This window comes from Phascolarctos cinereus, unplaced genomic scaffold (assembly GCF_003287225.1).
Source record: "Phascolarctos cinereus isolate Bilbo 61053 unplaced genomic scaffold, phaCin_HiC Scaffold_2;HRSCAF=192, whole genome shotgun sequence".
In the NCBI taxonomy this organism is placed as follows: Eukaryota; Metazoa; Chordata; class Mammalia; order Diprotodontia; family Phascolarctidae; genus Phascolarctos; species Phascolarctos cinereus.
The window spans coordinates 117324098-117396186 of NW_027555625.1; positions in this window are offsets into that span (position 1 = coordinate 117324098).

The following is a 72089-nucleotide window of genomic DNA, read 5'->3' on the forward strand; positions in this document are numbered from 1 at the left end:
TTCTATTACTTGACATAGTTCTAGAAATATTGTAATAGTGATAACACACATTAAATAAAGACATAAAATAGGCAAAGAGGAAACAAAACTATCCTATTTACTGATGCCAAAATTGTTGAAGAAAAAAGCTTAGAGATAAAGAGAATAGATTAATTTAAGAAAGAAGTAGTTTCAATAAAATTCTGGCTACAAAAAAAAATGCAAAAATCCCCAAAAGCCATTTCCCAAACAATCAATATTCAATGGATATAAACAATTACCAAAAGAATTACAAATCAACAATCATATAAAAAAAGTTCCAAATCATTAATAATAAGAAAAATGCAAATCAAACAACATTGCTGCTTTACCTCACCCACAGCAAATTGACAATTATAACAAAGGATGAGCATGCTCAGTATAGAAAGGTATAGAAAGGGTGGAGAAGGACAGACACGTTAATGCATTATTGGTGCAGCTATGAATTAACCCAACCATTATGTAAAGCAATTTGGTTTATGCAAAGAAAGCAACTAAAATTCCCATACCCTTTAACACAGAAATTTCACTGCTAGACATATACCCCAAAAAGATTAATGGTAGAAATGCCTCATATAACAACAAAATATTTCTATCAGTCATTTTATGGTAGCAAACAACTCTAAGCAGAATAGATGACCATCACTTTGGGAATGACTATAGAAATCTTGGTACATGAATATAATAGAAATAATGAATATGACTAATACAAAGAAACATAAAAGGCATATATGAACTGATGCAACATGAAGTCATCTGAACCCAGAAAACAATATATGTGATGATCACAATAAGCAACATATATGTGAACAACAGTAAAAAATTAAAAGTGAACACTGTATATAATGGCCAAAGAAAACATATGGGAAGATATCTCCCCAAATTTCTTTACAGGAGTGGAAAATCATAGTGTGGAACACTGAGTATAACATTAGATATGTTCAATTTGATGGTTAGTTTTGCTATACTTTTTTAGAAAATTTAATTATTTTAAGTGATGACTCTCTGGGAGGGGAGAAGAGAAGGGGTACTGTAGAAAGTATAGATGATGAAAAACAAAATATAGTAATAAATTTATTTTAGAACCTAAAACAATTTAATTGTGATGTCATTGGTTAGGCACTGCAATTGATAGTTTGAAAGATTGTAAATAATTGGCATAAAAGAAGAGCAAATGGCCTGAATTTCAAAAGAAGAAAGAGAATGGAGACTGCAAACTATAGGCCAATTGACTTTCTTTCATTTAAAAAAATCTAAAATGTATTATTAACAATATGTTTAAAGAACATCTAGAAAAGAAAAGAAAGTAATGATCACCAAGAGCCAGCATGATTTTGTCAAGAACTGGTCGTACCAGAATACCTACCGATCTTTCCTTTTTGTTTTTTTTTCTTTTTGATGAGGTGATCCAGGGTTAAGTGACTTGTCCAGGGTCACACAGCTAGTAAGTATTAAGTATCTGAGGCTGGATTTGAACGCAGATCCTCCTGACTCCAAGGCCAGATCTCTATTCACTGTGCCACCTACCTGCCCCACCATATTTCCTTTTTCAACAGAGTTCCTAAATCAAGAGGAAACTGTAGGTAGTTAATATAGATTTCATTAAAATATATGACAAAGTCCTCCATTAGAAGCTTGTGAAAAATATAGAGATATCAAGTGATACCACCATTAACTGATGAGAGGACAATTAGCTGACTTCACTGTTAGGTAACAGTATAATTAACTGAATTCAGAACTACTTGACTACAGAGATTAGTCATGAGTGTTTCAATATCAACTTGTAACCTGTCCTCCAGGAAAATGTCTCCTGTTCTTGGTCCTGAACTGTTTAATGCTATTATCAATAACTGAGATAAAGGCAGAAATGACCTAAGGATCAAATTTAGAAGTAAATCAAACCTGGCAGGGCTAGCTAACACAAGCACTAACCCAATGAAGACCACCAAATATCTTAACAGATATTTATCTAACAAGAGGAAACTCATAAAGGATACATGTAGCATCTTAGACTGGGATTTAAAAATAATGAACTTCACAAGCACAAGATAGAGGAGGTAGCACTTCATCAGACAAAGACTTGGGTATTTCAGTAGGTGATAAGCTCAGCATGAGTCAATGAGCACAGTAAAAGCCAAGAAAATCTTAAGCTTAATTAACAGAGATGTAGTAAGGATAAGGTGATAATTCTGCAATAGGGTCAGACTACATCTGGAATAATGTGTTCAGTTCTGGGCATGACATTCTTGAACTCAAGAGAATCAAGAGGAGGGCAAAAAATGACAATTAAGAACCTTTAGTCTGTATCATAAGAGAATCTGTTAAAAGAACTTGGGATATTTAGTCTGGAAAAAAGATGACCTGAAAATAAAATATGGCAGGCTTAAGGTATTTGAAGGATTGTCTTATGGAAAAGGTATTAAATTTATTCTGCTTAGCTAAAGAGAATAGGATAAGTAGCAATAGGTAGAAGCTAGCAAAGCAGAAAAATTAACTTCTACATTAGAAGCAATTTCTGGCCCAAGCACTTGCCTTTTACAGGAAGCTAGGTGATGCAATACACAGAATACTGGGCTTGGAATCAGTAAGATCTGATTTTTAATCCTTTCTCAGATACTTATCAGATGCGTGATTCTGGTCAAATCACTGAACCTTTCTGGACCTCAATAATAGCAGCTTTTAGAGTTGTTGTGAAGATTAAATGAGATAATATTTGTAAAAGTCTTAGCAGAGTGGCTGGTATATATTAGCTACTTTATAATTGCTTGTTACCTTCCTTGATTTTAATCTGAGATTCTATGAACTTCCTAACACTTAAAACTGTCCAAAAGTGGACTGAGATCCCTTAAACAGTAGTATATTCCTCTGTCCCCCATGAGGTCTTCAAAAAAAGGTTAAACAACTTGTCTGGTATTTTGTAGGGAAGATTCTTAGTCATGTTCTACTAGGTAACATCTGAGATCCAGTGTTATTCTGTAATTCTTAGATTTAGTTAGTTAATTTTCTCTCTCTCTCTTCTTTATTGATGTAAACAACTAGGGCTATGAATTTGCCCATAAGTACTGTTTTTGCTGTGCTCCATAGATTTTGATATGTAGTATCTAATGTCATTATCTCTGATATAACTTGTTCTAGTTTTTATTATTTCCTCTTTCACCTAGTCATTATTTAATAGGTCATTTTAACATTTCCATAAGCATCTATACCTTTTTATTCATTACGTAATAATTTATTACTAGTTTTATTGAATTATAGTCTATAAATATAGTGAACAGTCTCTTTTTCAATATTTACTTATGACTTCTTCATGGCACAGCAGATGATTAATTTTTTTAATAAGTTTTGTGAACAATGGGGAGAAAAAGTATATTCTTTTCTTGTCAAATTGAGTTCTTCCCATACATCTATTAAGTCTAGTTTGTTTAACATTCTGTTTAGTACTGACTTCTTTCTTATTTATCTTGTAATTGAATTTATCACATATTGAAATTTTATTTTTAACATTTCCCATTGTTTCTTAGAACTAAAAACTATTAATAAACACACTGAAGGTTGCTCTGAATTTCTATTAATGAGAAAAATGCTAATTGGAGCAACTCAGAGGTTTCACTTCATGCCAAGCAAATTGACAAAGATGAAAAAAATGAAATTTGGCAGTATTGGAATGATTTTTGAAAAAATATATAATAATACGCTGCTGGTGGAAAATTGAATCAGCCAAACCATTATGCAATGTATTTTGGAATTAATCTAAAAATGTGACTAAATTATCTTTATACTTTGGCCCAGAGATTGGATTGCTAGGTATATATTCCCAAGATCAGTTAGAAAGGAAATTTCCTTATACACCAAAATGTTATAGTATCACCTTTTGTTGTTTTGTTTTGTTTTCTGGTAATACATAAAAAATAGGGAAACAAAGTTAATGATTAATGATTTTAAAATGGCTTAAAAAATGTGGTATGGGAATATAGTGGGATATTACAGTACCACAAGAAATAATAATTCAGAGAATTATGAGAAGACTTTTCTTAACAGATATAGAGTAAAATAAGCAGAAACAAGCAAATAACACTCAATGCCTTCAACAATATATGAAAAAAAAACAAAAATAAATGCTGTTTAATTTTAATTACTAAGTTTAGCCCCTGAAAAAAAAAAGCTGAAAATGTGCATTTTCCTTAACTCTCTTTACAGAGGTATGGGAGTATGGGTATGAAATATTGCCTGTATTATCAAATATACTTGACGTATTGGTTGACCTTGTTGAACAGTTTTGTTCCCTTTCTTCTGAAATACACTTATTAAAAGTGATGGCTTATGGCTGGAAGGGTAAATAAGGAGGTATATGTTTAGAAATATATTACTACAAATATATCAATGAAATAAGATTTTGTAAAATAAATCATCCTACTTATTATGTTTCTTTTTTTCAAGGCAATGAAGTATGCATTTTTAAATTTTGCTGCATAATATATATTTATTGAATATTGATATTATTTAATTTTGGATAGATCATTTTAATATAACATTGATCTTATCTCGTAATACATTCAGATTTGATTTGAACTTTGTCTGATATTATTAGTGACACTAGTTTAATTTGTGATGAAGCAATAGAATAGTAAATTTTAAAATATTATTTCATTTTGAATTTATTGAGATCATTCTGAATTAAATATGTGTTATCTAAGTAGTATATTGTTGGTCTTTGCTTGGTAAACTCTTCTATAACGTTTATGCATTAGGGAAAAGATTTTTGCCCATTTCACTTTATCATTATATCCGTAACATCTGTCTTCAATCACTGTATGACATCAAAATATACCCTTTATTTTTGCTATACTTTACTTCAGACACTTATCAGCTATATCAGCCTGGGTAAACTATTTAATCTCTATTTGCTTTAGTTTCTTCATCTGTAAAATGGAAGTTTCTTTATTTTTAAGGCAGTTGGGGTTAAGTGACTTGCCCAGGGTCACACAGCTAGTAAGTGTCAAGTGTTTGGTCTGAGGCCAGATTTGAACTCAGGTCCTCCTGACTTTAGGGCCGGTGCTCTATCCACTGTGTAAAATGGAAGTTTCAATAACACCTACATCCCAGGGTTGTTGTGAAGATAAAATGAGATAATATTTGTAAAGCACTTTGCAAATCTCTGAACACCTTATAAATGCTAACAACTATTATTTTTAATCTAATTTAACAGAACCACCCTAAACATGGTAATTTTTGTGTATATATGTGTGTGGGGGTATACACACATGTATACACATACATATGTACGTATGTATATATGTATGTATTTTTGTATATATACTTGTGTGTATACATATATATATATATACATACTATATATGTTGATTTAATCTAGTGAGTTTGCTTGTTCCCTCTTTTACTCTTACTTTAAAAATACTCATTTGAAGCTTTTTTAGCATGCTTGAAATGTTCTGAGGGTTCTTTCCCTTTGCTAGCAACTGTCTTTGTTATTTTAAATATTTTTCTTTTTCACTGGGAAAACTTGTTTGTTTCATTGAAGTGTGGATGTGTGTGTATACATGTACACACACATATATATTTAAACTTTTCAAAGTTGTTTTATTTCTCAAATAGCTATCTCCTATCTTTATAAAGCATACTAAATTTGGCTAGGTGGATAAGTATAGAGATATGATCCATGGTTCTTAATTTTGTAAATATGTCAAAATTTTTGCATCTTCCCTTATTCTCAAAAATTCTATTGTAGTACTAATTGTTTTTCCTTGGTAGGTGATTTTTTTTTCCATTTCTTCTGGCAACTTTCCTTAATATTTTAGCTTTGGAGTTTAACTATGATATTTCTAAAACTGTTAAATCAGGTTTTTCTTTGGATGTCAAGATCCTGCAGGTTCTTTCTAGTTGTATTTTTTTTATTTGTTTGCCAAATCCAGGAAATTTTATTTAATGACTTCTTGAACTACAGTGTCTAGATTTTTTTTCTAAGATCTTTTGGATTTCACAATTCCAAAAATACTATATTGCTAGGTATCTTCCATTAAGTGGTTCTCTATATTCACCAATGGCTTAAATAATCCATTGATTTTTAAAAATCCTACATATCCAGTACCTTGGAACTATATGTCATTCAGTTTTGTCTTTAAATGAATTATGTCTGCTCTTTGCTGTTTTTATCATTTATTTCAAATTAGCTATTTTGACTCTTCTTATGGTCATAAGTCATTTCCTGAACCATTCCCCCCAGCCCCCCATTCCTCTGCCTTCTAAATTACCTTGTATTTATTTTACATTTGCTTTGCAGATTTTTTTAAAATAGTGCTTTAAGGTTTGCAAAGTGCTTTACAACCATTATCTCATGAGAGTTCTGCCTCAGGGAGCCAAAATGGCAGAGTAAGAAGTAAATCACTCTTACCCTCCCTTACTGACCTCTGAAAGCCCAGAAAATATCTACCCAGGAAAAACCCTTAGCCAGCAAAAAGACCAGGCATTACAGTTTTGGAGCCTAGGAAGCTTGGGGGATTAACAAAAAAGGCCCCTCTTGCTCTGGGAGAGGAAAAGCAGTATGAGACTGGAAGCATCCCAGCAAGCCAGTGGCAAGTCCCACCTCAGCATACCAGAGGGACATCCTGAGATCCAGGTTGGTGGAGCAAGCAAGTGCCAACACCAGGACCCCCCTGAGAACCTCAATACAGGCAGGGGAACCAGTAGACACAAGCTTGGAAAACCACCACAAGCAATGGCATTCTCCAGCAGCCAGATAACCGGGTGCCTCAACACAACTCTGGGAAGCACAACTCCAGGATGCAAAATTCCAGGCTAACAGACATCCACCAGCAGTGCAAGGCCCAGGTGAGCAGGAAAAGAAGCTTGAGTAAGTGTCCCCTTCGCTCCAATAGGAGATCTCAATTTTTTTTAAGACAGGAATAGGCAAACACCATACACAAAAAGCAGAAACAGACAATGACCATAGATTCTTATTATGGGGAAAGGGAAGAGCAAGGCACAAATTCGAAAGAGGACAACATTATCAATATACCCACATTCAAAATCTCAAAGAGGAATATAAACTGGTCTCAAACCCAAAAAGCCTTCTTGGAAGAGCTCAAGAAAGGTTTTGAAAGTCAAATGAGAGAGGTAGAAGAAAAATTGGGAAAAGAAATGAGAGGTGTGCAAGAGAAAGTCAATAGCTTGGAAAAGGAAGGACAAAAATTAACTGTAGAAAACATGTCCTTAAAAAGTAGAATTTTGGCTCTGATTCTTCTAATCTAGCCACTGCTCAGATTTTTACCATCTAGCCAATAGCTCACAGATGCTCAGATTCCTTAAGAGTCTGGCTAATCTGGCGGATCTTTAATAAACCTTGTTTTTGGCTAAAAAAAAAAAGAGTAGAATTGGCCAAATGGAAAAGGAGGCACAAAAACTCACTGAAGAGAAAAACTCCTTAAAAAGTAAAGTGGTCCAAATGGAAAAAGAGGTACAAAATCTAATAAAAGAAAACAGCTCATTAAAAATTAGAATGGGGTAAGTGGAAGCTAATGATTCTATGACAGAGGAAGAACCAGTCAAACAGAAACAAAAGAATGAAAAAGTACAAGAAAACATAAAATACCTCATTGTGATAAAACATCTGACTTGGAAAATAGATGTAGGAAAGACAATTTAAATAAAAATCATTGGTCTACTTGAAAACCAAGATAAAAAAAAAAACCTGGACAACATCCTTCAGGAAATCATCAGAGAAAACTGCCCTGAGGTCCTAGAACCAGGGGGTAAATTAGTCATCGAAAGAATCCACCTATCACCTCCTGAAAGAGATTCCAAATTGAAAATACCAAGGAATATATAGCCAAATTCCAAAATTACCAGATCAAAGAGAAAATACTGAAAGCAGCCAGAAAGAAACAATTCAAATATCATGGAACCCACAGTCAGGATTATGCAGGACCTTGCAGTTTCTACATTAAAAGATCAGAAGGTGTGGAATACAATATTCTATAAGGCAAAGAAGCTTGGATTACAACCAAGGATCAACTACCCAGCAAAACCAAACATAATCTTTCAGAGGAGGAATGGATATTCAATGAAATAGGGGACTATGAAACCTTCTTGATGAAAAGACCAGAGCTCAACAGAAATTTGACCTTCAAATACAAGACTCAAGAGAGGCATAAAAAGGTAAACAGGAAAGAAAACAACAACAACAACATGTTATTAATAAGAGTACAAGGGAAGATGACACTGGTAACCCTTACAAACTAATAGTATTATGTCATTTAAAAGGGGTATACTTAGATAGAGGGCATGGGCATAAGTTCACTTTGATATGATGGTAAAAAATCTAATTAAGTGATGAAAAGGGATTGTACTGGGAGAAGAGGAAAGGAGGAGGAAGACAAGAGTAAATTACATCGCATGAAAAGGCACAAAAACCTAATATAGTAGAGGGAAAAAAGGGAAGGAGGTGAGCATTGTCTGAATCTTACTCTCATCATATTTAGTTCAAAGAGGGACTGACATTATCAATTAGACATAGAAATCTAACCTACCTTATAGGAAGTAGTAGGGCAAAGGGAGGGGGTGAATAGCAGAGAGGAAAAGGGAGGGAGCTAATAGAAGAGAGGGCAGACGGAGGGAGATGGTGGTCAAAAGCAAATCTCTACTGAGGAGGGAAAGGGAAAAAGGAGGGAAAAAACATGAATGGGGGAGAGGGGAATAGGATCAAGAGGAAGACACAGATAGGAATCATAACTGTGAATGTGAATGGGATGAACTCTCACATAAAATGGAAATGGATAGCAGAGTGGATTAAGAACCATAATCCTACAATATGTTGTGTACAGGAAACACATTTGATGCAGAGCAATACACATAGAGTAAAGGTAAAAGGCTGGAGCAGAATATACTACATTACAGCTGAAGTAAAAAAGCAGGGGCAGCAATCCTAATCTCAGATAATGCAAAAGCAAAAATAGATCTAATTAAAAGAGATAAGGAAGGAAATTATATCCTGCTAAAAGGTACCGTAGACAATAAAGTAATATCATTACTAAACATATATGCTTCAAGTGTAGCATCCAAATTCTTAAAGAAGTTAAGGGAGAAACAGGAAGCAATAGACAGCAAAACTATAGTAGTGGGGGACCTCAACCTCCCCCTCTCAGAACTAGATATATCTAACCACAAAATAAACAAGAAAGAAATTAAGGAGATGAATAGAATTTTAGAAAAGTTAAATGTGACTGACCTCTGGAGAAAACTGAATGGGGATAGAAAGGAATATACCATTTTCTCAGTGATACATGGCACATACACAAAAATTGACCATGTACTAGGGCATAAAAACCTCATAATCCAATGCTGAAAAGCACAAATATTAAATGTATCCTTTTCAGATCGTGATGCAATAAAAATTATATGTAATAAAGGGCCATGGAAAGACAGACTGAAAATTAATTGGAAACTAAATAATCTTATCCTAAAGAATAAGTGGGTCAAATAACAAGTTATAGAAACAATCAATTACTTCATCTGAGAGAATAACAATAATGAGACAACATAACAAAACTTATGGGATGCAGTGAACTTAGGGGAAATACATATTACCTCAAGTTATCTTCGCAGCAACCCTGTGAGCTGACTGTTATTACTATCTTAATTTCACAGATGAAGAAACTGAGGCAGACAGAGATTAAAGTGATTAGCCTAAGGTTAAATAGCTAGTAAGTGTCTGATTCCAGATGTCTGTTGGATTCCACATTTGAACTCACCTCTGTCCTCTCTCTAGTTATAGCACTTTAGCCATTGTGTATCACCTGGTTTAAAAAACTGTTATCCGAAAAAAAAAAAGTTATGGACAAAATATTCTTAAGCTTAAACTGCATTACTAACATTTTCTCTATCACTTTCAGTCCAGACAATAAAAAACAACAAATAAATAAATAAATAAAGCCTTTATTCGAAGTGTTTCCTGATTTCCTACTTACAAATGCTCACACCAAAAATAATTTAACACTCAGTTCTTCTGAGCCTGTTAGAGCTGACTCCAGCATATTTCTGACTATAGCCCTTCTTGAGGTAGTAGTAGAATGTTTGAGTCAAAGAATATGGACAATTTAGTCATTTTATTTACATAATTCCAAATTGTTTTCCAAAATGGTTTTGCAGACTGATAGTTACACCAATAATGCACTAGTTCCTCTCCTTCCACAACCCCTCCAATGTTGACAGTTCCTACCTTTTTTCACCTTATCGAATGTACAGGATGTAGGGTTAAAACCTCAGGGTGGTCTTGATTTGCATTTTTCTTATTTTAATGATTTGGAGTATTCTTTTATACAGTTATTAATAGTTTGCAATTCTTTTGAAAACTGTTCATATTCTTGATCGCCTAATTACTAGAGAATGGCTTTTGTTTTGAGAGGCAGATTTGAACTTAAGGTCACGAAAATGTAAGTTCAAATCTTGGCTCAAATACTAATTAGCTGTATGACCCTGGGCAAGTCATTTAACCTCTTTGTCTCATGTTCCTCAAATATGAAATGGGGGTAACAATGACACTTACATCTCAGAGTTGTTGTGAAAATTAAATGAGATAATATTTGCACTATGTCTGGCAAATAGTAGGTGCTATAAAAATGCTTATTTGCCTCCCCTTCAATACATAGGTAATAGATATGCATACATATATATATATATATATATATATACATATGTAGTGTACATATATAGTGCATGTTTGCATGTATGTGCACAAAAGTATATTTATTTATGAATAGTGTATATTATATACATGCATATGATGAAATATATATTTATTTGTATGTAATTTATAAAAAGCCAAAGGATGCCAGGAGCATAAGTAGAGGTGTAGCTATTTAGTGGGCATAGATTCAGACAAATTTATGCAGAGCTATTTGCATACTTCTGTGCCCTGCTGTGGAGGTATCTTCACAGGCAACTGTCTGAACCTTGAGTGGACAGGATTTATCAGATGGAAATGAAGTAATTCCTTTAGACAAACCATCCATGTGAAAATGGTTCAGTTTGAAGGATTCAAATAATTTGCTGAATTTCTTCTTCATTTTTGCTGTGTCTAGGCATCAAATCATAGTTCTTTTGCATTACTTTGTTTCTCTTCAACATCTGTGTTTGAACTGAACATTTGGTATTCTTTCTTTTGTGACCTCTTGAACTCCTCAGATTGCAATCCCTCTTCACTTATTGCATTATGCTCTATATATCTGTGTCTTAGTTGTCTTCCCCTTGCCCAACATACTGCAAGCTACTACTTAAGTTTCTTGAGGGGAAAATTATGTTTTTATTTCATTGTGGCTTCTAGGGGCTGCGGTGAGAGAAGGCAATGTCTCAGGTCCTTTCCCCCCCTCCCCTCAAGCTGGCTTACTTCTAAATTAAATTATTTGTCAAATTATAATTGAGAAATTCAGATCATGACTTGTCCAGAAGGCACCAGGCTGATCAGTGACTTAATTTTGTTTTAAGGCTTTCAGTGTGCCTAAAAGGTCACCAAGATTTATCTTTATTTGAATCATAGACTTAAATTTTTAAAAAAGTATGTCACCTTGTCCAACCCCTTCATTCTATAGATAAAGAAACTAAGTCTTGGGGAAGTTAAGTGACTTGACAAAAGTTACACCAATACAATTATCCCTTCCACATCATAGGGGTTAGGGGCTCAGTGCCCCTGTGATCTGGAAAATCCATATAAAATCTTTAACCCTCCCCTCATCCAAGAGAAGAGGTCTGAATCATTACATTATTAAAAGATAAATTATATTGATATTGTACAATACTGTAACAGAGCCAAGCTTTAAACCAACATTCTGAACCAATCCAAACGCGGCATTCATTCCACCGTACCAGGAGCCAAACCTAATTGAGAGAATTGGGAAGCTGAGGTTCTGGGTGACATTTGTCCGAGAATTCAAAGAGTGTGTTCTTTGCAAGGCACCAAGTGAGTGGAGGGGGTTGGGAATGTCTCGTCTCGGTACACTGAGCCATTCCCACGGACGTGGAGCTCTAAGGGAAAAGATAACTATGCTTTTTACAATCAAATTCTTTTTGTAAATAATAAGCTACTTTCTTTTAAAAAAATATAGTCAGTTAGTTTTCAATATTCACTTTTACAAGATTTTGAATTCCAAATTTTTTTTTCACTCCTTCACTTCCCCCCTCCCCAAGACAGCAAGCTGATACAGGCTATACATGTACAATCATATTAAACATATTTCCACATTAGTCGCATAATCAAATTCTTAATGAAAGCAAATCCTGGTTAAAATTAATATAAAGGATGACCATGAATGGAAAAAGGAGATGAAGATTATGTCACAAAAAGATAAGATAAAGCCTTGGGGAGGTGTGGAAGGGAATAGAAGAGAGCTGATGTTGTTTTTCTCTGATCCTCTAACATCAGTTCCCAAAAACATCAGCACGATAAAGTCATGGTTATATTGAGCTGCAGATATTACTGCCAGAGTTCATAGCTCCCTCCTTTTCTCCTCTTATAACCTCTCATGATTTCATGGCTTAAGTTAACTTGGCCTAGGGTCATGTAAAACAGGCCAATGGGAGCATTTAATGAGAATTCGATCTTGAGAATTACAGCTGAAGATAGGCAGAGCCATTTCCAAGATCCAATAAATCTGAGCCAATGCCCTGCCTCAATGCCATGGAGACTACCCTTCATTTATTGATACAGCAAAGACAGAGATCTGGAAAAGAAGAATGCAATAGTCTGAGAGAATGAAATAAGTCTATGAATTTGCCATTCAATTCAACTCAATAGCTAGGTCAATGGACAAAGCACTGGCCCTGGAGTAAGGAAAAGTTCAATTCTAATTCCATCTCAAGTATTCACCTAGATATGTGATCCTAGGCAAGTTAACTAACATCCCTTAGCCTCAATTTTCTCATCTGTAAAATGGAGATAATAATAAAACTTCCTTCGCAGAGTAGTTGTAAAGCTCAAATGAGAGGACATATGTAAAGCAACAACAATAATAGTAGCTAACCTTTACATAGTGCCTTACTATGTGCCAAGCACTATGCTAAGTACTTCACAGTTAACATCTCATTTTATCTTCACAACTCTGGACAGTAGGTGCCATTATCATTCCCATTTCACAGATGAGGCAAACAGAGGTTAAATGACTTGCCCAGGGTCACATACACAGTAAGTATCTGAAAGCGGCTTCAAACTCAGGTCTTCCTGACTTCAGACCCAGCACTTAATCCACTGTGCTACCCATTTGCCCAAAGTGCTAACTAGTTACCTTTCAAGTCTTTAAGTTCTACACAAAATTATAATTATTATAATTGTTGTTATTGTCTATTGAATGACTTTTATGTATAAAGCTTTGTTCAAGAATCTGGCCTTAATTAGTCATATGTGATTGTGCATGGAAACACTGAGGAAGTATATCCCTTCTTCCCATAAGACGTCTGAATCTGACGTGGTCCCAGAGGCAGCCACGATACCGTCTTGACTGTAAACAGTTATAGAGGGTGAGTTCTGTTTAAAAGCAGCTCTCACGGAATTACAGAGGGACACCCAAGCATCTGGTACCTTTGTTGTATTTCACTAAATTTCCAAGACTTTAGTGTCAAGAGAGATAAGTGCAGTGAGATTAATAGACTAATGTGGGGAGGAAGAACACTCAGAAACATCCAATCAGCATAAGAAGCTGAAATATGTTTAGCCAGAGGTAACTGAACCTAGAGAATTTATGGTCTTCCTTCAGTTCCCAAGACTGGCATTCCTTTTCAATCTTTCATGGTTCTCTCTCCATTTCTGTTATTTTGCTTGTCATTCAAACAATTAAATACCCTAATTCCAGAATGTTTGGGGTCCTGAGTTTTGTTCACAAAAAGCTTCATCTAGAATCACTAGAAATTAGTGTGTAGCAGGCTGATTTTTTTTAAGGAAGAACTTAATACATTTGCAGAGAGATACAATGTTCTGCAATTAGGTCACAAGTGATCTTTCACTTTAAATGCTGTAGAATATTTACTTTGGACATGTTTACACTGGCCTGATATGCTGCAAGATTTATGAAACTTGAGCGAGGCTGCCTTAACATCTCCCGAAGATTTGTGGTCTTGCAGCATATCCGCTATTAAAAACAATAGTACATACTTCACAGTGCAAAGCAAGTATTATGCTTTTGAAAATTTAGTATAAGCTCACCGTTGTGTCATGAGGTCAGTCTTAGCCTGGTCCGTTTCAGTTGGATCGAGATATTATCCACAGTCACTTTTGCACATAATGATAGTATGGGATGAAACACTAGCAATGACCAGAAGAAACAAAAACAAATGGTTTGAAAAGTGGAAAATTCAGCTAACCAAGTTATTTGGCACCATATAAACAAAATTTGTGCTTATTTACAGACTTACATGGGATTTCTTATACATACACATATGTATATGTATATATGCATATATAGATGTAGGTATTTTAAATTTATGAATAAAGTTATTTACTAAGCAATGTGTTTTTAGATGCATTTTGAACTTTCCATCCCCATTTTCCTAAAGGTTTTGGTGCAAATTTTTCTTAATAAATTCACTAGTTTTGGGTTCATAAAAATAGTCTATTTGTGATTGTTTACTCTCTGAAAGCAAAGACCTTGTCTTTTTTATATTATGTATTCTTTCCCAAAGATTTGGGCCAAATATCTTTCCAAAGTTCAATGAATGTCTGTTAAATAAGGATATTTTAAAAATAGTATCATGGCATCTCATTCTAACTGCGGCTTTAGAAATACTTTTGAAAAAGTCATTCACCCCTGCTTATTACCATAGCTCACTAAGTTCTCTGAGTACAGTTACTATGCATGAATCATATTTTAAATGCAAAAAGTGGATTCTAAAATACCTTTCACCATAATATCTTGTTTTCATTCCTGTTCATCTAAACTTCTGGAAAAAGTTTTAAGTTAAGTCTTTCCATGCCTCATCTCATGCCTAAAGGTATTTTTTTTTTTGCCATCCATAATGTTTAAAAAATACAACACTAATTTAGAAGTGTAAAATAGAACTCGGACATTTGAATTTCTCCAGATTTCAGCAAAAATACAACTACTTTGCTTTCCCATGCAAATAGTTTCAGAAAGCTTATTTCCTCTAGGAAAATTGATTATTAAATAAAGATTGATTGAATACCTACTATGTGTTATGTGCCAAGCTAGGCATTGAAGGAGATTGAAAGAAAATAATTAGGTCCCTACCCCCAAGGAGCTAGTGATATAGAATAGGAAATATGACCAAAGGAGAAATAATTATTTGCCCTCAAGCATTCAACAGGGAATTCCCTTGCATATTCAAATTTGTATCCTCTTACCAATAAATCTAAAATTCTCAAATTAGATATCTGTAAAGCCCTTAGTTATAGTGTTTGGCACAAAACAGGTGCTTAATAAATGTTTACTTCCTTTCTTCCTCCCAATACAACATTTATTAAACTGCTACTTTGCAAAATGTACCATGCTAGATACTGGGTATACAAACAAACAAACAAAAATGAAATACTTGTCTTCAAGGAACCCACATTCTACTGGAGTAAGGAAATATATATGCAGATAAAAAAGTGGATTTAGGAAAGAGATAATACTAACACCTGGGACAGAGTTGGCCTCTAAGCTAAGCCTTGAAGAAAGCTAGGGATCCTAAGAGATAGAGATGAAGAGATTGTGAATTCCATAGAGTCCATGAAAGGGACTAATATGAAGTATGTCTGGAAAGACCAAATGGGATCAAAACTCCAGAAGGTTTAAAATGACAGGCAGATAAATTTATATTTTAGCCTGGAGGCCATAGGGAGACTCTGAAGAGTTTTTTTCTCAGGGAAGAGACTTAGACAGAACTCTGTTGTAAATATTTTGAGACTTCATTCATAAATGTAAAAGGAGTACATGCTTCGCATCCATCCATATCTAGATTTAATGTTTTTTCTTATCTCTGAATGTTCTGTGTGATTATAATGATGATGATGATGATAATTAACAATAATAAATTACTATTTATATAGGACTTTAAGTACTTTACAAATTACTATCTCATTTTATCCTTATAACAACCCTTAAGTGCTAGTATCATCCACATTTTTTACAGAGAAAGAACTGAGGGAGACAGAAAATAAATGACTTGTCTAAGACCTAACCAGTAAGACTTGAACTCAGGTGTTCTTGACTCCCATCTCAGTTCTCTATCCAATACGACACCTATCTAACTCTATATGTCCATTGATTATATCGTCTTACACTACAAATTCCCGGAACACAATGATGCTGATAGCTTAAAAGTTCTTCTACAACGCCCCAAATAATAAACAAATTAAATGTTTCCTTATAATGAAGATGGTAGATTTATAACTTTAAAAATTATTCAGAGTAGTTCTACATAGACAAGAAATGATTGAACCAGAAACTTCTTGGACAGTTTTATTAATAACATTGACGATACCATAAAGTTCCATTTTCCTTAACAAAGGCAGATATGCTTGTAGATCTCATCTAAAGAACTAACCAGCCTCTGGATAACAATGATATAGTGCAGCACACTGGCATGACTTCCTTGAAAGCTAGGAAGAAAAAAAAATCCCAACTGAAGGGAAAAAACAGGCTATGATAACAGTAGGAAAATCATATCCTCGAACATCTTGGTAATCGGGTAAATCAATAGGCCTTTTCAGGTCCATCTGAAATCAAATAGTGTACATTTAGTGATAGTTGCTAAATTGAGACATGAGACCAGGAAAGTCTGTTGGGAGTAATACTAAGTGAATTTATAGAGGATTCAGCTATATGGTGAGGAGATCTGGTTCAATCTTGGCTTCTAAAATTTCTCTTCTATCAAAAGTCAGCATTTCCATTTTGGCGGTTGGATGCTATTACTTATTTGTTTGTTGTTATGATGGACACGATGAGTTAATGTCATAGAGCTCTGGAAATAAAAATGTACCACATTAGTATATACCGTACTTTGCATATGTCATTATTTAAAACTTCCAAGGGTTGAATAGCTTCTGAAGATATTAGAAGATTGGCTTATAAATAGAAAATAGCTAGATTTGCAATTCATTGGTTTTCTGAAAAACTAGAATCACTACAGGGTTATTTTTATAGCAGAAATGTTAATTGAAACATTCACTAAATAACAGAAAAAAGCAAGCCTATAAATAACAATGCTAGTAAATGCTGATGACTATTTTTGGAGTCCTTGAGCATTTAGTTTTTGTCTTTATCCCATAGGAAGAAAAAAGAGACAAAACCTTTGCTTAGGATAAACTTCATTTGCATAAGAAAAACATAGTCATATTTTCTCCAATTTGGTTACTGGCCAATGGCATCTCTGAATTGGTGTGGCAGTGATCCCCAAAATGACCACCATTTTGTATTTGGCCCTAATCAAGAAGGGGCCTGTACTCTACATATAGCTGCTTTTATCAGCTATAAAGGATAATTTTGCTGTATTAAGTCCATAAATTTGATAGAACCAGCAAGGTTTCTGCAGCATAATAGCTTAATTTTTCATTCTAATAATAACTGGCTGCCAGTGGAAATGAATAGGAGCAAAAACAAACATTTCTGTTCAATGACATGATCCATGACAGATGTACAGCTTAGGAGGCCCTTGGGCAGGGGAGTCTAAGCTTCCCCTCCTCTTCACCCAATGGCAGTAAAAGCATTAATACCAGGAAAAGAGTCTGAACTGTAAAGGAACTCATAGGAAAATGACCCAGCTATCCCATACTTAAATCCACAATTGGCTGTATGCCTGATTTAAGACTATAGTTTGCTTTCAGGATTTTCCAAAGTGCTCACAGACTGTGTATATAGGAAGGAGCCCCCTCACATATGGGTTGCAAAGGAGGAAGCTGTTTCTCAAATGCAATCTTTTTTTTTTTGGCTTTGAACTTTTCCAGGAAATGTCTAATATGTATATTTTAAAAACCAAAGCTTTGAATATAAAGCAAGTCCCTTTATTGTGTGCTTGTTTGTATTGATTCTTTGTTAAGCCACAATTTTAAAATGTCCACTTTAAAACATCAGTTTGAATCTTGATAAATTTTAATGAAAATAAGGTCATTCCTGTTAGTGCCAACAAGTTACTCAGACTTTATGCAGGTATTGATTTATCTACTCAATAAAAAGAATATCTACCATATCAGCAACATTGTTTTTTTCTGTATTTGGAATGGTTATCACTCTCTGAAAGAAACCTTAGCAAATTAAATAGCAAAATTACTATTTGGGGAGTGCTATAGAAATGGCTCTTCTCCCATAAATCACCATTTTCACCTTTTCTTGTTCTTCCTAAACAGACTTCTTTTCTTTACATGTTTAGAATTTTTATCCAAGGAGTTCCAAATACATTAAGTGCTCTCCTCCTTCACCAGTTCCTTAATTCAGTACAGAGTATGGAACTTCAGAGATAAGTTCTCACTTGAAGTAAGAAAGTGTTCAGGTAGGGACATGAATGTCTTGTCCAAGGTTGAGTTTTGGTGATTTTATGCAAAAGATAGTCCACAATCTTCTGATGATGTTGGATAACTTGCTCATTATATTCTTAGACTTTTCTTCAACCACTTGTCTAGATTAATGTGGAGAAAATTCCTTCCCTGATTAGGAAGAGAGGCTAGATCTCCAAAGGCTCTTCCATTCCAAAATGTGTATCAATCTATAACTACATCAGGGCACCTTTTAGTACTTTCCCACCATCTCCTTCAATTTCCAATCACTTTGCAGTGATCTGGAAGGTACTCTTCTATCTTTTAGGAAACATCTGTTGATGCTACAGATCCCCTTTCTCTCTTTTGTTTGAACAATCCTGCCATCAGTGATCTCCTTGGGTACCTAAGTGCCCCCACCCTAAGGGACTCCATATACATCTTTGCACAATCATACCTAATCAATGTTTCTTTCTGGAACTGGATATACGTTCTGTGACCCAATTTGCAATTAAAGGATTAACCATGGGACTGGACAGTGTCTGCATATTTCCTCTATGAACATGACCTGGGATGTTTTTATTTGCTTTCTCATTTTAAAAAGTTTGATATTTCCTCTCAACCTCCTAACCAAATAGATTTGATGTTAGAGGTATAGAAAAGATGAAAGTCAAAGAGTTGTAAAATTAACATGGAGAATGAATGTTCCATGAGACCTATAACAAATGATAATGTGAGTAAGAATAAATCCTGTATTTATTGCTCATAGTGCCCAGAGCCTGTATATAAATCTGTGATATTTGGAAGAAGGTTTCAGGAACCACAGGGATAACAATGGCTAATGGAGATAAATACACAATAACAATACAATAAACAAAACTGAGTTTAAAGCTTCCCTTTCTCTTTTGGAAAGAGATCCGAATACCTGCTGTTCAAAACAAAATACACATATACACATAGCCATGAGAAGGGATGCAGGTTCTAATCTCAAGTATATAGTAATAATATTTATTAAAAGCAGAAAATGATGTTAACATAATATCACAAGGCTGGTTTACAGTGACAAATCCCAGAAAATCCAGAGGAGTTCTAAGCCACAGACTCCCTCCTGGCTGTGAACACTGCTGTGATTTTATGATTCTGTGGTTTCTAAGCAGCAGATCATTTAACCTGTTTGAATGTGTGGAAACACTATAGAAATTATTTGGGTAGTATAGGTCCAATCCTTTCAATCTTTCTTTTTTGTTTTCGTTACAAGTAGCAAGTTGATGGATAATTTATGTACAGGGGCTTGAGGTCATGAAGTGCTATTTCAATGTTAGATGTTGAAGTTAAGAGGTAGTGTATGTAGCTATATAAAGGGGTGGAAGCATCGTTGGAAAGAGAAAGACAAGGGATGTGTAAAATTAATTACAGAAAAAAACTACAGCCTTTTCTGGTAAACTGAATGTTGGGTTAGAGGCTGTCTCACAGTTATGGAGACATGAACCCAACTGATAAAAACTATTAAAAATGTTCCCCAGGTGGGTGACCAAAAGCGCAGGAACATGTCCTTAGCTATCTGATAAGGAAAGTATATACTATATGATGGCCACCGGACCTATTGCACGTCAGCTTTTAAGACCTGATGCTACTCCTATCTCCATGCATGCCACCTCTTCCTAGGGTAACCAAATATGGCTTCACAAGAGAGCAAGAAAGGTAATAGGAAGTTACACTCACCATGTATGCTTGTTCAATCACTTGAGAACTATATCCTTTTCATTATAACAAAGCAGCTGTTTGCTTGCATACCTAGACTCAAAGGGCTTCATTACTTTAGATCTTATCCTTGCTTCCAATCCAATTTCAGTTCTACATTGCAACAAATTCCAGGTCTATAGTAAGTCATTTAATTTAGGTCCTCTGAAAGCATGTACAAAAACAGAGACAACTCAGTAACCCCCAAAACTCTTGATATCAGAGGTTCTGATATATATTTACACAGAGACATAAAGATATGTGTGTATATGTATATGTATATATCCATCCAAACATCCATCCACTCGACCAACCATCCATTCACAAATACATATATTTGCTTTATGTACATATTTGCTTAAACTCAGAATTAGCCAAAAGACTGGAGTTTTCTTGCCTTATCCTTTGTTGTCAAATCTTCCTCCTCTTCTCTGTGGAGCTTTTTAAGACAGATCTGTAATTTCATCTGTGTAATAAACTCCGAATGTGAAAGCCCTGTCCACCTATGCAGACTTAAGACTCAACTGTGACCAACGATTAGAGAGTTGTCATGGGGAAATGGGAGGTTAAGTAACTTGCCAAGGGCCACACACACCTTATGTGTGTCCAAGGTGGAACTTGAACCTAAAACATCTTGACCCAAAGGGCAGCCACTATGTCATTTTTCTGTTCATCCTGAGTATACGGATCATATTAACTGCATCTTGTGAGTAAAGATTGTGCAGTTCCTCACAGGTGTAATACGTTATATCAGTTCTCACTTAGCAGGATGCTATATATAAAAACACAAATAATGGACTATTTGTTTACACATCCCTGTGTCCCTGTTTAATGTGTGTGTGTGTATACATATGCACACGTATATATGTATATATACATACACATACACACATATACACACATATACATATGCATACACAAACACACATATATGCATATATCTATACATATACACACATGTGTGTATATATGTATGTGTATGTATACCTGTGTGTATGTATATGTGTAAGTGTGTATGTATATATGAACAGATGGATATGTATCGATAGATGTGAATACATATGTATATAAGGATATGTATCCACATAGACCTTCATCTGCATGTATAAATTATCCTTAGAATATCCCTGGATTTGTTTTTCCTTCTAATAAAGCCCTAGCAGAAAACTCTTTTATTTGCACTTTACTTTTTTATTCTAAGAGTAAGACCAATCCCAAAATTCTGATATCAAAAGTTCTAATTAAGAATATTTTGGTTTGTTGGTATTTGATTTTAGCTGCTCCAGATCCCTATAAAACAGAAAAAAACAATTCACAAGAAAAATGAATACTTGTCTAACACCATCTAGTGTCAAAGTGAATTATGCACAGTGACGTTTGGGAAATGTGGAGGTTGGATCAGATGGTCTTTAAGGTCCCTTCTTGTTCTTCCCTTCTATTCTATCTTTTTATGGGGATTTCCTGACACCTACTCTGAATCTCTGCTACTTAGTACCTATATGACCTTAGGTAAGTCACTTAAAACCTCTAGACCTCATTTTTCTCATTTGTAAAATGAAAGGGTTGAGTTAAATAACCCCTAAGATCTCTCCCAGCTCTAAATCTATAGTGCTATAAATAGATTTTTAACTTAACCTATTCAACTATTCATTCCAGTCTAGTTCAATTAACATGTGTAATATTTACATTTATAGACCTGATACAAGACATGAGTTGGTGGGTTTTTTTTTTCTTAAGTCATGGTCAATCTCAGTTTTAGTTGAAATGATAATTAAAATAAACTGATTTGGTCGTTTTTTTTAACGATTTAATTCTTTAGGTAGAAGACTGGTGGAGTGGAATTCCTCTTATGAATAATGTTTAGCTTCAAACTCTGCTAACAGATCATTTTTTTTAATATACCATTTGACTGCCTTTGGAAAATCCCAAGTGATTTCAATTAAAGTGGCCATTATGGAAGTCAATAATTATGGTGGTGTCTAAGAGCTAATTCTTTTGCAATATGATATGCAATGTGATATAAATAGAGAGGGATTTCTTCAAAGCCTTAGAGACTTTTGAAAGTGACAAGAAATTACAAGTGTTATTAATGAGAAAGGCCTATTTTTTTAATATGGCTGCCTGGTCAGTCCATGACTTCATAAAAAGTGGCTGGACCTGGTGATGTATTAAGCAGTTAGATGGTACTGCGAACAGTGTTGAACTGCAAGTCTTGAGTTTAAATCCAATCTCAGACATTTTATCTCTGTGACACTAAGCAAGTCATTTCATTGTTCTATGTTGCAGTTTCCTCACCTATAAAACGGTAGTAATAACAGCAGCTACCTCCCAGGGTTGTTGTGAGGATAAAATGAGATAGTATTTGAAAAGCATTTTGGAAATCTTAAAATGTTATGTCAATTGTAGATATTATTGTTCTTATGATTATCATTTTTGCTATTATTATTAATATTATTATTATTACCATTATATGAGGTCATGATCCCATGGGAAGAGTAACTCTTCCAAAAGTAAATTAACCTACAAATAGTGATGAAGAGATGCATCTTTCTCATCAAAAGAGCTGAAATTTATAATGGCAGAGATACCACATTTCATAAGATCTTCAGTGACTAAAGGGAAAATGCTTAAGATACTTCAGCTCTCCTACATCTTGGAACAATCATGATGTCATTTCTTGGGAAAGAAAATGAGGCAAGGTTCCTGTTCCTCTTTATAATGTGCTTTCCCATAGCTGGAGACGGCTCATTTTTTGATGTGTTTAATTTTGTCTGCTTTTCCTGAAAATTTAAAATACCTCTCTTTGTGCTAGGCAACAAAGAAGAGATCATGTAGATGTAGCTGTTTTAAATTCAGATATCCACTAATATACCTAAGAGGAAGCATCTGAGTTCAAATCGAGCCTCAGACACTTGTCATCTGTGTAACCCAGGGCAAGTCATTCAATGTTTTTATACTTCAGTTTTCTCATGTAAAATATGGATAACAATGTCACCTACCTTCTGAGTTGTTGTGAGGATCAAATGAGATAAACCATTTTGTAAACCTTAAAGCTCTTTAAACAAATGCTATCATTACTATCATTGTTATTATTTATTCTCCAGACTCCAATAATCTGTGATCTCATTCACCTCACATCAGTGTTCACTTCATTGATGTAAATAATAACTCATCCTTTTCTGTCCATCTCATATGACTTTGTACATATTTTGCTTAAGTTGGCCACAAGTAGTATGTGACTACCATGTCAAGAAGTCTTCCTCTGATTCTCTTGGAGTTGTGTGGCAATCTAGTATATACACAGGTAGATATAATGGTCTAGTTATCATTTAGAGAGCACTTTTAGGTTTGCAATGTACTTTATATATGTCAGCTCGCTTAGGTCCTCACAATAATCCTGTGTGGGAAGTGTCATTATTATTCCCATTTTATAAAGGAGGAAAGTGAGTTGCTGAGGTATAGAGAAGTTCAGCTGACCCGAGGTCAGCTAGCAAGTATCTGAGGCAGGAGATGAGCTCAGGTCTTCCTGACACCAAGTCCTTCCCTTATCTGCTGAGTCATCTATAGACAGCTTTGTGACATTAAATATATGTATGTTGTTATATATGTATGTACATACGTGTGTATGCACATATACACAAAAATAGGGGACCAGGTGAAAATTTCTGTTTGGGGACTCCATAGGGCTTAAACAACAACCACAATCTAACACCCTAAGACTATAAATTGCTGAGAAGGTGTCAGTCTAAATTGGTAATGAGTAGAAAGATTGTCCTTAACTGGGAGTTCCTTATGCCAATGAAATAACAGGTCTAGCCTTGATCAATGTGTGTGTGTGTGTGTGTGTGTGTGTGTGTGTGTGTCTATGTGTGTATGTCTGTGTGTGTCTGTGTCTGTGTGTCTAGCTCAGTAGTACCTTTGTGTTCCTGTTATATTAGCTGGTTGTAACTGGGAATTTTCAGTGCCCAAGATGAGTGCTAAATAAATGCTTTGCCCATCTATCAATCTGTAGGATTATAGTCTCATAGGATCATAAATCTAAAGCTAGAAGGGCCCTCAGAGGCCATCTAGTGAAATCCTCTTATTTTACATATGAGGAAACTGAGGCTCTGAGGGGTTTAAACTATTGCCCTTTTAAAAAATCTTATATGAATTTTACATAATCCCACCCAGTAGCGGGGATGTGAGTCAGGAAATAATCAGGATATATAGAAGGCCCCTGGACCTGTGAGGAAAAGGAAAATCCAAATAGAAAGTAGGAAACCACAGAAATAAGATAATAATCACCTTAAATATATATGTGTATATATATATATATATATATATGTATGTATGTATTTATGTATGTATACATATACATACACATATACATATATGTGTGTGTGTGAAGACCTTTTGTCATAAACACTCTGGTAACTGAAGGATTTAGTTCTCCAGATAGAGAAAAAAGAGAACTCTGCTCTGTGGAGTAATTGAAACTCCTGCTCCAGAGAGAATTCTAAGGTATCCAGAGACTTTAGGGAACTCTAATGGAAAGAGGGAATAACAGGTTTGGCAATGGTCAGCAACCAGATCAGGAGATAACCCATCTAAGTGTCCATTACCTGTATTTGCTGATGAGTTTCAGTAAGATCAGAAAGCCTGAAGCAGTAAGAAGAGAAACCAGAGTCAGCAGAGTTTTTAGTTGTCAGGGTAGGTCGACATCCTCCTTAGTGGAGGAGGGAAGCCACAGAATGTGGCCAGTGATCTGAGGGCTGTGGGGGAAGGGGTTTCATCCGAGAAGATAGCTTCATAGTAAACCCAGAGCAACACTGAGGAACGAGCCTAGGGGTTCTTTGCCATGGCATTCTTATACTTGGTTTGTGAGGGAACAGGGGAAAATCACTGTTTTGAGACTATGGAACTTAACACTATAACCTATTTGCCATATAGTTTGCAAAGTTATTTGAATTCTTCCCCACTAATAATTTTTAATTAAATTGTTTTAAATTAATTATTAAATTAAATTATTTGAAAGGTACAAGTGGGCCTGTGAATGTGCTGAAAATTGATCAACTAAGCGATTTGCTCCCAGTACTCTCTGGGGGCCAAATATGACAGCTCCTAAAATGTCATCCAAACTCATTTTTCCAGGAGAAGATGGCACAAGTGACATTTACTTTAACTTCAAAAAAATAATAATCTCTCTTCCTCTCCTTCATACAAGACACAGAATAGTTTCCTCACTCTTCCTAAAGTACTTTTCCCTTCTATCCATCCTATTCCTACCTATTACTATTACCTGTTACCTATTCTTCCCTTCATTCCTTAAAGGGGAGAGGGGTAGATGGAGAGACAAAGATGCCATATCAGCAACAGTGAGATTTCCCATCTCCACCTCCATTCAGACTTCAGTGGTAAAACCAAAGAGAAAAGGTTCCAACCCTCATATGATCTTTTGAGGAGACAAAATGATTAAGTAGGGATGTTAACATTAAGGGTTAATTTCAGTGCTGTTTGACTGCATGAATAGGTGATCTAACATTCCGTTCAAAGATGGAGGATTTGGGTAAGGGCTTTTTGGATACTCTGTATTCAGTCAGCTTCTTGTTGTAGGAACACTTCTATGATGTGGCATAGCTTTCCAGGTCTTCCTTTGCATCATTTATCGTCTAGTGCTCCTTGCATATTTGGCAAAATGAACTTAACTCTTCTACAGGAAACACAGCACAATGCTTATTTTTCCCCAATTTATTCCAAAGTATATAGGAAATAATTTTTAATGCTTTAAATCACTATAAAAATGTCAATTATGACAACAACTTTTTCTACTACTAATCAGGTAAAAATAAAATAGAAGATATTCTAGGCAATAAAAAACGTCCTGGTCTTCAAACTTTTCCATGATAATTGACTTAAATGTCAGTGTGATGGTGCAGCAACCTTTGATATGTGTCCCTTTTAGTTGCTGAAGAAAGCTATGGAATATTCAGTAGCTTTGTTTTCCAGAGTTTTATGCAAAGTCCTTTTTTCTGCTTTATGTTTATGTGGGTTTGAAAAAAAAATTCAAAGTAAAAATAAAAACAATCATGTCTCAAGTGGTTTCTACCTAGGCTTTATTATAAATCAAATGGAATTTGCTCAGAAAGTCCCTTTGGTGAAACATTGAAAAAAATCTTATTTTAAAGTTGAGTATATTTAAAATATAAAGATGTACATATTTAATCTTTATACATTTTATTAGAGAGGCTTATATACATATGGTTCAAATTCTGACACTTTCATATACAGGCTCTTTGACCCTCAGTCAGTAACTTGACTTCTCAGTGTCCTCTGGTAATTCTCCTCTCTAACACTAAAATTTGCAAGTATGTATTGATAGAAGATGTTTCCTTACTACAGGTTTCTTATACCAGTTCAATCACTGGTATAGACTAGATTGGTAGAAGTAGTTTCCTCATCACTTACCATGAAATCCTGCACCATTAAAATCACTTACTTCTTCCCAAAATGTCTTAGTTCCAAAAATTCCTATATAAAACTAACTCCTACTCACATCTTTTTCTTTAAATAGTTGCTCCAGATTTTTGCTTACCATCAGTGTGATCACTTCACAAAATTTCTGAGCTTTAGTTTCCTCTTTTTGAAGATCATCATCATTATCATCATCATCACCATCATCATCATCATCATCACAATAATACCTATATCATCAACTTCATAGGTTTCTTTTTTTATTTATTTTATTCTATGAAATAAAATAAGCATTTTCATAACATAGTAGAATAATAAAAGAAACCAGAGAAAAAAACTGATAAATAGGAGTATGTATAGAATGCTTTTACAAAAGAAAAGTATATATACATATATACACGTATTTGTGTCTAATGGTAACCATCTCCAGGATGGGGGGGGAGAAATTTACGTGATAACTTTACTATGTATTTAAAGAGAAAAGCAAGTTATACATAATAGATTTGAAATTTCATATACGATAATTTTTTATTCAACTTCATAGGTTTCTGAAGCTTAAAGAAGATAATACATGTAAAGAACTTTTCAAACTTTAAAGCACTGTGTAAATGTCAGTAGGGCAATGACTACTGCTACTACTAATAATAATCAGGAAAAAAAGAAAAGAAATTCTAGGCAATGAAAATATCCTAGCTCTCACATTTTCCAAGGTTATTGATTTAAAGGCCAATGAATATTGGTCAAGGGGAGAGTCAGGAAAAAAGTCTCTTCTTGGAATATTTTAATAACGTGTGTTGAGAGTTAGGAGAAATAAAACAAATAAACAACAAAAAACACAAAGCACACACACACACACACACACACACACAACTATGAATGAATTTATTAGTGACAAATCTCTAAAAATAGCTATTTCCATTAAGAAAGGGGGAATGGTGAAGGAGGGATCAGTGACCATAATACATGAGGAGAATATGTGACCACAATTCATTAACAGCCTTTTTGAAAACTTTATCTGGAAAGCTCTTTAATGACAGTAAGAACAACTATTCCTAGACAAAGTTAGAAACAAAAATATCAAAGGGTCAGTTGACTTGTCTGCTTGCAAGTACATACCTTTGTAAAATGTGGTAAAAATTAAAACAAAAACAAACAACAAAAGAAGTCATATCAGTCAGTAGTTGCAGTGGATGGTGTATGACCTGAAGTCAGGAAGACCTGAGTTCTAATCCTGCTTTATATACTTAATAACTATGTGACCCCTAGCAAATTGCATCACCTTTCTCAACCTCAGCTTCCTCATCAGGAGTTCAGCTGTGCAAGATCTTCTCTTGAGCCAATGCCTCCTTTATATTGCCATTTGCTCCCTGGCAAGTTTCAGCCTTGGATCACTCTCACCATCTGCCACCTTCACTCTCATACACGTTAATGAGCAAATGTGGAGAAAAGCATGCAATCATTCTGACTGGGTCTATAACAAATTTATGTTACTCTGTCTCAACAGGTCCCTTACTGCTGCTAGGCTGTTCTTCTACACCCGTCTTATCAACTCATTAGCTCACTCTCCTTAGAAGTTCTTCCAAGCCTTTTCATCCCTCCTCAAATGTCCCATGTCCCACCCTCCCTATCACCTCTGGGATGGAATACAGAATCTTCCATTTTGGATTCAAAGCCCTTCATAACCTATCCCTCTCCTTACCTTTCCAGTCTTCTTACACCTTACTCTTACTACATACTCTGATCCAATGATGCTACCCTCCTTAACTGTCCCACAAGTAAGATACTCCATCTCTAGGCTCTGGGCACTTTCTGTAGTCCCCATTATCCCTCATCATTTTCACTTCCCGGATTCTTTGGTCTTCTTCAAGTCCCAACCAAAATCCCACTTTATACAGAGAGAATTTCCCAGCCTTCCCTCTCTTAATTATTACCTTTTTTATCCTATATATACCCTGTTTGTATATGTTTATTTGCCTCCATTATATTGTGAGGTGGGGTGAGGGGGGGAGGTGGGACTGTCTTTTATTTCTTTCTGTATTCCCAGTACTTAACACAGGGCCTAGTACATAGTAAGAGCTCAATAAATGCTTATGACTAATTGACTCATTTGTAAAGTGGAGTTGATAATATTACCTGTCCCTACAGGGCTCTTATAAGGACAAAATAAAACATTACATATAAAATGCTTTGCAATACACTTGCTAATATAACTTTATTATCAGAAGAAAAGTGTCATTTAGTCGCATGAGCATTGTGTTTTGTAGAAGTGTTCAAAGTAAGAATGTTAAATAAGGATTTCTCTCTATCCATGTATTTCTATCCATGAAATGGCCATTTCCTTATACATCTTTTCTTTGGTCTCTGTGTCAAATAAAACTATTTCCCTTCCTTATGATGAAGCTATTATGCAATTCTATATTTTGTTGTTTATTCATATCCTCTTTATCAATAAAGTTGAAAGCTTTGGTAATTGAGGTAATGAAAAAAATAATACACCATTCAGAGTGCACTTTATTTTGTGGTAGTATCACAATCACGTAGAAAACCACATGTGCGAGAACTTTTGTTGGAAAAATGGGATTCATTTTCCTTAGATGTAAATCAACCCTTGAACTATTTGACCACAGAAATTTACTATTGTATATTCCTTTTTTAAAAATATATGTAGTTTATGGGCCTAAATTCATAGATATCAAAACCTGGGCCTATGCCCTAAAGAACAACGTATATCAATTTATTGTTTTAATCTCATGTTCAACTCAGGAAGACTAGTTACTGTCAACCTACATTTAGTTTCTTTAATTATTTCTGGGAAGTTTTATTTGATCACCCAGCAGTGTTGGTTTATAAATTCATAAAGTAAACTACTTCATTCTATTCAAAAACTACATTTCAAGCACCTACCATATGCAAGACAACCATGTTAGGTGCTAGGGATACAAAAATAAAAAGTAGCGCAAGCTCTATCATCAAGGAGGAGATAATCTGAGCCAGGGGTGAGGAATCTGCCCTCTAGGTCCTCAAGTGTGGATTCATGTGAATCAAGTTTAGATTCAGTCAAACATCCTCACTTGAGCATCTAGAGGGCCACATGTGGCCTGGAGACCACAGGTTCCCCACCCCTGCAAGCCTATATCCAAGAAGTATAGTTCCAATACAATCCATTAGCAAATATACACTGGGCTCCTACTGTTTGTAAAGAACTGCTCAAGGTACTATGTGCTTTGTAAATGTTTATAGGATATGGTGCTCTCAAGAACTTTATTCTCCAACTCGAAGAAAAGAACATAAATACAAGAAAAATTAAATTACAATAACATGATTAAATAATAACATAAGATGGCTAGGTGGCAGTGGATCGAGTGCCAGGCCTGGAGTCAGGAAAACCTGAGTTTAAGTGTGGCCTCAGACACTTACTGACTGTGTGACCTTGGGGAAGTCACTTAATCCTGTTTGCCTCAGTTTCCTCATCTATAAAATGAGCTGGAGAAGGAAATAGTAAACCACTTCAGTATCTTTGCCAAGAAAACTTCAAATGGAGTCACAACGAGTCATACATAATTAAAAAAAAAAGGACTCAACAACAAGTCTATATTATAGTAGGTGCTACAAAGCAATAAAGAATAGTTACCTAACAAGTATGACATATAGGAGATGCAATGTGTTTGGAACAAGGAGACATCTCTATAGAGCTTATAAATAAAGTCCTTTTAAAAACCAAATTCTAAGGGTGCGCCCATACATTAAGCCTGGATATCCCACTTAATTCTCCACCTGTACCTGATGTGGGGTTTTTCTGTTTTCTTTTCTTTTCTTTTCTTTTTTTTTTTTTTGAGTGTTTTGGGTCTTGGTCATAACTGAGATGAGATAAAATGGTAATAATAATTATTATTATTACTGAAAATCACATCTCATACTGGCTTATTAAGTCCTTCCCTCCCAAGAGTTTGAGAGATAGGTAGCACATTAATATCTTCATTTTCCAGATGGAAAACTGAGACTCAGACATGTAACTTGCATACACTTACATGACTAGTAAGTGATGGAGCCAGGTTTTAAACTAGGCCTGACTCTAATTCTACTGCTGAGTCCATAATTCCATGCTGCCTCTTCATTGTTCACATTGGAGCTTTTATCAACTGTTTTTCTTTCCTAATGGTACTGTTTAGGACTAGTGATGATGACTTTCAAGGGTTCTCTAGCTTTCTATTAGCATACTCAGCCCTAACTTTTTTTTTCCATTAGTTCAATAAGTCTTGAACCTCTATGCTATGATGCTGTCTGTCTGACTCACTTCCAAATTGAAGTGCATATATAAAAAAAATTGAATCACTTCAATGGTTTTAAATCACTCTTCAACGTGCAAAGCAATTTAAAATTACTGGAGTGCTTCCAATTTTTATTAGTCCTTGAATTTGGAAATGATCTAGGCTTTTCTGGGCATGTGCAATGCACTGTGACTTAAAATTATTAAACTTGTTCCTTTTTTTAAGACTCTGATTTCATTTTGCTGCAGAGGCCAAGGGGAGGAGTCTCAATGTGGCTACAATCTAGTCAACCAAATGTATAAGAAAACATGTCCCCTAATTAATAATGATATGTAGACTTTATAATGAAGTAGTGTTTTATACGAGGATATCAAAATACTTCATAATCATTAGATTCATCACAGTCATACAAAAAAAAAGATGTTGGGGAGGGAGAGAAATAGGATGATATTAATGGATGGCTAAAGACACTTAGATTGGCTTCAAAAATTCCATTGCAATTTGAATGAAAGAAAACCAGAAGCACTGAACATAGAACTTAGAGTTAAAAGATACAAAGAGTCATATACTCCAACTGCTCCATTGAGGCTTCCTCACCCATTTATACATAGGAAATCTATTTTTAATGCTTTGACATTGGGGGATGGGCAAAGCTCAGGAAGGAGAATGATTTACATTCCTTGGGTCATTTGCGAATGTCACATAGTTATCTAAGCAATGAAGCAAAGTTCACTATGCAGAGTCATTTACTCCCAAAGGATTTGGGGACAAAATATAACATGGTTGATTTCCTATTTGAATCATTTCAGTTAAGTGTTAGATAAACCTTTCATAACTCTCTTCTATCTCTCCTTTTCATGTCATCCATTTATGACTGATTTGTATGTATGCATGTCCACTAATGTATGTCTTATTCTGTATCTTGAGTTCATCACCTCTCTGCCCGCATGTGGGTAGCATTTTTCAATACCAATTCTTACAATAGTGATTGGTCAGGGCACTGATCAAAGTTGTTAAGTCATTCAAAGTTGCTTTTCTTTTAAGAATGTTTTCATTTTAGGAACTGTTTCCTGGTTCTGTTTACTTCACTTCACATCTGTTCAGATTTCTCTGAAACTATCCATTTCATCATTTCTTATGGTACATTACTTTCACATACCATTATTTGTTTGATCATTCCCCAATGGAAGGTAAACCCTCTTAGTTTATCATTCTTTGCTATTATAAATAGAGGTGTTATAATCTTACACATATTTTCCTCTTCCATTTATTTCTTTGTAAATATAGCTAAATAATATTATAGTAGAGTCAAAGGGTATGCACAATTTAGTAGCTTTGGGGCCAATTAAAGATTTTAATACCCTTCCAACTAGTTTCCCTGAATTCAGTTTCTACCTGCTTCATTGTACCCTGAAAACTGTTGTCAGGTAAATCTTCACCACATATAGCTTGGATCAAGTCATTCCCCTGCTCAACAACTCTCAGTGGCTCTACACAGTCAACCAGACAAAGCCCAGATTCTATAACCTAGCATTCAAGACTTTCTGCAGTATGGCTCCACTATGCTGTCTCTGTCTTTCTGACTCAATTCCCCTTCACATATTAAAGTTCCAATCAAAGCAGATTTCTCAGACACATCTGGAGCCTTACTTTATCTTGGCTGGTGCCATTGGCTATGCTCTCCCTCCTCAAACTATACCTGTTTATATTATACCTTATACCTTTTCTTCAAAGTTCAGCTCAAATAACAATACTTGTTGACTTCACTTACACAACAAAAACAACAACAAGCATTTATGTAATGTTTTAAGGTTTACAAAATGCTGTATTAACATTATCTCATTTTATCTTCACAACCACCCTAGGTGGTATTTTAGGCCCATTTTCCAGGTGAGGAAACTGAGGAAAGGAAAAGGCAAGTCACTTGCCCAGGGTCATATAGCTCATAAGTGTCAGATGCCAGACTTAATCTCAGGTCTTCCTAACTGTGCCATTTAGCTACCTCATTAGATGTTTAAAAAAAAAAAACTGCCTCTCTATCTTACCTATGCCACCCATGGGCCTGACTTCATTGCCAATTCTCATACAGATTTTGATCTACTCTATTTTCAACCTGGTCGGTTCACCCTTCCCCAGCAGACTGGTTGGGTTGAAGAGTGATTTAAAACCATTGAAGTGATTCAATTTTTGTGTATATGCACTTCAATTTGGAAGTGAGTCAGACAGCATCATAGCATAGAGGTTCAAGACTTATTGAACTAATGGGAAAAAAAAGTTAGGACTGAGTATGCTAATAGAAACAAAGTCCCCTATGAGCCATGATAATTCTTTAATTAGTTGGAGGTTTTGACTTAAATTCTCTTATGTAAGAGAAAACTGAGAGCCCACTATATAACTCATATGAATATTAGAGATTCATCAGATTTGTGCCAGACACACAATAGGCTTTAGCCCCACTGAAGTTTAGAATTCCCCAACTCAGGTGGTCTGTCAACCTCAGCCTCGTTGCTGTCAGGGACCATAGGCATATTCCACCATGCCTGGTTATGGATTACATTTGAAATTGTATTACGTTTATCTGTATACAATTTTCAAATCAAACTGTAAGTTATTTGTAGTCAAGTCTTATGCCTTATTGATCTGTGTATTCCTCTAAGTACTTGCTAATTGCTATGTTATATCAAAAGCACTCAAGAAGTATTAAAAAGAAAGACAGGATATAGGGAACCCTTGGGGGGGAAATACAATTTCTTGTAGGTGTTCAATAAATACTGTATAAAAGGATGAATGAATTAAATGAAACAGAAAAGCCCATGACTGGAAAGCATTTTTCTCCAATGGGATTCCTATATCCTGTCTTTCTTTTTAAAACTTTTTGAGTGCTTATGATTTACTAGATTTCCCCTAAATAATTTTGTATTAAGGGGTTTACTGTTTATTCTATATGTAGCCTAACAAGCTTAATTAGGGTCAGAAACCAGAGACCACTTACTAGCTCAGCCTAGGAAAAGGCTGTTGACTTGATCTTGGATGAAGTACTTGGGTAGCTAGGGCAAGATTTTGCTCCTTTGTAACTTACTCAAGAATTCCTGCCTTTGTCTTCGTTTTCTATGAGTTACATTCTATCTCTTGTAGAAAAGTTGTATAAAATTTTCTGATACTTCATCTAATCTGGATCTGTGATATCTCATCAACCTAGATATTCTCTCAAAGAGTACAGACTGAAACACACCTATGTTTTCCCATGCTGTTATTTCTCATCTGTGTGTTTCCATACATCTACAAAAGGAGATCCACTCAACACACTAAAGGCCTTATTGCTTTTCTCTTAACAGAAGTGGAGAATATGAATTCTCCAGCCTTTGCTCTTACTGCACTATGTGATTGATCCATCTTACATTTTTCCAGTAATATTATCTTATGATTTCCTCATAGCTCTTCACTTACATAATTCCTCCTTTACAATATCTAGCAGCCTACATACATCTCACATTCTCCATTTCATTGCCCTTTACAGACTCCTCAAATTCAATTCTTAGGAGACTAGCAGCCATACAACTTCATGAGAACATTGATGTTAAAAAAGATGGACCTTTATTTTAGTGAAAACACTGTTGCTGTTTTTTAAGAGCACTTTGTAATTTCTCAAAAGCAATCCAGCCTGTTCTCCTCTAAAGTTCTGGGCCCAGCTCATTGTCAATTTGGATTGTCTGCCTAAAGTATGTTTATCAGCTCTACCAGTTGTTCAACCACCTTCATATCATAGTTGAGAAACTAGATATTCTTCATCAATTTCTTCAATACTCTGGTTAATCAGGTAAAATCTTTTTACATAATCACTAATATCATCAATGTGCCTGGATTTGATATAATCAATACAATGTCATCAGGTGAAAGAACCATCTGGAGGACCTCATTATTGAGAGAGAGTCTCTCTTCAACCTGAACTCTACAGCAGACAGTCTCTATAGCAGTTGCCAACACCTTTGATTTCATGCTGTCCTAGATATTAGTATAATGTGCCTTGGACCACCCTGCCGCCAACCACCCTGACTAAATGAAGAAAACAAATACAGTCCCCTGTGAGCCATGATAATTCTTTAATTAGTTAGAGGTTTTGACTTAAATTCTCTTATGTAAGAGAAAACTGAGAGCCCACTATGTAACTCATATGAATGTCCATTTTAATACACAATTAGGAAGAGATTTGAAAAGAATTATTGCCCCTCTAGGATTCCTAGAACTGTAATATCTTATTCTCTGCTCCAACCCAAAGCGAAAATTATATTAAGGGCCCACTGTGTGCAAGGCACTGTTCTAGGCAGTATGGAGAGAAATAAGACACACATCCATAAACACCTTCTAAGACCTTGCATTCTACTGAATGTCTATCTATCTATCCATCTATCTATTCACACATTCCTTATTTCATTCATTCATTTGTTAGTTCATTTATTTATTTACATGTATGTTTTTATCTACTTAGCAAGACCTGTTAGTTCATTGGTGTAGTCCAGAGATGTTAAACTTGTCTGTGGTCAAAAAAAAAAAACTCCCCTAGTTAGGACCAAAGTATGTTAAAATATAATTTTAATGTTTAACAAAAATAAATAAAAATCTATATAACATAGACATTGCTATTTTTTCTATCAATCTATAGCTCCAGTGATCCATTTCTATTTGAATGTGTCTCCATTGGTGTATTTAAGTCAGTCAAGTTAACAAGTCACTTATTAATGTGCCAAACTGTGCTTGCTACCAGTCAAGTACCGTATTTAGTTCTGGAGATACAGAGAAAGGTAAAAACAGTGTAAGGATGCTGGGATGAGGGACATTCTTTACCAGTGCAAATTAAGGGTTTCTTTTCCAGTTAGAGTCTTGGTAACCTAGGCAGTTAAGTGACTTGCATGGGGTTGAACAGATATCATGTCAAAGGGATGGCTTGAAGCCAGATCTTCCTTAGGAAGGCCAGCTCCATTGTATCTTTCCTGCTTACAAACTTACAGATTTAGAGCTGAAAGAACCAATAGAATCCATCTAAACCAACCAGCTCATTTGACAGCTATAGAAGTGGGGCACAGAGAGGGTAAGGGACTTGATGAGAATCACAGTTTGTATCATAGCTCAATATCCACAATACCAGGCTGCCACTAAAAACAATTCTTCACAAAATTGTTAGCCCCTGAATTGTGACAAGAACCCTTGACAAAGACCAGGTATTTTCCTAACTCCTCTAAACAAAAAAGAAAAGGAGCAAAGAAATGCTTAAGGGCAGAATCCTGGTAAAGGTTGGGGGAGCAGGGAAAGTAGATGAAACACAGTGATCTTCATATAATGGCTGAGCATTTGTATATATGTTTGCTCTAAACTATTGGTAAAACATCTAAAGAATAAAACTAAATAAAACAGAACACTGTGGCTACTCGTAAACATTAGTTTCAACCCTAATAATGACTCTCAATCCATCCCTTCCATCTCCTGATGAAATTCACCTGTCTCTATGCTTCTCCCACCCAATTAAAAAGCCTCCTGACAAAGGTGGGCCCTAAGAACAAATAATTCCATGAAGATAAATAATTCCATGTAGATTTTCTTTTACATTCCACTCTTGTCTGTATGAACCATGGACGGAAATAGAATTTGTAGTAATGTCTAGGATTAAAAGAAATGAGGCTCTTGTTTAGAAAATTAGCTAATCAATATGCCGAGCTTATTTTTAAAAATGCTTTAATTTTTAAAAATACAGCATGTCCATTTCAGCTTCCTGTATTTGACTATGATAATAAAACTTTCAGTATGACTAATGCAGTTTAGCTAAACAAATTAGAGAACTGTACCATTAATGCTGAAGAGAAAGTTTCCATTAGCCATTGTGATGTTCTCTGCCGGGTCAGCAAGTAATGTCTTCAAACTGGGACAGGCAAGGGAGGCCTTTCAATTCTCTACTGTGACTAACATTAAGTCTGTGAAGGTGAGACAAGGAGAAAACTAGAAGGATGAGAGGATAAAATCAGATGTGTGTATGTTTTCATAATGAATCAATCAATCAATCAACACAAGTTAATTAAGAACCTACTATGTGTCACCTGCTATGCCAGGGTCTGAGTGAGACAATCCCTCCCTTTCATGAAATTGTACTTTATGGTGGAGGGGATGAGATGCAATGTAGTCTTATATATGCACTATATAACTATATATACAAAGTAGCATGGAGAATATGGTAGGGAGAGATTAAAAATAAGGGAATTTGTTAAGATCTCTTGCAGTAGATAATACAATTCTCATCCACTGCCCCTTTTAAGAGGAAAGAGCAAGATATCGAGGATAAATATTCCTTCTACTTGCCAGATTGTGAAGTCAATTTGAAAATGAGTTGATTTTATGTTATTTAAGGCGTGTCACATTCTACCACATAGCAACAAAGGGGCCCACAGAGACAAGATTAATGCATTTGTTCTGATTGGTATGTTCTTCTGCTATTCTCAAACTTATCTTTGTTCTCCAGTGCCCTTAGGCTATACACTGTAGATAAAAGATCACTGGGGCAGCTAGGTGGTGAAGTGGATAGAGCTACAGCCTTTGAGTCATTTCAAATCTGAGTTCAAACCTGGCCTCAGACACTTGACACTTACTAGCTGGGTGACCCTGGGCAAGTTTAAAAAGGGATAAAGAAATCATCTTGAGCCACACCTGAATTTTACAGATTAAAAAACTGAGATCCAAAAAGACAACGTGCCCAAATTCCCAGAATTTGGATGCTTGTCCTTTGACTTCAAATTCAGGTCTATTTCTGATCATCATTGTTGAAACTGATAAAGTGCTTTAGAATTTCTGAAGTGTAACTGCAGCTCAAAGTAAATTTGTATAAAACCCTCCTCACAGGCAGAGATTGATTAGCCAATTCTCTAGGCCATATGGGGGATAGAGTTGGTGAACATTTAGAAGTCAGATCCTAGTCTTTGGGCTTTCAGCTTTGAAAGACCTGAGCTGCCAGATTTTCTTCAGATCTCTGAAGGAAGAAAAAGACTCTGGGAAGGGGCAAACATGTAGAGAAGCCTGCACCTCAATCAGGTCCCTATTCTTAATTAAGACATTAGAGATTCCTGTTGGGTAATATCTATGTCTCTGCCTCTGTCTCTCTAGTTCTTTCTGTGTGTCTCTCCCCTCTCTTGATTGAGCTGTTACTTTACCCCTGTTTTTTCACCTCCAGTGTGAGAGCTCATCCATTCCATGTATTGTTTGTCTACCTTCTCTGATTTCTGTTTGTTATCACCTTGGATAAATGGATTTATTTGCTTTTTGCTACCTATATTCATTATGAAATTAGCATCTGGCAGGAAGGGAAGGAAGTCCTGGATACGTAGTGTTGGGCACTCCTATTCCATGAAAGGATTGCAATCAGGAGCTCAGTTTGAACATAAACATTACTTCTTCTGGACTAACAATATTGGGGAGGGGGAGAGATAACCCTAGCTCAGTACCCTTTCTCTGAGGAAAGCAGAGTGGCCAGCCTCTTGCCCTAACTTCCTACTTCCCCTCCTGAGAGGAATCAGTTTCCCTTGGAGAAAAGTGGGTGAAAGAGACTAGAGATGTCTCTTCATGACTATCTGTGAGCCACATTTAGACAAACCTATATGGACATACATAACTTACCTGGGCAAAACACAACATACCACCAAAGCTACCATTTTCTCATTTTACAGTTACAACAACAATCTTATGAGAAGGTAATTCAGGTATTGTTTATTTCCATTTTATAGATGAGGACATTGAGACTGAAAAACATTAAGGAACTTTCCCATGATCATTTAACTAGTAAGTGTAGAGGCACAATTCAAATCTGTCTCAGCTGCCTGAAGGGACTGTCGATTTTGACTACAGGTAGATACAAGTAGCCTTAAATAAACTTTGTTAAGGGTAGGGGTAGGGTGTGGGAGGTGGTGAGGGTAGAGATATGGAAGGTGTAAAAAAAAAAGAGGTGGATTAGGTAATCACTGTGTGTTCAAACCACTGAGGTTCTTTCCATTCTATGATTCTATGAATGTAATGGACTGTCTGGAATGGGAAACCAAATGTTTCTGTTTTTTTCTAACCTCTGCAGCTCACAGACAGAAGTAAAGTGTAAAGGATAAGGTAAATAGAATAGTTAAAATAGTATTTCCCTCCCCAGAATATGGACGAAAGATCTCATTTCCTTGAAATCTCTTTATACTGGTCACATAATAGGTTCTCACTAAACACACACTTAAAAATTATTATATGCATCCTCACAAAGTCAAAGTAAGATGGAGGTTAAATGTTTCTGTCTGTCATACATAGGGGAAAGAAAATGACATAAAAGCCAAAAGGAGGCAGCTATTTTTTCCCCCAAGGTCACAAATAATTATTGAATTGTAAGAAGATTGAGAATCATAGCCTGAGCAGAAGCACCTAAAAGCAATAATGCTACCAACTTCCATGGTCATCCATTTTTAAAATGTATCATCTGAAAAAAATTTTCAGGTCCTTTTGGAAGGAGTAAGTGCCCATAAAACCAACCTGCTTGATGTCCCCCATACAAAATGTTTTATCTATCACCTACATGCCTTTGAATATAGCCTGGCCACCAAGCATAGGACCACCTCACTTCAGTTTGTTAAAATAAAATATAACTTCCAAACAGCTTGCAGCTCAGAAAAGTTAAGTGACTTGGCCAGGGTCACATAAATAGTATGTATTAGGGCAAGATTCAAAGCTAGGTTACCTCAGCTTTTAGGCCAGTTGTCTATCCATTAGATTATGACTCCCTCTCCTGAAAATTATTAAATTATTTGTGTGTATTCCGTGTCCCTCCAGTTCTTAAAGATAGGGACTGTTTTGTTTTCTTTGTCAATTTCTAGCACCTAGACCAGTGCCTTTTGCACATAATAAGTACCTTAGAATTTTGTTGAATTGGATTTATTTGAATTGTCCTCAAGTCTTTGGGCTACTTTTGTGCCCTCTACAAAAAGAATACATGTTTAATATGTTTCAATGAGTGAAAAGTTTGTCTCCAAGCCAGGAAGACTTGTATGCAAGTATTACCTCTGATGTGTACTACTTTTGTGACCCTAAGTGAGTCATTTAAATTTTTAGGGCCCCCAGACAACTCTTTAAGACTCTAAAATGCAGAGAAAGTGCCAACTGGCATTGTAGAAGTTTCTTCATCTGGAATTTCCCTATATGATCAAAGTCATGAGTCCAGTTTTTTTTTGTAAGTCTAACACAATTTATTTATGAGCTCTATTCTTTAGCCAAAATCTTCTGCAACATGTACTATACTGAGGGGGAGATTTAGAGAGTATTACTTCATAGGCAGAATAAAATAGATATTAAAATTTTACACACACACACACACACACACACACACACACACACACACACACTTTTAGTCTATCTAGTCCATGTTCCTGTCTCTTGTTAAGCTGATCTAGTTAGAAAGTTATAACACAATGAATTTAATATTAGAATTTGAAAACTGGCACTTCAAATATGAAGAGCAAGAAAAATTTAGTGTCCCTATCTCATAATACTCCCTTATAAATAATCAATATTCAGGATAAACTAGAAAACTCTGTTTCTAGCATACACGTGATATTTTCCAGCCTCTGTTCCTTATGCCTAAATTGCTCATGTCCCTTTTACATCTATTAAAATTCTACCCAACCTTAAAAGCCCAGCTTCTCCATGTAGCTTTTACTGATACTCCTCTTGTGTATTTTTTGTATTATAGTTATTTATGTTGTTTCATTTGCATATGTATCATATCTTCCCACTAGACAGTAAACTCAGGGAATATTCTCTCTCCCCTCATTGTCTCTTGAATTCCTACACATCCTTTAAAGACTAACTCAAATGCTACATCTTCATGAAGCCTTTCCTGATCCCCCCTGTCATTAACAACCTCCTCCATATCCCTTGTGTAGCACTTATTTTGCTATTTCTCTAATGTACTCATCATTCATAATTTTCCATATTTATCTATGCATGCATCTTATCCCTCTACTAGGTTGTAATAATAACTCCCATTTCTACAGCACATTAAGGTTTGCAAAGCACTTTCCTCATAACCCAGTGAAGTATATAGTACAATTACTCTCCCAATTTTTGTAGATGTGGAAACTGAGGTACAGAGTAGTTAGGGACTGCCCAAGGTCACACAGGTAGAAGGTGGATCACATAGAGTTTAAACCCAGGTCTCCCAGTCCTCATTTAAGTTCAGTGCTCTCTCCATTTTCCCAATTAATGTAAAAATATTTTGTAACATTCATTGAAAAAAATTTTGAGTTCCAAATTCTCTCCCTCCCTCCACTCTCCCTTCATTGAAAAGGCTAGCAATTTGATACAGGTTATACATATCCAGTCATGCAAATCATATTTCCGTATTAGTCATGTTGTGGAGAAAAAAAGCAGACCAAAAAAAAAAATCAAAGTTTAAAAAATTATGTTTTGCTCTGCATTCAGACTCTATCAGCTCTTTCTCTGGAGGTGGATAGCATTTTTCATCATAAGTCCTTCACAATTGTCTTGGATCATTATATTGCTGAGAACAGCTAAATCATTCACATTTAATCATCATAAAATATTGCTGTTACTGTGTGCACTGGAAGAGAAGATGTGGAGGGGAATGCTTGAACTTTACTGTCATCAGAATTGGCTCAAAGAGGGAATAATGTACACAATCAGTTGGGGATAGAAATCCATCCTACCCTACAAGAAAGTAGGAAGGGAAGGAAACAAGAAAGGCGAGTGGTGAAAAAAGGGAGGGTGAATTAGGGGAGGTGGTAGTCAGAGCAAAATACTTTTGAGGATGGACAGGGTGAAAGGAAAGAGAATAGGATAAATGGGGGAACATAGGATGGACAGAAATAAATGGTAATCATAACTTAAAATGTTTATAGCCAGTTTTTCTGGTAAAGGTCTCATTTCTCAAATATATAGAGAAGTAAATCAAATTTATCAGGCTACAAGTCATTCCCCCAATTGATAAATGGTCAAAGGATATGAACAAGAAGCTTTCAGATGAAGTAATCAAAGCTATTTTAGTCATATAAAAAAATGCTCTAAATCACTGTTGATGAGAGAAATGTGAATTGAAACAATTCTGAGGTAGTACCCCACACATATCAGATCACCTATATGACTGAAAAGGAAAATGACAAGTGTTGGAGGGAAAGTGACAAAATTTGGACACTAATGCACTGTTAGTGGAGTTGTGAACTGATTCAATCATTCTGGAAAGCAATTTAGAACTATGTCCAAAGGGTACACCCCTTAATTTTATTTTTTTAGATAACATCCCATCAATGCACACCTCCTCTCTCTTGTCTATGTATACTCCTTCTAACTGCCTTGAATGAGAAAGTTCTTAGGAGTTACAAGTGTCATCTTTCCATAGAGGATTGCAAATAGTTTAACATTATTGAATCCTTTATAATTTCTCTTTCTCTGTTACCTTTTTATGCTTCTTTTGAATCTTGTATTTGAAAGTCCAATTTTTTATTTAGCTCTAGTCTTTTCATCAGAAATGCTTGAAAAATCCTCTATTTCATTAAATATCTATTTTTCCCCAGACTGATTATAATGGTTTTTCTGGATAAGTAATTCTTGGTTATATTCTTAGCTTGTTTGCACTCCAGAATATCATATTTCAAGTTCTCAAATTCTTTAGAGTAGAAGCTGATAAATTTTGTGTTGTCCTGACTGTGACTTCATGACATTTGAATTGTTTCTTTCTGGCTGCTTACAATATTTTTTCCTTAACTTTGGAGCTTTGGAATTTGACTATAATGTTCCTGAGAGTTTTCATTTTGGGGTCTCTTTCAGCAGATGGCCAGTGGATTATTTCAATTTCTATTTTAGCTTCTGGATCTAAGCTACTGGGGCAGTTTTCCTTGATGATTTCTTGAAAAAATGGTGCCTAGGTTCTTTTTTTGGTCATGACTTTCAGGTAGTCCAATAATTCTTAAATTATCTCTCCTAGATCTAATTTTCAAGTCAGTTGTTTTTCCAATGAGATATTTCATATTTTCTTCTATGTTTTCATTCTTTTTATTTCTTTGATTTTTTCTTGATGTCTCATGGAGTCATAAGCTTCCACTTGTCCAATTCTAATTTTTAAGGAATTATTTTCTTCAGTAAGGTTTTGTACCTTTCCTTACCCCATTTGGTCAATTCTATGTTTTTAAGGAGTTCTTCTCTTCAGTGGATTTTTGTGCCTCTTTTACCATTTGGGCAATTCTGTTTTTTAAGGTTTAATTTTCTTCAGCAGTTTCTGTCCCATCTGTACCAAGCTATTGCCTCTTTTTTTCATAATTTTCTCACATCACTCCCATTTCTTTCCCCAATTGTTCCCTTACCTCTCTTATTTAATTTTTAAAATACTTTTTGAGCTCTTCCAGGAATTCTTTTTGAGCTTGAGACCAATTCACACTGTTATTTGAGGCTTTAGATGTTTCATTTTGCATTTTACCATCTTCATTTGAATTTGTGTTTTGATCTTCCCTGTCACCATAATACCTTTCTATGATTGGTTTTTATTGTTGTTGTTTGCTCATTTTTCCAACCTATTTCTTGACTTTTAACTTGCTGTTAAAGTTAGGTTCTACTCCTGGGGGGAGATGGCTGTCTCCCAAGCTCCACATTTTTTGTACAGCTGTTTTCAGAGTTTGTTCTGAGGGGTCTGTACATTTTCAGCTATTCTAGTGTGCTACGATCTAAGGAGAGGTGTGGTCACTACTATCCTGGTCTGTGCTCTGGTCTATGAATGACCATAAGCACTCTTTTCCAACATAGAATTGTGACCAAGGTCCCTGTACCCCATGGTCACAAGTTCTGGTGTAAAGTACTCCTCCTCATCCCTGGGACCGCAACTCAGATCTGCGAATGAGAAATGCAACAGAGTCTTGCACCCAGTGCCACCAAAGGGACCCCTTTAATTTCCTGATCAATTGTATTGTCCCTTACCATCTGTGGTCTGAGATTTCCAGAAGCCACTGCTGCCAATTAATTAGCCTCAAGGCTGGCTGCTCTCTTGTTGGCACTGAACAGGAATGCACTTCACTTTTACTCTGTGTAACAGCTCTTTCCTGCCTATCTTCAAAGTTGTCTTGGGCTGAAAAATTGTTTCACTCCATCTTTTCTTTGTTTCTATCCATTCCAGAATACATTTTGAAGCATTATTTTAAAGTTGTTTGGAGAGGAATTTGGAAGAGTTTAGGTAAGTCCCTGCCTTTTCTCCATCATCTTGATACCAAAATGTTTAATAGATGGCAAGTTTCATGTAGTCAGGAACTATAGAATCTTTAAAATTTTAATTTGTCATGGTTCACTTAGTAAATATGTGTTGAATTACGTTGAATTGAACAGGACAGTATTTCTGTTCATAAATAGTTAATTCCTTTGCTGTCTTTTTTCTCCCATAAGCTATTATTAATTTATTATATAACATTTTCCCAATATTTCCTTACTAGGTTATCTATTGGTAGCCCCTATCCTTCTTCAGTAAATATCTTTGTTAGATGAATGTGCCTTCATCTTCTTCACCCTCATTTCACCAGACAAGTCATTCAAGTGCTTATAATCACTCCTCCAACCAAAACAATAATAATAATAATAATAAACTAATGTCGTGGTCTGCTCTAGCTGAGTGATGCTCAGATGGAGCTTTCCAGTATAGTAAAACAAGTACCATGAAAGACGGCATTATACTGTGAAAGTTATGTTTTCTGTCAAAGTTTTCTAAATGTCTTCATAAAGTCTGAGAACCAGGACATTCCCATTGCATTATAAGGCATAATCATTTTGAGCTCTAACTTTGCCAAACATTATTATTTTTGCTATTGTAGGAAGAATCTCTAACTACCCCTAACATACCAAAGTATATTTTGTGCATTGTCTTCAACTTAGATCATAAATGCAAAGAAAAAGGAACAACTATTTATTGAATGTCTATTATGTGCCAGGCATTGTGCTAAGTGCTTTACAAGTATTGTTTTATTTGATCCGAACAACAGCTCTGTGAGGTAGGTGCAACAATGATCTTCATTTTGCAGTTAAAGAAGCTGCTCAGACAAAAGGTAAGTTTCTTGTCCAGAGTCACACAGCTAGTAAGCATCATGCTGGATTTGAATTCATTTTCCTTAATCCGGGTCTAATTCTGTATCCACTTCATTACCTACCTACCTCTGATAAATTACAAGTGATAAACTATTTTGGAACTTATAAACTAGATCAATCCCTTCATTTTATGAATGAGGAAACTGAGGCCCAGAGAGATGTGGTGACTTGCCCTAGCTCACATGGCTGGTTGATAAACCTTGGATTGCCACTTATTGATTAGTTGAAGACACCATATAATACAACCTTACAAAGTCAATGTAAGGTATTGTTGTTATTCCGTCTTATCTGATTCTTCACGACCCTATTTGGGGTTTTCTTGACAAAGATAGTGAGTGGTTTGACATTTCTTTCTTTGACTCAGTTTATAGGTAAGAAAACCGAGGCAAAGAAGGTTAAATAACTTGCCCAGGGTCACACAACTAGTTAAGTGTCTGAGGCCAGATTTGAACTCAGAGAAAGGAGTCTTCTTGATTCCAGGACCAGTACTCTATCTACTGCACCACCTAGCTTCCCCCAAAGTAAGATGAACATCAATAATTGTAGCCTCTGTCTTAACCCAGGGGAGAGTTAGTAGAACTAAATAATGGAAGACTATTAGTTAAGACTAGTTGAATTTCCCAATTGCAACAATGTTATTTACCTACTTGAGCTCTTCTTCCTTTCAGTTCTGTGGCATTCCAGAAACATATTGGATCTTCTCAATGACAAACCCAGAGTAATCACAGGATTGTAGATTTAGATTTGGCAGTCACCATAGAGATCATCTGATCCAAACTCCAAAGCCCTTACTTTGCAGGCGAAGAAAGTGAGGTCCTGAAAGTTGAGGCAATTTTCCTTATCACACAAATAGTACACGGATAGATGATCTGGGATTGTACTCAGATCTGTGCTCTTTCTGCCATACCACATAGCTTCCTTTCTTTAAAGGAAAATAAAGTAGAATTTAAATATCCTTAATTAATCATTTAAAATGTATGTATTTATTAGACTCTAAGCCAAATTTATTTCCCTTGCTCTTCTGTCCCTACCATCTTCCAAAAAGAAAAGAAAAAAATCCCTAAAACTTATCTCCAATTTATGGCCTGGAAGAGATAATAATTCTTGACATTCAGATATCATTATCATTCCAGAAATATGTATTTTCCAAAAAGATTTGCTCAAACTCTGGACTCATTTTGGTTGAGATACCCCTGAGATTGCACCTGGCATTACGTTTCTGCTTGATTCCTTACTATAATATGGATAATAATAGTCACATCCAAATGCCTTTGTTATTGTATCTCCCAAAAACGAAAAGACTGAGCTTAGGTTGTCCCCCAACACATTACATATAGTACTCTCCCTTTCCTACATAAATAGAGCTTACATAAAGCTTTAACTAATCCTGTGAGATGCTACTATTATCCTCATTTTGAAGATGAGGAAAACAAAGCTCAAAAAGGTATAGTCAATTTTCCAGGATCATACAAGTAATCAATATGGCTTTCTGAGCCAGGTCTTCCTGTGGCTTAGTTCAGCCCTTTCTCCACTTTGTGACATTACTACCTGTTGCACAAGATAAAGAGAAACAATGAAAGTATAGCTAAATATTGCCAAGGTAATATTCAGAAATATCTGGATGACTGAATGTTTTTTATCCTTTTGCAGTCCATCTTGGTCCATTACAACCACCAGTATTATTTCTATCTTTTCAATTTAAATGTTACACCATGTCCAAATTCTCTATGAATTTATGGGCAGACAGAATATTCTCTGAAAACCCAAAGGCACTATTCCTTTATCAAAAAATAATTTATTCTTTGCTCTTAAAAAAATTAAGACCATTTGCACTAAAAGAAAAGTTTGCTTGATAGTGAATGTCACTAGTTTTCCATTTGCTCCAAATCTACAGCTATTTCTGACTTCTGGGTGCATTTATGTAATTAAAAGCCAGGGCAATTATCCACCAGCTCTGATGTCATAGTCAAGAGACTTATGTCCTTAGGTCATGAAGAGGCAGTAGCCACAGTTGAACTCTTAACAGAAAACTCTAGCATGAAAAGAATAATTCTAGCCATTATAAAAGGGGTAAATTCTTTTGTAAAGTGTAATGTCTCAAATAAGACAAAATAGAATAATTAAGTTTTTTTTCTGCTTCACCTCAGGAGACGAAACTCAAGAGGCAAAATGTCCTTATACACCTTGTAAAAACAAACTTAAATGAAATCAAAACAGTGAATGTATTTTTGAGCTAATAACAATAACTCAATTTAATAATACTATAAAATTTACCAAGAGTCCACAACAATATCATAAGTTAAGTAGCACAAATATGATTATCTTCATTTTATAATAGAGATGCTTATAGTCTTTGGAGTAAAGCAATCTGTTTGGCATATAATATATAAGTTTTAGAGACAGAGCTTGAACCTAAGAAACCTGACTTAAAATCAAGTGATCTTTCTGAAAGATTGCACTGTATTTCTTTCTTCTGAAAAAAACACTTTCACAACTGTCCATATTATTTTTTTAATGTACAAATAAGGAGGCAGTGTGCTGCCCTGTAAAGAATATAGAATTTGGAGGACAAAGACTTAAGTTTGAATTCCAGTTATTTTACTTGCTACCTGAGTGTAACTTTACTTAGCATCTCTGGGACTCAGTTTCCTCATTTGTAAAATGGGAGATTGGACCAGATGATTTCTGAGATCACTTACAAAACAAAATAATTTGGGGAAACCCTTTTACCTATTCTACATTGATTAGTTATGAAATAGACATGTATGTGTATATGTGTATACATATGTACACATACATATGTATATATATTCTATTGGGTGTCATATGTGTGTATATACATACAGTTATATGTTATATATGTGTATAGGTATATATCTATGGATATAAATACATACTTATATATACATATATACATACTATATATGTTCTATATATGTGCATGTGTGTGTGTGTGTGTGTGTGTGTGTGTGTGTGTATGTGTGTGTGTGTATGCAATGGGTCTACTTAAATTAGTCTGAGAGAAAATTCCATCCCCTCATTCTCTGGTCAGACTTCCATTGAACCAAGAAAAGAAAGGATTGAAAAATTACCTAGTAAATGGCGCTTCATAGAGATTCACCCCAGAAAACTGGGAACCAGCTGAATATTCTGCCAGATGTATAGTTCCAATCTATCAAATAACAGTGAATTTCTCTTTTGTTTGGTGCCAGATTTAGCTGCCATCCAAAAAGAACATGAATTTTCCCAGGGAGGTCACTCACATTTTTACCCAGAGCAAGTTGAGAAATAGCCACAAGGTGATCCAATTCAATTGAACAAACATTAACTAAATGCCTACTACAGACATGGCACTGCCTTGGTGCTGGGTATGCAAAAAACAAAAACAAAGCCTAGGGCCACAATCAGATCTTTTGGACATGATACAAGTTCTATGGAAAATTGTTGAACTCAATAGAGATTTTTGCTGGATATAACAAAAGTTGCTTAAGGTATGAAATTAACCCAACATGTTTTAATGGTGATTAGGTAATTTTCATGATTTTTTGAAATTATCAATCACTTAAATATTTCTCATGATGCTTTTTTGCTGTCATCAACTGTCATTTCCCTTACAAGTTCAAAACACCCAATAGAAGTTTGTCTTTTACTTATTAATTTTATTTATCTATTTATTTATTTATTAGTGATTTTTTTTCATGGATCATTTGAAAGAATACTTGCTAAGGGCAATTTTACAAGACATAGGAAAAAGCATCACACTGTTATTAGTCCAAATTTAATTTTTTTTCCAGCATTCTAGTAATACATATACAGTAATTTTAGAAATACGTGGCACTAAGTATTTGTCTTTGTACATCTTCTCTGAGATGTAAATGAACACCGGGCTATTTTTCTTTTGGATCCAATGAGAAAGTTTGTCAGATGGAGACAGTCACTCAGGACCTTATGCCAAGATTTCAACCCATTTTTCTCACAATGGACTCATAAACACAAACAGAAATATGAAATAGCTGTCAGCTGTCACACTTCTAGGAATTATCTTAATTAAGACATACAGTACCAAGAAGGGTTAATATTGCTTGAAAATAAAAGCTTCCATTCCAATAACAAGATGGCTCTGTGTGCATTGCTGGGTCAGCACTGTAATTAAGAAAATTGCCTTCAGTGTGCTTGTTTGGCAATGCTATTATCATCTTTTTTTCATCTTTTAACAAGAGTAAACTACTTGAAGATGTCCCCATTTACTCTTCTTGCTTCTACTAACCCCTGAACCCATCAAGTCCATACTATTCTAGTATTTAATGGGCTAAATGAGTTACTTTATCATCTGGTTCGCCCTGAAGTCTTTTACATATTTTTCTCAACCTTTAACCTTCAGACTATTATTTTGACAGCTATCATTAATGCTGCATCCCGGAGAACCACGCATTGACTAAGATGGATGGTGAACTAGCTAAGGAGTTGAAAGGAATGAACACCCACTTTCATCTTCCTCTTGATTAAATCAAAACCATCCAAAGACATGGCACATAGGGTGTTCTGGGAAAGTGCTGGAGCATATTAACCAAGATTTTTAGTGGGATACCCCATTTAGAGAGAGGAGAAGATTCCAACTATAAAATAAATAGACCACATAAATTGAACATCTAGAACTCCATAAATTTGATAAATTATGACCATTCAACTATGAAATAAGATGAATCAATATGTGGTTAGAATTAAAATACTCTGCTGTGCTCTGTTGAAGAAGCAGCTTCCTAGTAAATTTAGTAAAGGGAATCCCAGTGTCAGGAGAAAGCGTCAGGACCAAAAGAACATAGTTAACTACAAATGGAGTTTTGGTAGAGAGCACAAAATCTTTTACATGGAGTCTCCCACTTCAAAGGGCAGGTTGGTCTATTCTGATCATTTGCTTGGAACAGCATGGTCTGTGGTCCAATCCAATTGTGAAGTCATTACCAACTCAGGCCCATACAATTTAATTGCATCCTTCTGCCAGGAAATATGACTGTAACTCAGTTTGGTGACGTAATTTATGTTGGAGGGAAAGATTGTACTTGAATGGGGGCAAGGATAATGGCCCAGAACTCTGTGCTCCTAAAATGTGATACAAGAATTTGATGAAACTTAAAATATATGTAAATTTAGTATGCATATTAATTGCAAAGTTTTTAAAGTTTATTTTTATTTTAGGGCAGGGAAAGTAACTCATTTAATAAGAAAGAGGTTATAGAATTGATAAGCAACAAAGAAGACTTAAGTGGATACTCAAATTTTACTCAGAAGCTTCACTGATATAAAAATAAACTCTCAAGTGTGAGCTGAGGAATAAAAAGTAGAGGGAAAATATTTCAGCAGCAATTCCTACAAAAAGAATTGTGACATCCATTTTTTTTAGTGAAAACTTTTCTTTTTTTTTTTTTATCTTGATGGACTTGATTCTTAGCAAAGTGGATGGAACCTCTCTCCTGATGAGTCCTGGCAATGTAAAGAATTGCTTAGCAATGCCTGTATGCTGATTCAGTGTCTACATGATAACAGAGACAGGAAGTTGATCCGTGAGTTGTTGGCAAATAATCACCCTTCATAATAGTCTTTAAATGTTGAACAGCTATTTATTCTTAGAACGACTGTGGCTCATTCTTCCATGCTGGAAAGGCTTCAAAGGTAGTGCCAGTGACAGACTCCTCTTGCTTCAGAAGGACCAGACTAGCTAAGTATGGGAAGGCTCATTACCAGCTGGCTGGACACTTGGTGGTCAGTTCTTTGTTTTCACAAACCCATGAAGTGAGGAAAAATGCAGAATTGTCCAAAGTCTTGTGTGTTTCCTCCTGCTTTTGCAGTGATGGTGTTGAAGGGGTAGAAAAGGAGGCACTTATTTTTAGATCAGCTAAAATATCAACTTACTTGCTGTTACTCTAAATGTGAGATCCTTCTTCAGCAATAGGAAGAGACTGAACTGCATCGTTCCTAACAATCTGATTCTAAGCATTCATAGCATGTATATCATTCTCATTTTAAAGGAAAAAAAATAAGTTGCAGCTTAATGGGAAGATGGTTCACAGAGTCTCTTTGAAGAAAAAGATAAAAGATTGAAAGATTTGGTTTTATCACATATCCAAATGAAATGAGAAACGTCATTCCATCAAATATCTGAACTCCTGGAATTGTGATGTTCATGATAAACATTTGCAAAATTGCCACCATGCAATAATTGCAATTTGTGTACCACCATCTATTAGAGAGGATAAAGAGGTACAGGATGTGTGTGTGTGTGTGTGTGTGTGTGTGTGTGTGTGTATGTGTGTGTGTATCTCACCTGACAGGACCTCCAAATTAAACCAACAGGTACTTTGATACTTAGTGACTTAAAAAGCTGAGGACAGCTGCCACTAGTATGAGGGGTTCTCCAAACTGTGCTTGTACCAGTTTCATAAATTCAACTTTCTAAAAGTTACTTGAAGCTGGAGGACTTAAAATAATTCTCAAAAGATAATCTACTGGGGATCTAAACAGATGACATTAGAAAATCATCTTGACTCTTCAGATATACCCCTGAGAAATCTGAGGACGAGATGTAGCAGGCTCTGGGGACCCAATCTGTTAGTGAAAGGAGGAGTTGGGATCAGAGTCTTGAAAGCTTTTCATGGCTTTTCAAGTAAAGTCTTCTTTAGGACTTTAAAGAAGAAGTACAATCAAAGATGACAAACATATTTGAATGGAAAAAATCTGCCAAAATGTTTATGACAAAATCTTTTCTCTGTTAAGGATGGTATAGCCAACATATTTGGAATATAACATAACAGTTCAAGAAAGCAATGATGGGAAAAGCATGTGGACCAGACTGAATGTACATGGGGTGTGGGGGTGGGGGGTGAGTCTGTGTTGGGTCTCTGTTGGAAGTGACACAATTGTGAGGAGATTGTAGTAATGCTACTCAAAGTATCTGAAAGAAGCAAAATTATGAAAGGCATGGAAAAATACCAAATATTCTTCCTTAAAGAAAGTCAACTAAAAGAACCTACTTAGCCTAATGCCCATTTTATCATCTATATAAAGTTTCCATGAGAAATTGTGCATCAGTCTAGCAAACGAGCATTTATTAAGTGCCTACTATGAAGTGGGCATAGGAATCAACCTAAGAACTAAAGAAATGAAGCAAAATCCAAGACCTCAAAGAGTGCGTTGTCAAAGAGCAGATAGGCTCTTGTAAGTCATGTTCCACAGCAGATCATATCTCTACTGAATATCATGCAGATAACACAAGATTTCTACTTTACTTATCAGACACTACTGAAAACTATTTGATTTGGTAGAGCAAAGTGGAGACTTGAAAACCATGCTCCAATAAGGTATTTACCCTTTATATGCCAAAATTGTACAAGATTCCTTGAAGGATCTACAAATAGATAATATTGTTTAATGACTCTGATCATTAATATAAAATGAAGTATAAGGACAGAAAAACATGATTGCCAAAGACTCCTTGATTGAGAGACAGCCAGCTAGGTGGCACAGTAGGTAAAGTTCTGGGCCCAGAATCAGGAAGGCCTGAATTCAAGTTCAGCCTCAGAGGCTCATAGCTTTGTGAACTTGGGCAAGGGTGTTGTGAGTATCAAAGAAGATTATATTCATAAGGTCCTTAGCACAGTGCCTGAAATGTAGTAGGCACTATATAAATGCTCATTCTTCCTTCTCCAAGTCTTCCAAAGGTATTCACCATTGTTGCAGAGGAGACCCAGTACAGAGTCCAAGTCAAGGAAGGATTCTTTGTAGATGGTCAAGTCCTCTAGATATTTATTCCCAGTTGTGGATGTCATTATGCTGATTTACTCAAATGCCAGAACATTGAAGCACCTCCTGAATGATAGCCCAAATGATTAACATTGTTTGCCCTAATTATCTACCCTTGCAATAAGCAGTACTAATGTAAGACTAGGGGCAGCTAAGTGCTGCCATAGTGCACAGGGCGCCAGCCCTGGAACCAGGAGGACCTGAGTTCAAAATCGGCCTCAGACATTTACTAGCTGTGTGACCCTGGGCAAGTCACTTAACCTGGATTTCCTCCAAAAAAAAAGTCTCCTGCCTCAGAGTCACCAGATCATCACATAAGCTAAGAAGATTGAGTATATAATCTATGTCCTTTCACAGTTTTAGTAATAGGAAGGCTCAGATAACTCTCTTGTCTCACTTAGAGGTGGGGTGTAGATGACAATTCCTTCCATGCTATGATTCTATAGCTCTATTCATGACTCTGTAAAACTGCCTTGTCCCTGTTCCTATCCTAGCTTTGAGTCACCATTTTGTTAATCGCATGCAGTGGGGAGGTAGAGATGTTGATCGTTGTGAGAAGTTATGATAAACTCTAGTCCAGAAATCAAGAAAGAAAGTTGATTGCCCTTGGTTAAGACATAATGGGGAATTGAAAGGCTATTAGTTCTTAATAGTGTTTGTAATGATAAATGTACATGGAAATTCAATGTGGCTTTTTAAATTCTCTTTCCAATCCTTGGAGATTTACCAATGAAAACTTTAGCCACCTTTCAGATATTCCAACCCAACAGGCACTTACTGAATATCTGTTATATTGCAAGGTCCTAGGAATACAAAGACAAAACTAAAAAAAAAAATATGCAAGCAAACAGACTAACAAACAAATAGTCCCTGCTCTTCAACAGTTTAAATTCCACTGGAGTGAGAGTGTTGGACTAGATTATCATTTTTGACTCCTGACAACCATCAAACAGATAGAGGTTCTCTGGAATTACACTTTAATGCAACCCGAATAATTGGTTTGAGAAATTACTTGATTTAGACTTCTCTCAGCTGGGGGGGGGGGGCGGGAAGAATGTCTTTAGGTACAAAGTATTTAGATTCAGAAAAAAAGCCAGCACACACAGAGCTAACTCTACTCAATTAGTGCATCATCTAGTTTCAGCCATTTCAGTTCAAAACATTCCAGTACGCTTGTGGGTTGGGGTAATTCCGTGGTACTTTAGTGCTTAAGACACGGCACAATCCAAGTGGACTGTGGATCATTTTACAACAGGGGTCAGTGATCAGAAATTCCAGGAGGAAGTAGAGATGGCTTCCTCCAGAAAACATTTGCAAGCTTCAGTTATATGTGCTGTGTAGAAACTTAATGTATGAGGTTGTGGAAAGAATGACGTCTTCCCCCTTCTTAAAAACAAAACAGTGACTTTTGTAATTAATCAAGGCAATGAAGGAAATTTAATAGGAATTTTAAAGGATGTCACTTGGCCCTTCTTGTATAAACAATTCAGTTTTCTTCAGATGCATATGAGAGAAAATGTGTGTTTATCAAACATACTCCCCAACCCCACAAACTTCTCTCCATTTTTTTTCTCTAGTCATTCCTTGATGTAGCTAATTTGAGCTGAGATTTAAAAATATGAAGCCCCAAAACAATATTGTATCATCTTTGTTTTGGCTTCTTCTTCAGGTAGGATCTCATACTATATTGCTAATGTCATCCTAAATATTGAATAACAGTAAAAAAAAATAAAACTTTATTACAGCTTGCATATCATTTGAGGAGAGAGAATGTGGTCATGTCTCAGCTGCTATTGCTCCATGCATCAATCAACACACCTTTCTCTAGTAACAATAAGTTTCAATGATTCTTCATTAAAATCATTAATTTTTATTTGATGAGCCCCTATTGTTTGTTGAAAGGTAATGGAGGCTATCCACACTGTACAGCTGTCACGTGTTTTATTCTGGGTATTGGAAACCACTTGCTGTATTTTATCTAACTCTATAACCTTTTTTTTTCACTCTGTACAAACCAAACTTTGTTAGTGTATCTGAGTGACTACACGTTTTTTGCTTACCAACAATTCCCAGTTGGTAAAGGTTGAGTAAACGGATTTATCCACCCCCCTCCAGCCCCAAATGGCACTTAAGGTCAAAAGTGAACAAGAATTCAATGGGTGTTGAGATTGTGTTTCTCTCTTGAGAGAAGTCACTTCAAGGACATTTGAATATTATGGGTGAGGAGGATAAAAACCATGGCACTCATTCAATATAGCAGCCTTCCATTTGACAAGTAAAAATCCTTATGTTTCCCACCTCAAATATACTTAATTTTTATTTTAGCAGAAATATAAAAAGTACAGGGGAATTTAAAAAGAGTAAAAATTTTGTTTAGTTGAAAGTGATTATTTCTTTTTGAAATATATTTTACTAATATCTTTCATTTTTATACCATCTACATTTCTCAATGTATCCCTCCTCACTATTCCTCTCATAGTCATCCCCTATAATAAAAAAGAAAGGGAAAAAGTATGGTAAAGCTAACCAACATACAGAAAAAATTATGATGTTATATGCCAGTGTCCACATTCATATTATCCCAGTTCTGGAAATAAGTTATTATAACTTCATGGGATTCAGTTTCCATTGTTTCGTCACTCCTTCCATTTACATGATTATAGTCATTATGTACATGGTTTTCCTAATTGTGCTTACTTCTTTCTGTTAACAATAGTTAATATTTATGAGTATTTTAGGGTTTACAATGCTTTATTTGCATAATCTCACTTGATGCTCATGATAATTCTACAAGATAGATGCTATTGCTAAGCCCATTTTACCGATGAAGAAACTGAGACTCAGAAAGGTTGAGTGATTTTGCCATTGCTATGAAACTAATATCTGCTTGGGGTTCTATTTGAAACATGCACTCTTTCCATTATAAAGAAAAGGGGGGAGGGGCAGCTAGGTGGTGCAGTGGATACAGCACTGGCCCTGGATTCAGGAGGACCTAAGTTCAAATCCAGCCTTAGACACTTATTAGCTGTGTGACCCTGGGCAAGTCACTTAACCCCATTGCTTAACCAAAAAAAGAAAAAAGAGAAAAGAAGAAGAAAAAAGGAAGGGAAAGGAATTACATGTATTTCTTTATTGACTGTATTATCTTGAGAACATTGTAGCTATTGTCATGCCATATTCTTTGTGAGAAGAACTCAATGTTTTCATCCTTCTCCTCCTCTTTCTTCTTCTTCTTCTTCTTCTTCTTCTTCTTTTCTTCTTCTTCTTCTTCACTACTACTACTACTACTACTTCTTCTTCTTCTTCTTCATAATGTTACTCTTAGTCTTTCCCCATCATCCTTCATATTTTTTTGTAAATAAGTTTATATTCTAAACCAAAGTCATTCAGTAGACAGAAAGCATTTATGAAGCATTTACTATGTTCCAGGAAATACGCTAAAGCTGTATATATAAAGAAAGGCAAAAGTAAAAACAACCCCAGTGTGACTGTTTGCTTCTATATCTCTCCATTTGGTAAGAAGGCACGTCTTTGCATCCTGTAGTGGTTTCTAAGTCTTTAGCCATCCTCGTTATGGTATTTCACATCTGTTGAACTCCTCAGGAAAAAAGATGATAATGGCATTAAATGTCTTTGCCTTTATCTATTTCTAAATTTTCAGAGGCAGTATGGCCTTTAATGTCCCCTTTACCTCTAAAATTTATATCCTTATACTTAAAATAAGTTGTGTTTTAGCTGTTGACATTGAACAAAGTAACTTCTCATGTTATTCTCATCACCCAGTTCCTTCTTACCATTCCCATTTTGTTGCATTTTATTCCCTTTCTCATACTCTACTGTCCACCTACATTGGCTACCTCGCTGTTCCTCACACAAGGTATTCCATTTCCCAACTCAATGCATTTTTTCTGGCTATCCATGTCACTGAGTCATTTCAGTCATGTCCAATGCTTTGTGACCCCATTTGGGGTTTTCTTGGAAAAAACACTAGAGTTGTTTACCATTTCCTTCTCCAGCTCATTGTATAAATGAAGAAACTGAAGGAAACAGGGTTAAGTGACTTGCCCAGAGTCACACAACTAGTAAGTGTCCAAGGCCAGATTTGACATCAGAAAGATGAGTCTTCCTGATGCCTAGTTTAGTGTCTTATCCACCAAGCCAAATACTATACCTCCTCTTCTCCATCTCTTGGCTTCCCTGATTTTCCCCACAATTTAGGTAAAATCCCACCTTGTGCAGGAAATTTTTCCTGCTCTGGCTCAGGAAAGGTTTCCTGCAGAAGATGGATTATATATGTATGCATACTATCTCTCCATAATATACATTTGTATGTGTGTGTATATATGTACTTATAAATATATATTCATACATATACATATGTATATAGATACAGATATATATGATAGACTTTGTTGCTTCCATGTTATTAGAATATGTACTCTTCGAGGGCAGGAAGTGTTTTTAACTTTCTTTGTATCTCCAGCGCTTAGCACAGAGTTTGACACATAGCAAGCTTAATAAAACACTTGTTGCTTGGTTAATTTGGTACTGATTTTTACTTTTGCTTTATCTAATCATTTGACTATTGATTTTGAAAGGACTACTATAACAGTAACCAGTCATTTTTTTGTTTGCTACAACAGTTACTTTAATTTCTTTTGAGATTAGTTCCCTCTAGCCACATTCAACAGCTTTCTGACTCTTACTAAAGGAAATATTCAGAATATATCAGAACAAGTCTTCCTAATTTTTTTTCCCTTTGCTTTCTTTATGCAGAGCAAAATTATCAAGGAAAACCTTTTTCATGATGCTCTCATGCTTCCACTGCTAGCAAGCCATTTCTGGATGCTAATTGGCAGGATCTCTATTACTGCTGATTTCACCCATGTCCAGGGTCCAATAGATATTGTCTTTTCCTCTGATGAGACCACTTGCAGCTCAATAATTTTCCAGTCATATTTATATAATAAGGCTGAATTATGCTCATTATTTTTCCTCAGTAATGGTATTAATTCATGCAGAAGTCTCTAGGACCCAGAATTCTACACATAGACCCTATTGCTTCAGGACTCTATGAAAACCTAGGATATAGATAGACCACAATGCAAAAATTCAGAAGCCTCATCTCAGCACATGCTTTCTTATAATGTAAATTTCATCTTTCACATGGTGGGGGTACTGATAGAGGTAAATTTTATTATGAATTTGGTTCTTATTCATAGGGAGATACTGGCTGTTAGAGTAGGAATGATGAAAATGCTAAGGAGAAAAGACCACTACTCTTCTCCTAAAGAGAGACGAGTTAAACTTCATTTGACATGCATCCTAGATGAAATAGGTAATATCACATGCCCTATAATTCTACAAGGGAAATCAAGCCAGGAGACATGAAGAACTTCATACAATCATAGAATCTTAGATGTAAGGCAGAAAAGTACCCTTGGTCACTAACTGGTACAACCTTCTCATTTGACCAATGAGGAAACTAATTCCCAGAGAGATTAAATGAATTCACAAGTACCACAGGATTCAGAGGTGGGATTTGAACCCAAATAACACGACTCCACAAATGAAATTCTGCAGACACAAAGCAAACTATGCTGATAATCCAGCATCAGACATTTATAAGCTATGTGACCTTGGACAAGTAGCTTAGCATCTGTTTGACTCAGTTTCCTCAACTGTAAAATAGGCATAATAAAAGCACCTACCTCTCAAGGTTGTTTTGAGTGTCAAATGTGAAAATATTTTTAAAGCACTTAGTATAATGCCTGGTACATAGTAAGCACTATATAAATGCTTATTCCCTTGCTTTCCCTTCCTTCTACTAAAAAGGAAATGGTAATTATATAGAGAGAACAACGTGGATGCAAAGGGAAATAATTAAACAGCCAGATTTTTAGAAGATATGTACAGAAGATGAAAGCTAGGGCAAATAGTGTATGATGGATTAAGAAAAGGTAAAGTACATTGAAGGCATACAGGAAAAGCTCAGAATGATCTGAAGCTAGTAAGGAAACCTAAAGAATGAACAAGGATAAGGCTTTTTTGTTCTGTTTTGTGTTGTGTTGTTTTGTTTCTTTGCATCTTTTAAAGCTATAATGGCAAAGAGGAGACTCAAAAGAGGTGTAAAGCTACTCCTGGGAATGAATAAGACGAAGATAAGTGATAAAGGGAAGGCAGAGCAGTTCAGCTCTTGTGTTAATTCTGTTTCCTATGTCAAACAGAGTAACTTTCAGACTGGAAAGGTCAGAACAAAATGGCTAATAGGGAAATTGATATAAAAGATGAGCAAAGGGATAGCAAGAAAGCAACAAATTGTCTTTCATGCAAGAGTCAGTAAGTCAATAAGCAATTATCAATATCTTACTATGTGCCAGGCAGTGTCAAGCACTGGGGATAGAAAGAAGGGTATAAAAATATGCTCTGCCCCCCAATGAATTCGCATTATAATGAAGAACAAAACATGTAAATAACTGTGTATGTGAGATCCCCACTCTTACTTATATTGTCTCTCCTTGTCTCCTCACAGCTCTTTATTGCTTACAAATATGTTCATGTTTCCCCCAAATTCTAAAACCTTCCACTTGATCCATCCAATATCTCGCTTCCCTTAAGTGGCTAAAATCCTAACGAAGATTCTGTCTGTAATGATGCCACCACTTCTTTTTTCTCACTCTCTTACTGACTTTCAGTAGTCTGGCTCCTGCCCTCATCATGCAACTGAAGCAACTCTCCAAAGCCATCAACAATCTCTTACCAAATGGAATGACCTTTTCTCAATCTTTATCCTTCTTGACTTCTCTGCAGTCTTGGACCCTCTGGATCACCATCTTTGCCTTGATACTCACTTCTGTCCAGTTTTCTGTAACATCTGTAACATTTCTGTTCCATCCTGGTTCTCCTTCTACCTATGTGACCATTCCTTCTCCACCTCCTTTGCTGGGTCTTCATCCAGTCCATGCTCATAACAGGGGGTGTTCCCAGAACTTCCTCTTCTCCATTTCACTTAGTGATCTCCTCAGTTCCCATGGATTCAATCATAATCTCTATACGATTAATTCACAAATCTATTTATACAGCCAAACCCTCTTCTAATCTGCAACTTTCATCTGCAATTGCCAATTGGTCATCTTGAACTGGATATCCCATAGACATCTGAAACTCAACATATCTAAACCAGAATTCATTGTTTTTTCACCATGACTCTCCTTTTCTATTAAACTTCCTTCATTTCAGTTGAAGGTACCATCATCTTCCCAGTCACCATGGCTCATAAAACAGGTTTCATCCTTGACTCCTCACTGGTTCTCACCACCTCTCATATCCAACATGTTGTCAAGGCCTATCTGTTTCACCTTTATAACATCTCTTGTACATGTTCCCTTCTCTCCTTTGACATTTCCAACACCCTAGTGTGGGCCCTCATTACCTGGAGTATTGAAATAGCCTGTTGGTTAACTTCCACACTTATGGTATCTCTTCAATTGTAAAACTGATATTCATAAAGCCATTTCTCTTCATGTAGCTTCCCATTCAATAAACTTCAGTGGCTCCTTAACACCTCCAGAATCAAATACAAAATCTATTGCTTTGCATTCAAAATTCTTCATAACCTTCCAATCTTCTTACAACTGGGGTCAGTGACATTGACCTCTGTGCCATTACTTCCACAATACACTCCAACTTACAACTCTGGGCATTTTCACTGGCTGTGCCTGGAATTCTCTCCTTTTCATATCTGCCTCCTGATTTCCCTGGCTTCCTTCAAGATCAAATTAAAATATCACCTACTACAGAAAGCCTTTCCTGAGCTTTCTTAATTCTAATAACTATCCTGTGTTGATTATCTCCAATTTATTCTGTACATATTTTGTACATAGTTGTTTGAATGTCATCTCCACTATCAGATTGTGAGCTCTTTTGAGAGTAGGAACTGTCTTTTGCCTTTCTTTGTATCACCAGTGCTTAGCATAGCACCTGACACAAAGTAGGAGCTTAATAAATGATTAATGACTAACTAAAACTACAAAATGTTTTTCAGAATAGTTAAATCAACCCACAATGTCATCAACAATGCATTACTGTGTTACCCTTCCCATAATTGCTCCAACATTGATTATTTTCTTCCTTTGTCCTATTTACCACTCAGATTCAAGAACTGAAAACTTCTCATAGTATGTTTTTTTAGTAATGATTTGGAACAATTTTTCATTTAGTTATTTATAGTTTATACTTCTTTTGAGATTTGTTTATATCCTTTAATCACTTTGATGAGAGCAATACTCCTACAATGGAATGGCTCCTGTTTTATGTGCACCAATTTTCCATTTATCTTTGATAATAGATTCTTATATGAAATACTTGATGTTAAGGTAAGAAATTTTCCCTAATTGACAAATTCTGCTCTTTTTCTAACTTTGATGATTTTGTTTGTACAAATACTTTTGAATATCTTATAATAGAAATTAATTTTTATCTTTGATGATCCAATCTAATCTTTTTTAAAGAGTTTTCTACTTAGCAATAGGTAGAAACCAGGGCAATTGTTCCTTTCCATTCACTTTCTTATCATGGTATTATAGGTATTTAGGTCACATATCTATCTGGAACATATTGTGATACATGGTGTAAGCGGGTGGTCTATGCCTAAATTCTGACAAATTAGTTTCCAATTTTCTCATCAGGTTTTGTCAAGTAGAGATTCCTTCAACAATAATCTGTTTTCTTGGGTTTATCAATCCTTAGACTATTTATTAAATTGTTTCTGGGACCTGTTATTTAGTGATTACTGCTAATGTATTTTTTGTTATTTTATGATTAGGACTATTTTTATTACTACTTTGTGAAGTAATTTGAGATTAAGTAAAGCAATATTCAATTTGTTTCTCACTTTTCCAAATCACTTCCCTTATAATTCTAGATCTTTTGTCCTTCCAAAAGACTTTTAGTATTATTTTTGTCTAGCTTTATAAAATAACCTATTAATGGTGTACACTAAAATTATATCATACTAAAGTTGTATATTAATCTATGAAATAATTTAATTTTATGTTGCCATAGACTAACCTTGAATAAAGAATTTTTCTTTGATTATTTTCTTCCTTTATTTCTATAAAGAGTATTTTGTTTTGGTATGCTTATGAGGACTGGGTTCTTGTTATTTTAACTTCCTGATATTTTATGAATTTTGTAGTTACTTTAAATATACTTTATCATTTTCTTCTTTTAAAATACCATATATAATTGCCATTTTTAAATACTATATGTCACTGCTTAACATTTGTTGAATTATTCATTCCAATAAGGTTCTCTGCTGATTATCTAGATTTTCTAAGTAAATCACACAATCTGAAAATATGAGTACTATTGTCTCTGTCAGCTTATATAATTACTTAACCCTGTCTCATTTCTATAACTGGTATTATTCAGAATTCTTTACTTCATATAAATTTAGGTCTGTATCTTTTCTCTGACTTTCCTATATTAATTACTCTGTAATGAAGTATGGTATGTAAGACACATGATTAATATTTCTGACCTTTTACATTTATTTATGACAAGTATATCCTAGCACATGGACAATTTTTTATTAAGGTATTATATGAAATTTGTATATTCTTTAACATCCTCATCCACAGGAAAGAATATATCTTCTACATCATTATTCTATTTTTTTCTTTTTTATTTATCTTTAGTTATGTTTATCTACCTCTGAATATTAAAGTCACCTACAATGATCATGTCATTATCTATATTAATTTATGATTCAGTTATCTTTTCCATTATGGACTTAAATGCTCTGTCATTAGGTAATATGTAGTATTTTGCTTCATTGATTGGGTTGCTTTTAAACATAACGTATCTTCCAAATGTACTTCTCTTGTTACTAAGAATTTGTATGCCTGCTCTGTGAGCAATCATGATTGCAACTCCTGCTTTTTGGGACTCTGATGCATGGTAAATTTTATTCCAGTCCTTCATTTTAGTCCTGTATATGTCTATATTTTTAAACGTATTTCTTACCTGGAGGAAATGTTCAGGCTTTGTTTCCTTATCCATTCTGCAGTTCTTTCATTTTATTATGGAATTTAATCCATTTACATTTAAGACATTAACTGTTAGGCTTCGGTCTTTCTTCATTTCATTATTTTTCATTTATTCTACTCCTTTATTCTTTTTTTTTCATCAGAATTTGTTCACCTAGATTTAGCGAACCATTTGATAAAGTCTATCCTGCTATTATTTTGGAAAAGATGAAGAGACTTGGACTATATAGCCATGCAATTAGATGGAATAAGAACTTATTTGGTGGCAAGACCCAAAAAGAGTCAGCCAAATAAAGACGTTGTGTCAACTTGACAGGTCTCTGACCTAGTCCTTTAGAGTTCTTTTCTTAATTTTTTCCTGCTTAACATTTTTGTCAATAACTTGTGCATAAAGGCACAAATCATATGCCTATCAAATTGGAAAAGACACAAAACTGAGAAGATAGCTAGACATAGTATGAACAAATCAGGAATCTGAAAGATCTTGACAGTATAGAACATTGAACCAAATGTAGTAATATGAAATTTAGCAGGGATAAATACAGTCTTCTACTTGAATTAGAAAAACAAATAGACTCCATATGCACAAGACTGGATATTTATAACATGTTAGAACCAGTGTTCTATTTTCATAGCCTATTGAGAACCTACAAGGACTTCCATGCCCTCATGTCACTCATTAAAAGGAAAATTTTTGAGACAGAAATAACTAGTGTAACAGAATTTTTTACAAAGGAATAGTTACTTCAGAAGGAATAATCACAAATATACAATCGTATTCCCCCAATTCATAAGAAACATAATCCTCCTCCTTCCACCTTAGTTTTGGGTAAGAGGATTAGGTACATAGCTTTAGCTTGGATCCTGTAGAGCACAAGAGTGAAAAAGCTTTCTTGGGCTCAAGCCCCCATCACCCTGGCTCCTCAGAGTTTCAGTGTGGGCTGGAGCGGGTATACCATCCTCAGTATATTTCTGACTCCAATTATGATGGCTAAATTCCTATATATTGCAAGAATAACAACTGGCACCTGAAATTGAAGACAGACAACACAAAACAGAAACAAACACCACCACACTCATTTCTTGGACTTGAAGTAAAAGAGAGGTAAATAGGGGAAGGCACTGGTTCACTTCATGGCATCCACGCATAGCACATAGGAGTCACTGAAAAGAGCATAGCTGATTCTGTAAAAGATGTGTGGCCAAAGCAGGGAAAATGGCTCAGTCTTACCAGGTGTAAAGGCATAAGGAGCCAATCAGGCAAACTGGGCCTACTGAAAAGTCCCCTATGCCAGAATTGTGTATACCCAGAGCTACATTAGTAATACACAATAACATATTACATATAACACAATAACATAACTATATCAGAAAGATGAAAACAAAACAGTGCTCTCAAATTATTTTTTTTTTAATTCCATGGGATTCTTTTAAAAAGTAATTAGCGTTGTTATTCAGTTGTTTTCAGTAATGTCCAGCTCTTTGTGACCCAAATTATTTGTTGGTTTGTTTTTTGGCAAAGGTATAAGAGTGATTTGCTATTTCCTTCTCCAGCTCATCTTACAAATGAAGAAACTGAGGCAGAGTTAAATGACTTGCTTAGGGTCGTACAGCTAGTAAGTATCTGAGACCAGATTTGAACTCAGGAAGATGAGTCTTCCTGACTGCCAGGTCCAGCATTCTATCCACTGTGCCACCTAGCTACCCTTAAAAGTAATAGATCATTTCTATTTCTGCCTAAATCCAGCATCTTAAAATTTAAAAAAAAAATCTACTATCTGCCTGCATTTCATAAGGTCAACCTGATCAGTTTGTGTTTGTGAAGAAAAGGTTGTTTGGAACTTTACTTGTACCTTCTGGAATGTGTGGACATAGCCATTAACAGGTTCTTTTTAAAAACTTTAGGAAAACTCCTTAAGCTTCATTCTTTGGAAATGAATTGATCAGTTCAGACTGTTATGAATCAGAGCTACTACTATGGTCTATAAAACCAATTCAACAAATATGTGATAGCCAGCTTTTTAGAGAAATCCAGAGAGAACTGAGCACAAATCAGAATCACAGAAAATCACAGAACGAACCTGGCTAAGTAGGGAGATGGAGACTATACATCCTTATAACTTCTCACCCTAGTAATTAGTTCTCATCAGGCTTAATGAGACAGAGGGAGAATGCTATACATACTCTCAAGTTCATAGCCTGAGAGGTTTCAGCCAGAGTCTGTGGTAGAGCCTCTCACCTATGTGGCTCCAGGTCATGATAGAGCTTTATTTCTCAGCCTCACGAATTTCCTGGATAATGTATAGTTTCTAGAGAATTCTAAGACCAAGCTTTCTAATGAGGTAATGGGGAGGGCCTGAGCAGTACCAGCATCTTGGAGAGAATAAGATTGAACAATTGACCCATAGAGTTAAAGAAGCAGCAAAAGAATGAAAAAAATATGGAGTAGCAAAAACCTTAACCTTGTCCTCTGCCATTGTTTCTGGTAGATGGGAGGTTTCTCTAGGAACCCAAAATGAGTTTGTTCATTTGATTTTTTCTTCTGGAAGAACAGAAGCATTTTGGGTAGTATCACAAGGCTGGACATCTGTATGTTTGGCTAGAGTGATGGTAGAATTCACCCAAATATTGAGGAAAGTAGAGGATTGTATCTCTAGTAATCCCAGGCTCCTTTTTTGTTCAGAAGTACCCAAATTGTGAATATGGACAACTGTATAGTCTTGGGAAGAAGAGAGGGGAGGGTTTGGACTTCTTGGAAAGGAATGAAAATTTTATTGATTGATGATGAACAAATTATAAGCTTTAGATACTGTCAATCACCCTCTCCTCCTTAATGCTCCCTTCTCTCTAGGCTTGCAAGACACCACTGTCTCCTGGTTCTCCTACTCTGTATTTAATCATTCCTTTTCAATCTCCTTTGCTGAATCCTCATCTAGGTCACACTCACTATTATGGGTGTCTCACAGGGCTCTATCCTAGATCCTTTTGTCTCCCTTCACTTGATCATCTTATCAGCTCCCATGGTTTTAATTATCATTTTATTAATCAATTATTTGATTATTTGAATAATTATCATTTCTATGTTGATCATTCTCAAATACATTTATCCAGATGTAACCTCTCTGCTCACCTCCAGTCAAATATCTCCAGTACCTTTCAATAGACCTCTTAAACTCAATACATCCAAAAATGGACTCTTCCCCACCTCTACATTCCTTACTACTGTTAAGGGCACCATCATCCTCTCAGTCCCCAGGATTGCAAGCAATCTAGGTGTTATCCTAGACTCCTCCCCATCTCATAAACCCCATATCTAGTCAGTTGCCAAGGTCTGTTGATTTCACCTTTGCAACATCTCTCAAGTAAGTCCCCTTCTCTCCTCTGATACTGTCACTACATTAGTATAGGTCCTCATTACCTCATGTGTGATATAATTTCAGTGATTTGACTGCCATGATTCTCTCCCAGCTCCAGTCCATTCCCCATTCAATTGCCAAAGCTATTTTCCTGAAGTTCCAGTCTCTGTCCATACAGACAACCCCATACTCAAATCCAGTGGTGCTCTTTTACCTCCAGGATCAAATACAAAATCATCTATTTGAGACTCAAGGCCATTTATAACCTAGTCTTACCTCTACCTTTTCATCTGGCTATCTTCAATGCCTGGAATGCTCTCCCTCTTTATTACTGCCACTTGGCTTCCCTAGTTTCCTTCAAATCCCAGATTCTAAAAGAGTCCTTTCCCAATCCTTTTAATTCTAGTTCCTGCCCTCTCTTAATTATTTCCTATCTATCCCTATATAGCTTGTTTGTACATATTTATTTTTGTTTGTTCCCCCCCATTAAATTGTGAACTCCTCAAGGTCATAGACTGTCTTTTGCCTTTGTATCCTCAGTGTTTAACACAGTGCCTGGTACATAGTAGGCACTTAGTAAATGCTTACTGAATGACTGACTTAGAACAATCTGAATTCTAGCTATAGGATGAAAATAAAGGATGGCCCGTACCCAGTATATATTGTTACCCTGAATCCTTTAATGGAACTGGGTACTCTTTTACTTATATTTGCAGAGACTTAGATTCCAACTTCATTCTGATATACCTAGAATTTCTTGGTGGGAACAAATGAATTAGAGTGATTTAAGAAACAATCTCAACAGAATAATTCATGTTAGGGTAAAACTGGACTAAAGCTCATTGACAAATGGGTACCTGACCACATCTAGCTATTGAAGAGAGGATGGAAATATGCCTTATTTAATTAAGACAGGATTTTTCTGCAACATGTAGTGTTGTATCCACACCCTTGATAGAATTTTAATAATTACAATTTTTAAAAAAAAACTTGTGACTATGGCTCCTATACATGGGCAGTATTACTGAAGAAGCCAGTACTTTCCAGCCTTTGCCATGGACTAGAATTGATAGCAGTGAATGACAGTTGTTTTGGTCATGGTTCCTCTTCCAAACATTGAGAGATTGCCTATGTATGAAGTAACAACAAAAGAAGGAATTTCTTCACAAGTCATTCAGAAAAAATTTCCTTATTGTTATGAAGCAAACTCTGGACTCCCTTGGTCACAACTAACTCATGTGAACACATAAATTTTGAACGTGGATTGCTTTTTACAATAAAAGTTTCAAAATTAGTCCCATTCTGTGATTGTCCTACCCTTTTAAAAATAACTGTTTATTAAAGGAGACTGTGTTTACTTCTTCTTCTCTCCTCCTTAGCCCCTCCCTGCACATTTAAGGTCCTGATCACATCTTTAACATTTTAGTTCAGTAATTTGAAAATTTTTTACTATATTATTGCCATATAATAAATTACCATCATAAACAAACATCGTGATTTCTAAGCCATAAAAACATCAGGTGGATAAAAATAGGTTGTGATAGCTTCAAATATAAAGTTAATACTGTATCATCAAAAGTCTTAAATTATCAACAGTTTCCTCCCCTGCAGACTTTCCCAGTGAATTTTATCATCTATCATCATGCCATAATAGTCTATATGGGAAAAAGTAGAGGAAGAGGTGACTAGTGTCATCAAATTCTGCAATATGAACCATTTGGAGACAGATTTTCTTGTAAAATGATTTGAACAAAAGATTAAATTCAACCAAAGGAGCTTTGAATGTTCATTTTATTCTAATATTTTCACAGAGTTTAAATAAGTCCTACCTCCCCAAGTTACCTAGGAGAAGCAATTTGGGGGAGAAATAAATATAGAGAGTATTATATTCCCTTACTAACAGGATACAGGAAAACCAAAGTGAAAATAGAGATACAAGGAGTGAAGCACAAGAACTAAGGGAAAAAACCTGGATTTCAATGGTTTTTCCCCCTAACATCCCATAATATGAATGTAACCTGAGAAAAATAAGATTATGCTAATTTTCATTATGTGATTCCTCATCTTTCCTGAAAAAAATCAGGTTACAACCATTTTCTTTGTGTAATTCCTCATTTTTCCTAGTTACAACGGTGTTACTTGGAAGCTTTTTTTAGTCATAAATTGTGAAAAAATAACACTGGTAGCTTTGGAATACTTGGCACTGTTTTCACATATAAAGATGAAGGTAAATACCTTGTGGTAGGTAGGAGACACAACTGATGTATGCTACAGGCAGGAAGAACTGAGTTCAAAACTGGCTTCAGACTCTTACTTAGCTATGTGACCATAGGCTAGTCACTTAACCTCTGTCTACCTCATTTTCCTCAACTCTAAAAGAGGGAAAATAATATCACTTACCTCACAACGTTGTTGTAAAAATCAAATGAGGCAATATTTATAAAGTGCTTAGCACAATGCCTGGAACAGAGTAGGCACATAAGAAATTCTTCTTCCTTCCTTCCCATAGAACACATTTTCTCCTGTGTTCATTTATTAGCCTAGGAAAAAATGGATCAAACACAAACTTGTACACTTGCACATGTATAATGCCTTGCATTTATGTAAAGTGTGTTTTCCTATTTCTTCAAATTAATTATACAACATGTTATGACTATGATTTTAAGTCTCACTTTGATGGTCATTTTTGCTACTGTCCAACTCTTCATCACATCATTTGAGGTTTTCTTAGCAAAGATATCACAGTGGTTTGCCATTTCCTTCCTCAGCTGATTTTACAGATCAGGAAACTGAGGCAAACAGGTTTAAGTGTCTTACCCAGAGACACACAAGTAGTATCTGAGGCTAGATTTGAACTCAGGAAGATTAGTCTATGTTTGGAATGGGCCCTGAATCATCTCCCTGAGCATGAATACTTCCTTTGATCACAAATCCATTAAGTCATAGGGGTGGGATTTGAAAGCTATCAAATGGAACTAGAAGATTTTAATCTTTGATGCCTATAGTAAAATTTTAAAATGTGCACTAACCTAAAAATATCTGAAGAATTTTCTACTTCTGAAAGTGGCCCTGATGGAGTGAAAGGATCATGAAAGCGGTTTTCTGTTTGAACAGCAGCAGCTTAGGAATAGCAGATCATATACATTTTAAAAATACATTTGTATAAGCAAGTATTTATAATGAAACATATTGATGCTTTTCTTTTTTATATCAGTCTTTTTTTTAGATATGCCCCCACACTATGGAATGTAACCTCCCACATAACAATGAGAAAAAAAAAACAACTGTGGCCACATCTGATAATGTATTCAACATTCTCCTGCAAACCCCCATCTTTCTACTGAGGGAAGTATTATTCATAATTTGTTCTCTGGGACCAGGATTGTGTATTACAATTCTCAGAGTTCTATTGCCTTTTAGCAGTCTTTTCATTTACATTATTATAGTATAGCACATTGTTTTTCTGATTTCACTTACTTTATGCTGCATCAGTTCAGATGAATCTTTGAATGTTTCTCTGAATTTCTAATATTCATCTTACTTATTACTGGAAATTATGTTACATTACAATAATATGTCAATGATAGCTCAATCATTACCAAGTTGAGAGGCACCCATTTTGTTCTTTACAGGCATACACCCAGTTCTTTACAAAAACACACATACACACACACACACACAAACACACACCTTGATGCTATAAATGTTTTTTTTTAAACAAGAAGATCTTCTTTTTGTCCTTGACATCCTTGGGACTTGTGCCGCATACTCTGATTATTAGGATAAAGGATATGAACATTTTATTCATTTTTCATGCATAATTAGGATGTGTCCAGAACAGCTAGGCCAAATTCACAGCTTCCCTCCTGGACAACACATTTTCCTCTGTATTTATTTATTAGCCTAGAAAAAAAAAAGAGGGGCTTAAATACAAAGTTGCACACTTGCACACATATAATAAGGCCTTACATTTATGTAAAGCTTATTTTCCTACTTCTTCAAAGTAATTATATGATATGTTATAATATGATTTTAAGTCTCACTTTAATGATCTTTTTTGGTTTTTCATTAGTATGGCTTCCCATAGGTCCTCAAACACTGAGTGTTTCCATACTTCATAATCTTTGGTAATTTGCTGGTGAACAATCTTTAGAGTTTTTTGTTTAATTTTTATTCTTATTACTATTGATGATTTGGAACATGATTTCATGTGGCAGTATTTAGTTTGTCATTTTCTTTATAGCTTTAGTCACTTATTAGGGCATGACTTATTCTAACATATTTGTGTCAAATCCCTGCATATCTTGGATACTGAAAATTTTCTGTGATATTTGATAGAAACATTTTTCCTACTTGACAGTTTCTCTTCTTAGACTATCTGCATTGATTCTATATGTACAAAAGATGTTATATGATCAAATTTGTCTATTTTACCTTTAATGATGACCTCTGTTCTTTGGTAGGAACTTAATCATAGTTGAGAAATACACCACTATCAATTCTCCTCTATTTTTTTTAAATTATGTGACCTTTCATACTTCTGTCCCTATCCATTTTGATATTATTGTGGTATATGATATGATACCAGTAGCTCTAATATTGTATGATAGCCAGTGATGAACCTTACATTTGTCACCTGAGGATCAGCCAAACTAAGTTTGAAGAAGCTCATCAGCAGATTGACTGCACAGTGAAGTATTTATCAACCTCAGTAACTCATGAACATCTTCTAACAAGGCATATAGGAGTTATGATCTGTGTCAGTGAAAGGAGTACCTATACTGGTGAAGTCACGGATCCTTGAAATCTGAAATAAAGAAAGGGCCATTAAGTATCACATAAAAACAGGTCTATTCCTCCAGCTATGGCTGTCCAATTTGTTCCTTTAAATGACAGCCTAGCCTGGGGGGAAGAAGGACATCCAATGAATATCTTAGTCATTCCAAATATAAAGATGAAAACAGAAAAATTCTGTCATCTATGAATGTCTTTAAATATCCAGATTACTAGAATTGTGTATGTTAGCTGAGTTTTCCTTTCCTTCCTTCCTTCCTCCCTTCTCCCTTCTTTTCTTCCTTCTTTCCTCCTTTCCTTCTTTCCTTCTTTCCTTCTTTTCTCCCTCCCTTCCTTCCTTCTTGTGTCTCCCATTTTTTTCTTGTTTTTCTTTTTCTCCCTTCTTTATTTTCCTTATTTGTCTTTTTCTTTCTTTTTTCTTTCTTCCCTCCTTCCTTCCTTACATTAAGTTTCTTAACTAAAAGGTCTCTGTTTAGTACTATTGAGCTTTTACTTCACTAAGAACCTAGAAATTTTCTCAGTTGAACTTTTCTTTTTCTGTACATTCCACCTCTGACAACTTTGAAATTTAATTTGTTGAACCTATGTGTAAGACTTCACATTTATCCAAATTAAATTCCATACTATTTGATTCAGCTTAATTTATTACCCTCAGTTTCCTCATCTGTAAAATGGGAATGATAATAGCACCTACCTCCCAGGTAGATGTCTTGTGGTCCTTGTCTCAGGCGGAAAAAAAAAATCCTACTTATGTTTCTGGGAATAAGTATAATTCTGACACTTGGTTCGAGGGTCCTCTATTGTGATAAATTATTGGGGCTCATTTTCTTGCTTATTGTCTAAAACATGCAACCAAAAAATGTAATGACTATCTTTGATCATATAACATTATCTTCTGCACATATGAAATCAATGAAGACAGCTACCTTTAAATATCTTGTGTGTGATTGAGTGTATGTATGTTAATTTTACTTGTCATTTTGAAGAATTAGATATATTTGTAGGTGGATTTGTG